We start from the raw sequence: 72,089 nt of genomic DNA, 5'->3' as shown, positions 1-72,089 counted from the left end.
GGAAATACTCCAAATGAAGATAAAACTGGTAAGAGCTGCAGAGGATTACCCTTTTCCCGCAGCACAGGCATCAAATATACCTTACAAATGTGCATATGTAACATCTGAGTGGATGTCTACCTGTACTGTGATTTCAATTATTTATATGAACTTTCTGTCTCAAATTTCAGGATGATTCCTTCATATTTAACATCACCAGAGAACAGAAAGCAGCATTCTTTCTCTGCAAAGATATCCCTTGGGGTGCAATAAAAAAGAAGTATTTGGTCTTTGTCCCTTGTTCCTAGCACAAAGCTCCTAAGCCCTTGGAGTGAAAGGAGTGTCTTTTGTATGCTAATGAGATGACCGAAGGCTGGGGCCTTGCAGCTTCAAGATGGGGGTGGGGGGTGGGATGGCTAGAAAGACCAAGCCCCAATCCCCAACCTCCAGGCAGTGGAGAGGAGCCAAAGATTGAGTTCAATCACTAATGGCCAATGATTTTATCAGTCATTCCTATGCAATGAAACCTCTATAAAAACCCATAAAAGATGAGGTTTGGATAGCTTTCAAGTTGATGAACACATTGAGGTGCTGGGAGGGTGGTACACCCCAACTCCACAAGGACAGAAGCTCCTACACTCAGGATGTTTCCAGACTGTTCTGAATACCTGTGCAGCTGGCTGTTCATTTGTATCCTTTATAATAAACTAGTAGACACAAATAAAGTGACTTCCAGAGTTCTGTGAGCCATTCTAGCAAATTATTGAACCTAAGAAGAGCGTAGTGGGACTCTCCAATTTATACCTGATTGTTCAGAAGCACAAACAGGTGGCTTGGGACTTGCAGTTGGCATCTGAAAATAAGCAGTCTTAAAATAAGCCCTTAAACCTGTGAGGTCTAACTAACTTCAGATAGTTAGTGTTAGGACCGAATTGTGCGACACCCAGTAGGTGTTCAAAGAATCAGAGAATTGGTGTGAGGAAAAAAAAAACCCATACAGTTGGTGTCAGAAGTGTTATGAGTCAAAATAGCTCACCTCTGGTTAAGTGTATCTTTCTAATCTTACTATTTTATCTATTTGTTGAAAAATTAGTATTTAGCAAAATCTTAGAGGTTGTGTGTGTGCGCAGATGCGCGTGCACATGTGCTATCAGGTAAGGTTTGGAATAATGACTTTGGTAGGTATAGAGATGGATCTGGGTTTTTTTCCCCTCAAACATTTCAGGTCTTAATGTTGCTCTGTTCTTTCTCCTTCATATTCCCTACTTCCTTCAAGTAAACTTCAAGTTAATTCATCACTTTTGGAAGCCGATATCAATGCCACCCTATTTGGTTACCTCTCTACTTGGTTCTGCAGATACTCCATTTTCTAACACATTCTGTAAGGCAGTGAAGAGTCAGGAATTGTTTCAAGCCTTCAAAGACATGGTAGGATTTACCATGTGATTTTAGGTAATCACTTAGACCAGAGGCTATGCAGAAGATAGATTTAATGGAAGGAGGCTAGAGGCGTCATGCATGAAATCATGGGTTCTGAAGTCGGCTAGACCTGAGTCCAGATCCAGTTTCTAACACTTATTGGCTCTATAACCTTAAACAACCTACTTATGCTCTCTAAACCTGCATTTCTTTATGAAGGGCTATAGTAATGGTTTTCAATTAAGTCATGTTTATAAAGTGCTTAGTGTAATGACTGGCACCATAGTAAGCACTCACAAATGGCAACCATTAAGTTTAATTGCTGTGTTGTTATGTGAGTGTTTTTCAGTTGGGTCTTAGCTAGATTTTTAAACTCTTTCTTGTCAGCATCTTATTTCCCATACCTGATACAATGTCTGTCCCCTAGTCCTGGCTAGAAGATTATTCAAATGTGATCCCATTCCACCTGTATGGCAATCTTATGTCAAAGGAATGTAGACTAGGCCAAGTTGGTCTTTGAAACCCACTACTTTTGGTACTCCTGAAACCCTCTCTGGGCTCATACCTCATTCAATGCCATGGACTCACACTACTCCCGACCTGCCCTGCCCTAGAACATGTCCTTCATTAAACTTACTCCACCATATCATATACTTTCCAACTCTGTCTGCTTTCTAATTCTTTCAATAAATTCAACAAACTTTTACTGAGTGCTTACAACATGCTACGAGCCAGGGAAACAAAATGAAAGCGGTACAGTCTTAATACTCCAGTAATTCACATTGTGCTTATGATGTGATAGTTCAGTGGTTCTCAGCCTCAGAATTAGAACTGTCTGAAGTTTTAAAAACTACAAATGCTGGGCGCCTGGGTGGCTCAGTTGGTTAAGTGACTGCCTTCGGCTCAGGTCATGATCCTGGAGTCCCTGGATCGAGTCCCGCATCGGGCTCCCTGCTCGGCAGAGTCTGCTTCTCCCTCTGACCCTTCCCCCTCTTATGTGCTCTCTCTCTCTCTCTCTCTCTCATTCTCTCTGTCTCAAATAAATAAATAAAATCTTAAAAAAATAAAAAATAAAAATAAAAACTACAAATGCTTATGTCCCACCTAATTTAGTATATCTGGGTGAGACTCAGATATATAAAATTTGTAAATCTTCCTCAAAGATTTTACTGAAAAACCAGAGTAAGGAAGAACTGCAGGATGTGTTGGGAATGGAAAGGTGATAGGAATCTGGAAGTGCTGGTTGGACTTCATATTGGAGGTTTAAATACTGAAGGATGAATAGTTTTCCAGGGGGAGAAGAGAACTCCAGGAAAAGGAAAAGCATAATGCCTAACTCTAAGGCATTTGAATTCAGCAGTATCATTTTTACTAATATCCTCATGGAAGAGGGTTAGAAGACTCATTTATTAAATGACTAGCATCTGTCCATATGAACTATCAATTTCTGGAGAGAAATGGCCTTACTCTGGGTCTTGTGTGCTCGCCTCTCCCCTCCCACTGACTTTCAGCTCCCTGTCTCTCACTGTTGGAATGTCCCAACAAGGGGCCTATCACTGTTCCAGCTCAACCCTCTCTCAACGTAATCATCAAACACTTTCTCCATCTTACTCAGAAAATAGCTGAGGCCCTTTGAGGGCAGCAAGAGCACAGCTCACAGTGGAGGAAATGCCCAGAGCAGGGGTGAGAACTGGGTGAAAGCCTCCATGTCACCACAGTGTTTCTCCCTTTCCTCTTCCTTGAGACTTCTGTATGTGGCTGGGGAAATCCAGCGCAGTCATCTCTGAAGACTTTTGAATTAAAGCTTGATCTTCCACTATGGTTGCTTTTGGTGAAGAGAGTTGGCTGAAGCAACGGTCCCCACCCACAACCAACACTCATATGTTCATCTACTCAAACTCTCCAAAATGTTCTATCCTCTCAGAGGAAAATATACCATCCCTGTAAGCCCCAAAATTAGTCAGAATGACAGACTCAGCCTTCAGAAGGGTGTTTACATGGAACACTTAATGTCTGGTATAGTCTTTCCATGAGGTCCCCTGGCTAGTCACCAGTCACCTATTAAAGATTATCATCCCATCAGCTTACTTCCCCTCCCTCACCCCCTGAGTATTCACAAGGAGACAGGCAGGTCTGGCTCAACCCCTTACCAGGTCACTTAAAACAGATTTATCAAAAAGCTTAACTTGCAGAATACAATCAATAGCAGGTATTAAATCAGCAGATGGATTGTGAAAGCTGAAAATTCCCTGTGGTGCCAAAGTCCCATGTTTTGAATGTCCTCCACCTCTCTCGTGGCTGATGATGAGATTAGGAATCTTTCTGCAGGGGCTTCTGTCTATGGCCTCCTCTCCTGTCTTCTGATCCATTTGTGCCTCTGGCTCTGGCCTTGGACTTTAGCCGTGGGCTCCACTCCTAGTTCTGCCATCTCAGGCACATTCTCAGTTGAGCATTCAGCAACTTAAAATTTTTGAGATCTACAGCCTACATGCAGAACACTCAAACTCTTAACTGATAGGAAGTCCAAAATCTGTATTGAACTTCCCTCAGTGTGGTTGTCTTTTTCTTTTTCTTCTTCTTGACTCTGGCTATCATGTGGTTTGTTGTGTTTTTTTTTTTTTTCCCCAGGAGTGCAACAGACTTTAGGGTTGGTGCCCTTAGAGGATTCTCCTCTATCCCTTCTTCCTATTGACTCACAGAACTCCATCCCTACCCAATGATGAGAGCTCTAGCAGGCTGAATAGTGGCACCCTATTCACTGGAACCTAAAGATGTTGCCTTATTTGGAAAAAGGGCCTTTGTAGATGTGATTAAGTTAAGGATTAGAAGATTATCCTGGATTGTTTGGGTGGGCTCTAAATGCAATCACAAGTGTCCTCCGAAGAGAGAGGCAGGGCGAGTTTTGACAGAGAGAGCAAAGAAGGTGTTAGGGAGTTGGAACACAGAGATTTGAAGATGCTGGCCTTGAAGATTAGAGTGACACAGCCATAAAACCAGGAATGTTGAAAGTCATTCAAAAGCGGGAAGAGGCAAGGGACAGATTCTCCAATAAGAGCCCTCGCCTAGAAGGAGAGTGGACTTGCTCACACCTTGACTTTAGCTCAGTGATTTATGCCTTCTTTTAGACTTTTCTGTATTTCATTTAAAGATATATACAAACATATTAAAAGTTTACTCAAAGAGGGATGCCTGGGTGGTTCAGTTGGTTAAACGTCTGCCTTCGGCTTGGGTCATGATCCCAGGTTCCTTTAATCAAGTTCCACATCAGGCTCCCTGCTTGGCAGGGAGTCTGCTTCTCCCTCTGCCTTCTGCTCCCCCTGCTTGTGTGCTCTCTCTCTGACAAATAAATAAATAAAACCATAAAAAATGTTTACTTAAACAATGAAATGATTTTTATTGCATGCAAAGTAAAAGTAAAATACTTCTGTATTATTTAAAACTTTATAGTGAGAATACATTTAGTTATTACTTATAGAACTTTTAAAAACAGATTGCCAGGGCACCTGGGTGGCTCAGTCGTTAAGCGTCTGCCTTCTGCTCAGGTCATGATCCCAGGGTCCTGGGATCAAGCCCCGCATCGGGTTCCCTGCTCGGCAGGAAGCCTGCTTCTCCCTCTCCCACTCCCCCTACTTGTGTTCCCTCTCTCGCTGTGTCTCTCTCTGTCAAATAAATAAATAAAAAATCTTTTTAAAAAAATAAAATAAAAACAGATTGCCAGGACCACCGTTGTGCTTCACTGTTCTCTGCTGAGGACAAAACTCTAGCTGGAGCAGTGAGACTAAATGCACGGGGGTCAGACAGGTCAAACATGAATATCTGAAATTCTCTCTGTCAGACCTTTAAAGTTTAGTTTAATTTAAAATATGTAACTATTAAAAAATAAAATATATTGGGTGCCTGGGTGGCTCAGTTGGTTAAGCGACTGCCTTCGGCTCAGGTCATGATCCTGGAGTCTCGGGATCGAGTCCCACATCGGGCTCCCTGCTCAGCAGGGAGTCTGCTTCTCCCTCTGACCTCTTCCCTCTTGTGCTTTCTATCTCTCATTCTCTCTCTGAAATAAATAAATAAAATCTTAAAAAAAAAATAAAAAATAAAATATATAACTCTATTAAAAAACGTTGCCAGGATGTAGACTAAAATATCAAAAGCAATTAATCTCTGGATGATAGGGTTCTCAATGACTTATTTCCTTCTGTACAATTTTTCTCCATTTTCTAAGTTCATAACAATGTACAGCTAACACTTATAAAATTAAAAAAATTATAAAGAAAAAAATCTTGTTGTAGATCACTTACTGACATTGAAAAAATTCCACAAATATACATTAGTCAGTAGAAAGAAAAAGCTACAAAACAGTGTAAATATCATGGCGATTTTTATTTTAAAACATGCAAATATATAGTCAGAAACAGTAAAAGTGCATACATCAAAATTATCTTTGATACAATTATGGCTAATTTTTGTTTTATATTGTGTTTTTTGTGTCTTCAAATATTCTGCATTAGTTATTTATGGATTTTATAATGAAATAAAATTATTATTAAATAAGAAAAGTTAGGAGTACATAAATGCTAGAATAAAAGATCTGTTGGGCCAGAACACATAGACCTTCATATAAGAATATCAGATGGTGGGAGCCTGGGTGGCTCAGTTGTTGAGCATCTGCCTTCAGCTCAGGTCATGATCCCAGGGTCCTGGGATCGAGTCCCGCATTGGGCTCCCTGCTTGGCGGGAAGCCTGCTTCTCCCTCTCCCACGCTCCCTGCTTGTGTTCCCTCTCTCACTGTCTCTCTCTCTCTCTGTTAAAAAATCTTAAAAAAAAAAAAAAAAGAATATCAGATGGCATGCTAGATTAATAATGTAGCTCCTATAACTGGACCATAGAAGACAATTTTAAAAAATGCTCTCTGCCAAGATGTCCATCGACAGATGAATGGATAAAGAAGATGTGGTATATATACACAATGGAATATTATGCAGCCCTAAAAAGGAATGAGATCTCGCCATTTGCAATGACATGGATGGAACTGGAGGGTGTTATGCTGAGTGAAATAAGTCAATCGGAGAAAGACATGTATCATATGACCTCACTGATATGAGGAATTCTTAATCTCAGGAAATAAACTGAGGGTTGCTGGAGTGGTGGGGGGTGGGAGGGATGGGGTGGCTGGGTGATAGACATTGGGGAGGGTATGTGCTATGGTGAGCGCTGTGAATTGTACAAGACTGATGAATCACAGATCTGTACTTCTGAAACAAATAATACAATATATGTTAAGAAAAAAAAAGAATCAGAAGATAGCAGGAGGGGAAGAATGAAGGGGAGTAAGTCGGAGGGGGAGACGAACCATGAGAGACGATGGACTCTGAAAAACAAACTGAGGGTTCTAGAGGGGAGGGTGGTGGGGGGATGGGTTAGCCTGGTGATGGGTATTAAAGAGGGCGCATTCTGCGTGGAGCACTGGGTGTTATGCACAAACAATGAAGCATGGAACACTACATCAAAAACTAATGATGTAATGTATGGTGATTAACATAACAATAAAAAATTTATAAAAAAATTAAAAAATGCTCTCTGAATGTATGAGGAAAAAATAAGGTTAAAATTGTGCCATTCTGACATACACACAAGCTAGGGTAAGTCCAACACCTGTGTAGGCTGCCTGCCTTCCCAGAGATCTGCACCTAAACACCACTGTGAACTAGTGAAATAAGAAATTACGGTATTGTCATCTCTCTTCCGTAAGTCATTCACAGGTCTCCTTTATAAATCCTGTAGGTTAAACACCTCTCCAGGGTCCTAGATTCATGCTGTCACTTTTGGCATTTCCAGCTCCTCACTCCTAAATTAAGTGAGGGCCAAGTTCTTCATTTTAGAGAAGGTGTGTACCTCACAGTTGGCTTTGCATTTCTTCACATTCCAGGCTTTTGCTGACGAGACTATTTTGGTCCCAGAAGTGAATCATGGCCAAGAGCAGGTTCTCCCTCACCATGAGGGATGGAGCTGCACCACTGTGCAGTTAGGTGCCTTGGTATTCTCAGCCTTTCAAGGATACCTTCTCTGGTGTCAGAAATAGCCCTCTATCTCTGCCTATTGGTAAGCAGTAGCTGAAGCATTGAGCAAGAACTCTCTCAGCAAGAATGCTACCTATTGAGATCCTGCCTCCTAAGTCCTAGTGACCTATGTGACCTATGTAAGCACACCAGATGCAGATCTTATACAGTTACGTAGAAACAATCTGACCAGATCCTGAATCATGCACGTAGCTATTACAGGCTTCTCACCAGACACATGTACAAAGGACACTGGGGCATTCCGCCCATTATCTTTATTGCCAGCTCATGCTGGCTCCAAATCCTATCGAGCTGGACGATATGGACTCCCCAGTGATATTTTTGCCCTTCTGACTCAGAATGTCCCAGACACCAAACATAAGGGAGAGAAAAGTGAAAAGATAAGTACATTACAAGATCTAAACAAAGCTAAGGATCCCCAGAGATGATTGATGGGGAAAATATTTTCTCAGCCCACTTCCATTTATAATGACTTTCTCCCTCCAACAGAATCTCCTGCAGAATCACTCTTTCTATAAAATCTCCATTTTGTTCTAGATTCACATCAGAGTTCCTTTTTCTTTGGAATTAAGGATAGAAACCTTGAGCTCCCCCTGGAGGTAAGAGTATGCTAGTAAGTCTCCTTGGCCTCGCTCTTGACTCATCCACCCAGTCATCTTTTTTTTTTTTAAGATTTTTTATTTATTTATTTGAGAGAGCGAGAATGAGAGAGAGAGCACATGAGAGGGGGGAGGGTCAGAGGGCGAAGCAGACTCCCTGCTGTGCAGGGAGCCCGATGCGGGACTCAATCCCGGGACTCCAGGATCATGACCCGAGCCGAAGGCAGTTGCTCCAAAGGCAGTCGCTTAACCAACTGAGCCACCCAGGCGCCCCAGTCATCTTTTTTTTTAATGTTTCCATCTTGTCTCACATTTTTCTCTTTTAATACAAGCGCTCTGTTAGTCATATGATTCTACGTGACATCTCTCCAACATGTTCCTTTCCTCTTTATCCTCATTATTACTCTTCATCCTACCTAGAATTCTTTTCCTACCCTAGTCCCTCGTCTCCTTGTGAAAATCTTTTCCCTTCATTAAAAGCCCAAGTCCCAGGTCAGCTTCCCCACACCCACCTCTGAAATCCTGTAGAACTTGTTTACAAAGCCTTTATGTATGCTCCTTTGTATTTTGGTTATCTCTACATTGCTTATCTTATTCTATTCAACCAAATGCCTACCATAGTGTCAAGGTCTAGTGTGCAGTAGATAATCGGTTGATAAATGTTGAATTAAATTGTTGAAGGATGATTTCAAACAACCCATTTCCAAAGAACAGAGATAACCACACTGTTGAAAAAGAAAGGACAAAAAGAAAAACAGGACTGGAAGAGAAAGGTCATGAGAATCTCAGCCATGCTGTAGAAAGAACACTGGATGAAGGATCAGGAACCTGGGCTCAAGTCCCACATGGCTGTTAATGACCTAAATGACCAGGAAACTACTCTGTAGAGAATCAAGGCAGTAGGTTACGTCTCAAGTTTGTCACCACGATGAAATTGTATGACCATCTCCCCATTTAGGCTCCTGATCGCTGACTAAACAAGATAGCATTCAGACTGCACCTTCCACAGAGCCTAGCGTGAGATGTGTGCTAATACATGTTAGTTCCTCTTTTCCTCACACACAATGGAAACATTCTGCAACATTCTCAATTTTAAGTAAGGTTTGCCTTCTTTATCCATTGAAAACAGACACACACAGGAATATTTGCCTGGTGATATGACAATAGAGAACTGTACAACTTCGGCTCAGGTCATGATCCCAGAGTCCTGGGATCGAGTCCCTCATCGGGCTCCCTGCTCCTTGGGAGCCTGCTTCTCCCTCTCTCTCTCTCTCTCTCTGTCTCTCATGAATAAATAAAAATAAAATCTTTAAAAAAAAAGACTTGTTTAATCAAAAGTACTGCAGAAACATTTGTTTTCCCCTCTAGATGTGTACCTTATGGAAGAACTTTTCGGTGGCTGGTTCTCTCCATGGGCTGAACATGTTTTCTTGACATTTTTTCCTCTAGCCCTTGCCATGTGCCATTTTAGGTAGAAGCTTCCAGTCCAGCAACTAAAAGGAAAGAGCTATGCCAAAAGAAACTCTTAGTCAACTACATCATGGTCTGGGAAGATGTGGAAATCATTTGACAAAGATAGTTCTACGTGGTAAGCAAGAAAGAAGAAGGGTAACACTTGGAAGACAATGAAAAAAGGGAAAGAATTTAAATAAGTTATGCCAGGAAAATACACAGATTCCAAGGAATTGAACTAAAGATTCTAGAACCTAGGACAGTTGCAGATGTTTAGATAATATGTGTAGCAACAACTCACCTCATTAGAGAAATGAGGACTTCTACCTATGGGACTTTGAGTTCACTGAAGTTTAATTCTTTGTATTTTTAGAAAGTGGATTTAATTTCACTATTTTATTATGATGTTTTCCTGACTTAGTTAAGAGAATTCCCAACTGCCCTCAGTCTCTGCAAATATGTGTTCTTTTACTCCTCTGTGTCTTTATGGGTGCTCACTCCTCCTGCCCTCCCCTCTCTTCCTCACCCTTCAAAACCTATTTTAAATCTCTATGACTCCACTCAGCAAAGTGAGTTGCTCCCACTGCCATCCAATAGTCTTGGCTCATAGCTCTATTAATAATTTTTGCAATCACTGGGGCCCTAGCTGGGTGGATGCCAGGTGCACCCAGTTGGGGGTCCACCTGGGAAGTGAGGAGGAAACTGATTAGGAGAGCAGTACTGTGCTCAATTATGAGAAGTTAGGAGCCTTTTTTTACTGAGTGTCTAATTCTGTTATCTGTTTTTAAAAAAAGAAGCCTTATGAAATGTTTTCTTCTGATGCTGTTCTGGGTATATTCTGAGAGGCTCTTAATAGAAGCCAAATGGGGAGGGGGGGGACTAGAGGAGGAGTGTGCTGAAAGAGGAGGGCAAAGAAAAAGAATCCTCAGTCTCAGAAGACTTTGCAAGAGGCAAGGTCTAAGTTTGCCCACTCCTACACCTTCACTTAGTTCTCCTCCTACAGGTTTTTAGATTTCAGCTTCCTTAGGAAAGTGTGTCATGCTTTTTCTGATGAGAACAAACAGAGCATCTTATACCTCTCACAGCATTTACCACAGTTGTAAATCTCTATGTGTATGTGATTCTTTGATGGATGTCTGTTTTTATCACTAGGCTCCTAAGAGTAGGGACTCATATCTGGTTTTGCTCACCACTATCCCCTAGGTCCCAGCATAGGCCTGGCACATAACAGGATTTTAATATTTGTGGAGCAAATGAATAATGTTGCATGAGAGGCAATGGGGAGAGGGAATTGACAGATTTAAAGGGACCATTTAAAGTAACTTAGCAGTGCTGCTAACAATCAGCATGATGTGATCAATATAACGATCAAGGGCGTTAGAGGTTTTTTTCCTCCTGACATCATATATCTGATTTCTTTTCCAACACTACCTCCCTAATTCTACGACACCAGTTGGGTGACCAACAATTCAATTCAATTCAGTTCCGGCACTATTTCATTGGCATTAATATCAGATCTCTTAAGTTAAAGGGCTCAGCCCCCACGAAACTGCCTCCACTTCTAGATGCTCATTACAAGTCCCAGGCCACCCGTGCTTTGGATCCACCAGATACAAATTGAGGATTCCCATGACCCTCTCCTCAGGTTGGACGTTTTGCTAAAATGGCTCACAGGACTTAAGAAGGCACGTTACTTAAATTCACCGGTTTACTATAAAGGATACAAATGAACAGCTAGCTGAGGAGGTACATAGCATGAGGTCTGGAAAGGTCCCAAGCTCAGGAGCTTCTGTCCCTATGTAGTTTGGATGTGCCCTGCTCCCAGCACTTAGAAATGTTTGCCAGCCTGGACACTCTCCAGACCTCGTTGTTGATGGGTTTTTGTTTTGTTTAAAGATTTTATTTATTTATTTAACAGAGACACAGCGAGAGAGGGAACACAAGCAGGGGGAGTGGGAGAGGGAGAAGCAGGCTTCCCGCTGAGTGGGGAGCCCGATGTGGGACTCCATCCCAGGACCCTGGGACCATGACCTGAGCCAAAGGCAGACGCTTAAGGACTGAGCCACTCAGGGGCCCCTGTTGATGGGTTTTTATGGAGGTTTCATTACGTAGGCACAATTGACTAAATCACCATGTGTTGGTGATTAAACTTAATCTCCAGCTCCTTTCCTTTCTCAGGAGGTGGGGCTGAAATTTCCAAGCTTTCAAGGAAGACTTGGTCTTTCCCGCTTCCTGCCCCCTTGCTAAAGCTATCTAGAGGCTCGCCAAGACTGGCCTCTTTAAAAGATGCTCCTATCACCCTTATCCCAAGAAATTCCAAGGGTTTTAGGAGCTCTGTGCCAGGAATGAACAAAACCAAAGATCCTTCTGTGATACCACAGGGTAGGAATGAATTTAAGGATGTAAATGTAAGGGTATATACAGTTAATGAGTAGATTGTAATGATGATATTAACCAAGGTTTCAAAGGTAATAATAAGTCATTAGGTTACCCTTGCGTTTCATCTCAATTTATTTCTCACTAACTTCTTACATAGGCAAATTAATGCCATCAGTATATTTTTCACTTAGTAATTATAGCGCTCCCTTCCCCACTTTATGTAAGCCCAATACCAACTTACTCTGAGTCATTTATTTGATAATCAGATGTTACAGACACGAGAATGTGTGGCTGAATTAAATATTCTGGCACTGTGTTTTCCCAGAAGAGAGAAGTGGATGCCTTTTAACAACCCTGGGCCCCACACAAAACTTAAGAGTTTAGACCCGAACTTTCTTTGTTTCTCCTATTCTCCAACACTTAGCATATCAAAACAAAAAACAAAAAACAAAAAACACTTTCCAGCACAAACTATAAATAAGTTGATCATTTAAGGTAATAAATCAGACCTGGTCAATCTACATACCACCACTGACAAAATGGTTGCTGACAGGGTAACAGAAAGCAAATCATATACAATCTATTGATGGAGACCTTCAATCGTTCATCCCCTCGAGTATTTGTTGTAAGCCTTCTGCATGCCTGACACTAGGTAGACAGGAGACCTCCATGAGGAAGTGAAAGAGGTCGATAGGATCTGAATAAAACTCAACACACAACCTGCCCTCAAGAAGTTCCCAATCTTGGGCGCCTGGGTGGCTCAGTCGTTGAATATCTGCCTTTGGCTCAGGTCATGATCCCAGGGTCCTGGGATCGAGTCCCGCATCGGGCTCCCTGCTTGGCGGGAGGCCTGCTTCTCTCTTTCCCACTCCCCCTGCTTGTGTTCCTGCTCTCGCTGTCTCTCTCTGTCAAATAAATAAATAAAATCTTAAAAAAAAAAGAAGTTCCCAATCTTGTTCGAACAAAAGATCATAGAACAAATTTTAGAACAAAATCTACAATTGGAGACTAAGATAAAGGAAGCATTCTACAGAAATGTGGGGAAAAGTGCAACCAAATCAGACTGGGGGATGAGGGAAGGTTTCCCGGGAAGCTAAATTTTGAAGGATGAGCTAAGAGAAAAGGATGAATTAGGAAGAAGAGGGTATTTTAAGCAAAAGGAAACATATGTATGAGAAAGCTCACAGCCTAATCAGTAAACTACAAGTAATTCACTGCAGGTCTTAACTCAAATACTTTCTACTTATGAACATTCATAAATACAAAGCTCTGCATCCAAGCCAAGGCACATCAACTCTTTCAGACACGCCAGGAGTGAGTGGTCAGGAGAGGTAATTTCAGTCTGGTCACTTGATCATTGGGTTATTCCTTAATCCATTTAATTATTCCATTGGGTTATTCTTTAATCCATTAAATTAATTCCTTAACTTGCAGGGTGGCAAACTCAAATACCTACCATGAGTACAGCTGACTGGGTAGAACCTGAGGTGAACGGGAGTGTGAGGTATGAGGTGAGCCGAGTCCAGCTATGGGGATTAGCAGCTAGGGGGATTAGCAGCCCCAGGCACCCGCTGATTTTCCTTTGTCAGAATATGGCCTCAGGGCTGCAGTGCCTTTGCTCTCTCAAGGCAAACAAGAGACCTCCTTCAATTTTGAAATGTTGAGAACTAGTTCAAAGTTTTTAAAATGTATGCAGGCCAAACATTTGACCTTGACCTTCTCAGGTGGTTATATCCAATAGGCAGTATAATATGTAGATCTAAAGCTTAACGAGAATGCTACACACCAATAACAGACATCAACATATATTTAATAGTTGAAGCTATGGGAATAGAATAGGTCACCTGAGTGTTACATATTCACATACAACAAAAGGAAGGTATGGAAGAACCCTAAGAAAAAGGGGCAGATAAGTAATAGGTGGAGGAAAAGGAGCCAAGCAAAGAAGAAAAGTCCTTTCATGAACATTCGAAAATTGAATAAACTGGCACAACAGGGATTCAAGTAATTTCATTTTATTTGAAACTCAAGCTATTTAAGGCAGATATTATCAGAGTTCCATATTATCTGTAACTTAAGCTCATTTAGATGACCAACACAAGATTTCACAGTTTTTAAATAGCAGAGCTAGGACTTTAACGCTAGTCTTCCCCAAATTCCACAGATCTTCATTCCACCATGCTGGTTCCAAATTTCTTATGATTCGCAGACTAGCAAAGCCAGGAAAGCAGAAGTAGGAAAGAAATGATACTAGTACAATCAACCTCTCGCAACTCTCCCTATTCCTATGCTTTTGACACAGTAGAAAACTCAGGCTCAGAGAAGTTTTAAAAACCCATCACCTTAAAACTCCAGTCTTTATTAACACTTACCTAAAACCCCAATCCCATCCTTTAGTATTCACAGGAAAGAGACATTAACTCTTTGTTTGCATAAAGGTACATGCACCCAGGACTTTCATAATAAAGGCATCAGATGGGGTGCCTGGGTGGCTCTGTTGGTTAAGTGTCTGCCTTCAGCTCAGGTCATGATCTCAGCGTCCTGAGATCCAGCCCCACATTGGGCTCCCTGCTCGGTGGGAAGCCTGCTTCTCCCTCTTCCTCTGCTGCTCCCCCTGCTTGTGCTCTTTCCCTCACACACTCTCTCTCCCAAATAAATAAATAAAATCTTTAAATAAATAAAGGCATCAGAAACTAAATAGTATCTTTTCTGTACTATAATCATTAGAGAGAAAACTATGGGACTTCTTAAGGCCTTGCTGTACCCGGCATAATGTTCTTTATTTTATGCAAATATACTGGCTGTGACAGAGATTCCATGTGGTTTTCAGGAGCATGATGTGAGTGAGTGTTAGAGATAAGTAGATATTGGCAAAACATTTCTTATAGTGGATGTTGGCAAAACATTATTATTATGGGTCTGCAAAAGCTTGGAAAATTTTTCACTATAATCCATCTTGTGATAGTGAAAACTGTTTTACTGGAATTTGACCTGAAAGTATAGAACTTGGTCACCAAGTTTCAACACCAGTCTTGTTGAAAGAGTACATTTCTCCTGCTGATATGAACAGGAATTTTTTAAAAACTTTAATATGTATACTATAAAACCGAGTTATACAAGTGTGTTGCAATTGAACAGATTCCAAACGCAGGTTTGAACACGATTATTTCAAGATCTCCTTACTTAGGTGGATTAGTGAGCCTGTGCAAGAGATCTCTGCCCAGAAGCTCCAACCTGTCAAAATGGTTTCAGTTGGTTCAATTCTCTTCTCACCGCAGGTAAAATCTCAATCCTTATGATAACTCCAGGAGCCTACTTTCTTCAAAGCCTCTAAAAAAGTCAATTAAATTAGGGTAGTAAGCAGAGATAGAATTGATTTCATTCATTCAGAAAATATTTATTGAGTGTGAAGGCCCTGGGGATAGCAAGATGAATCAGAAATGGATTCTGCCCACAAATTATCCAGCCTGGGGTGGGGTTGTGGCACAGCTAATTAGTGGAGTTAGGGCTAACATCACTGTTGAGAACTTGAAGTACATGTATTTTGTGTTGTTGATCTGTGGACTTTGAGGTATAGACCAAGAAACAGGTGGCATTTGGCAAAGTTAGCGTTCTTTTTTTTTTTCCCCAAAGTTAGTGTCCTGGTATGAAAGTTGAAAAGCTTGGTTGGTATTTTCTCATTGTTGCCTGGAACCCCTGCTTTTCCTGCTCCCAGTGGACGGGTCTTCCCCTGCAATTCTGGCAACCTTTTTAGGATCTGGCCCCTAAATTTAGGATTACAGATCTTTTTTTTTTTTTTTAAGATTTTATTTATGTATTTGTCAGAGAGAGAGAGAGCACAAGCAGGGGGAGCTGCAGGTAGAGGGAGAAGCAGGCTCCCCACTGAGCAAGGAGCCTGATGCAGGACTCGATCCCAGGACCTTGGGAACATGACCTGAGCCGAAGGCAGACGCTTAATCCAACTGAGCCACCCAGGCATCCTGGGGTTATTGATCTTTTAGTCATCAATTAGTAACCCTACTCCACTGTGTGTTAACTTATACAGCTTTACCAGAGTGAATGTAAATTTGCATGAATGATTTAGTTTCTCTCCCCCTTCAGGAAACAATCACGGATGGATATAAACATGTATTTGCATAAATATGAAAAGATCAGAAATAATTTAAATGCTGAACAACTGAGGTGTGTATGGATATCCCTATGATGTATTACTATGGATCTGTTAAAAATCATGTTTTAAGAAAATATTCACCATATGCTGTTATAAAAATTGCTTACAAAACCATAACATTGTATCATTGCATTTTCCAAATATGTGTATATTCATGTTGTAGGTGCACAGAAAAGGACTAGAAGAATAGAAGACTCAAATATTGATAGTGGTTACCTCTGGGTGGTAGGATTATAAAAGAGTTTTCTTCTTTGTGGTTTTCTTGTATTTTCCAAATTATACAAAATGAACATGTGTTACTTTCATTATTCAAAACAAATTATTAGTCTAGCTCTTCCTATTCCGTAGCTTTTTTTGACAAAGAAGTTTTACCAAATTCCCCAAGGACTGGAACGGAAGGCTATTTTAGTGACACCAACTGTGCCAACTCAAAACCTTACTCACAGAACTTCTATCAAGAGGCAAAGAAAAGTGTCACTTCTATCAATAGGCAAAGAAAAGTGTTAGGGGTACACTCCTCAGGAACTGCAGGGAGTCTTCCTACATGTTTCTATGTTCAAGGGTTTTTAATTATGATATCCCTGGGGCCTCACAAACAATGCTAAAGTCTTCACCACCTCTCCCGGTATACCAGTTGGCCATGTGCAAATACACTCCTGATGGCCTTCGGTAGTATCCCAGAGTTTCTGAGAGAGGCCAGCAATATAGGCACTATTTGTTGTTGTTGTTTTTAAGATTTTATTTATTTATTTATTTATTTACAGAGAGAGTATGAGCAGGGGGAGAGGCAGATGGAGAGGGAGAGGCAGACTCCCCGCTGAGCAAGAAGCCCAATGCCAGGCTCAATCCCAGGACCCCAGGATCATGACCTGAGCCAAAGGGAGAAACTTAACCGACTGAGCCACCCAGGCACCCCAACATAGGCACTATTTGGGACAGAACAGCATATTAGGTAGGAACACGGACCCTGGAGTCAGAACTTAGAATCTTAACACTAAAATTTACTAATCATATGGCCTGGAGTACATTACTTAATCTCTTTGTGACTCAATTTCCTCATCTGTCAATTAGATCATAATAATGTCTACCTTATCATGTTTTTATGATGATTAAAAAGGATAATGTATGTTAGGTACTAAGCACAATGTCTGGCATGTAGTAATCAATAAATATAAGCTATTATATTACTAAGATAAATACAATACAGAGATAAAAATTAATGTTATGAGAGATCTAGAAAAGACACAACTACTTCTGGTTGAGAAGATTGCAAAAGGCTTTGTAGAAGGAGAAAATTTAGGTATTCTGAGAGGAGGAGTAAAGGCATTCAGGTGATGGCAGCATCAGAGCATACAGGTGAGGAAGCTGTAGAACACAGGTGTTGAACAGTTTTCCTGGAACATCACATATATGAAGAAGTCTTTAGGAGATAAGAATAGCAGGTAAACAAGTTTAGACTTAGCTTATGGATAATAAGGACATGTTTCATTTATTATAATTTTTTTAAAGATTATTTATTTATTTATTTATTTGTCAGAGAAGGAGCAAGAGAGAGCACAAGCAGGGGGAGCTGCAGGCAGAGGGAAAAGTAGGCTCCCCAATGAGCAAGAAGCCCAATGTGGAACTCAATCCCAGGGCCCTGGGATCATGAACTGAGCCAAAGGCAGACGCTTAACTGAGCCACCCAGGCGTGCCCATCTATTATAATTTTCATCCCAAAATAACTTCTGTAACATCACACAGGAATCCCTTTTTTTGTAATTCACCTGAGCATGGTACAAGTACCCCATTTGTCCATCTCATGACCTTCCACATTCTCTATTAAAACCAAGTTTTAAGGGGGTGCCTGGGTGGCTCAGTCGATTGAGCATCCAACTCTTGATTTCAGCTCAGGTCCTGATCTCAGGGTCCTGGGATCAAGCCCTGCGTCAGATGCCATGCTCAGGGTGGAGTTTGATTGAGATTCTCTCCCTCTGCCCTTCCCCCCACTCAAGTGCAAGTGTGCACTCTCTTTCTCTCTCTCCCAAATAAATAAATAAATAAATAAATAAATAAATAAAATCTTTTTAAAAAAATAAGCTTTAGGGGTGCCAGGCTGACTCAGTCAGTAGAGCATGTGACTCTTTTTTTTTTTTTTAAGATTTTATTTATTTAATTGACAGAGAGAGAGAGAGAGAGACAGAGAGAGAGGGAACACAAGCAGGGGGAGTGGGAGAGGGAGAAGCAGGCCTCCTGCTGAGCAGGGAGCCCGATGTGGGGCTCGATCCCAGGACTCCAGGATCATGATCCAAGCCGAAGGCAGTCGCTTAACCAACTGAGCCACCCAGGCGCCCCGAGCATGTGACTCTTGATCTTGGGATTATGAGTTCAAGCCCCATGTTGGGTGTAGAGATTGCTTAGAAAGTAAAATCATAAAGAAAACCCCACAAGTTTTAGCCATTGGTAAGTCAAAGAATCTCCTGGTCAAAGCATTCCTGGGGAAGGGAAGAAACTAGAAATAACAAAGTAAGGAAAGCATGATCTTTTATTTTTATAGCTCCATAGATACTTTAAGGCATCCGGGGATATGAAAGGAAGCAGGATTACGCTTGATCCTGGTAAGATCATCTTTGGGATAAACATTTAAATGACAAAAGAAACATGAAGAAAAGAACAAAGTTCAGGACAAACAATAACTGATTTCAAGGTTTACTGTAAAGCTTCAGTAATGAAGACAATGCTGTATTGGTGAATGGATAGACATATGGACCCATGAAACAAAATAGAAAGCCCGGAAGAAGAACCATACATGGGTGGTCAGTTGATTTTTGATAAAAGTGCCAAAGCATTCAATGGGGAAAGGAAAGTCTTTCCAATAAATGGTGTTGGAACCACTGGATATACATATGGGAAAAAAAATCAACCCCCAGTCTTCATCTCACATCATACGTAAAGATTAACTCAAAATGTCGTATAGATCTAAATGTAAAAGCTAAAACAATAAAGCTTTTAGACGGAAACACAGGAGAAAAATCTTTGTGACCTCAGACAGAACCGAAAAAATAAATCATATTAAAGTTGATGATTTGAACTTCATCAAAACTAAAAAAACTTTTGCTACTTAAGAGACATTAAGAACGTGAAAAAAACTGTTGTAGACTAGAGAAAACATTTTTTGTATATCAGCCAAAGGATTACAAAAGAAAGGGCAAACAAGTTTTTAAAAAATGGACTGAAGACTTGTACACACACTTCACCAAAGAAGATATATGGATAATCAATAAATGTTCAACATCATTAGTCTTTAGGGAAATTCACCTTAAAACCGTAGTAAGATACCACCACATACCTACCAAAATGGCTAAAATTAAAAAGACTGACAATATCAAGTGCTGGAAAGGATGTAAAACAAATAGAACTCTCATACATAGATGGTAGTAATAAAAATATGGTACAGTCACTTTGAAAATGGTTTGATAGTTTCTTACAAAGTTAAATATATACTTGCCATATAATCCAGAACTCCACTCCTAGGCAATTTACCCATAAGAAATTTAAAAATATGGGGCGCCTGGGTGGCTCAGTCGTTGAGTGTCTGCCTTCAGCCCGGGTTGTGATCCCAGGGTCCTGGGATTGAGCCCTGCATTGGGCGCCCTGCTCCACGGGAGGCCTGCTTCTCCCTCTCCCACTCCCCCTACTTGTGTTCCCTCTCTCACTGTGTCTCACTCTGTCAAATAATTAAATAAAATCTTTAAAAAAAAAGGAAATTTAAAAATATGTCCATACAAAGACTTGTCCATGAATGTTCATAGCAGCCTTATTCATAATAGCCCCAAAATATAAACAACCCAATTGTCCATCAACAGGAAATGGATGAACAAATTATTACATATTCATTCAGTAAAATACTCAGCAATAAAAAGGAGCAAACCACATACTCATGCAAAAACATAGATGAATCTCAAGAAGGATCTATGTCCAAGAAGTGCATACTGTATGATTCCATTTATATAAAATTCTAGAAAATACAAACTAATCTATATTGACAAGAAGCAAGTCTGTTTACCTGGGTTGGAGGTGGAGAGGGGAAGATGCATGCAAAGGGGCACTAGGGAACTTTTGGGATGATGGAAGTGTTCTGTGTCTTGGTGGCAGGAGTTACACTGGTGTTGAAACTCACTGATCTGTATACTTTAAATGAATGCAGTTTATTGTATATAAATTATACCTCGATAAAGCATGAGAGATGCTAGGCATGCCAGGTGCAATGCTAAGGAGCGATAGAACACACAGATGATAAAATATTACTGTTCCCTAGGCTTCACAATTGAAAATGATGTGCATAATTTTCAATAAAGATAGAAGTTTGTTTTCTTTATGCTGCCCCCTCCTCATTCATCCATCCAACACATATTTAGCGAGCTTCTACTATGTGCCAGGCATTTGACTCCATGTTGAGAGTACAAAGACAGGCAAACGATCTTCACATGGTTCCTGACCTCACAGAGCCTTCAGTTTAGTGAGTGAGGTAGGTGGTAAGTCCAGCTATAGTTTATGAGGATGACTTCTATGAGCAGAATATGATATGTCAATGAAGTACATTTGCTTGGTGACCACTTCCTGTAGCAAGTAACATCTAAGTTCATATCTGAAGAGTGAGATTTAGTTAACCAAAATAAAGCTAACTGTCACCCCAGAAATGCTCCCATTCAGAAGGGACACAGAATGGACGGTTGACATTCAATATGTTCATGTATACAAGCTTTGAATTAATGCTTCCGCAACTACTCAATTTTTCAAAAAGTTTTTCAAAATAGGGTTTTTAAAAATTTATCCATGCTATGGGTGCCTGGGTGGCTCAGTTGGTTAAGTGACTGCCTTCGGCTCGGGTCATGATCCTGGAGTCCTGGGATCGAGTCCCGCATCGGGATCCCTGCTGCTCAGCAGGGAATCTGCTTCTCCCTCTGACCCTCCCCGCTCTCATGTGCTCTCTCTCTCTCTCTCATTCTCGCTCTCTCACATAAATAAATAAAATCTTAAAAAATAAATAAACAAATAAAAATTTATCCATGCTTTTAGTTTAATACCAAAAATACATATGTGTGTTTACCAAACCCTGGTAGTTTTATGACTGAAATCCTTCCCAATTTTGTATAGTATAACTTGTTATACTAATCAGAGTTTACATTTTAAACCTCATTTTAGGTAGTGTAATTATAGATTCACACATTATTTACTACAAAATAATCTGATATGATTAATTACACTGTCAAATCAGAAAAAAAAGGAATAGTCTACATATGAAATATAGTAAAAGGTAACCTTGTCAAATCTATTTCCTACTCTAAAAAAATTAACGAAGAGTGTTATACCTACCTTAGAGTGTTTGGAAAACTTTGGGATGGTTTGGCGGTTGGCACATTGATTGGGAGAGCTATTTGCAACTAGAGGTTAGGGTCAGGGGTGCTAAATGCCTTTCGATGGTTGGGACAACTGCCCACATACAAAAATTACTCTGACACCCAATGCTAGTAGCATCCCCATTGAGAAGTACCATTAGAAGGTCTCCAGTGGTCTTTCCAGCTATAAAAGTTTGGTGGATTTTATTCATTCATTTGAAAGGGCATTGCTTTAACAAGAAGACAAAATCAGCCAACTCAACATCTGTGATGATTAATTTTATGTATCAATCTGGCTGGGCTACTACGGTGCTCAGATATATGGTCAAACAAAATTCTGGTTGCTTGTGTAAGGGTGTTTTGGATGACATTAACATTTAAATCAGTGGACTTTGAATAAAGGAGATTGCCCACCATAATATGGGTGGGCCTCAACCAATCACTTGAAGGCCTGAATAGAACAAAAGATTTTCCTCTGCAAAGTGAGAGGGAATTCTGCCAACAGATAGCCTTTGAACTCAAACTGCAGACTTTAAACTTTCGAGTCTCCATAATTGAGTGAACCAATTCCTTAAGTCTCCCCCCACCCCTCTTTCTATCTCTCTCTATATTGGTTTTGTTTCTCTGGAGAACCTTGACTAATACAGTACCCTTATTCTTTTTCTTTTTTTAAGATTTTTATTAATGTATTTGAGAGAGAGAGAAAGATTGAGAGAACAAGTGGGAGGAGGGGCAGAGAGAGAAGCAGACTCACTGTGGAGCAGGTAGCCCGATGCAGGACTCGATCCCAGGATCCCTGGATCATGACCTGAGTTGAAGGCAGATGCTTAACTGACTGAGCCACCCGGGCACCCCTACAATATCCTTATTCATGGGCGTAAGATTTACAAAATGTAGAATGGAGTAACAAAGTTATCCATATTACCACATTTGCCATATTATCACATTTACCCTGGAGATGGATAGTCATGGTTTCATTAATGCACACCTCAAATCTCAAATCTCAAATATTTCAAGTATTTGAGTTTTAGAATGCCCCCGAGCTTTTCACTGAGCATCTTTCCTCTGCACATTTAAACTCGGGTGCACTTTAAAGAGCACTTTAGGCAACCCCCTCGGGTCCCCTCCCTCCTTGGGAGCTTTGTACCATCACTTTGCTATAGCTCAATAAATCTTGCTTTTGCTGCCCACCAAAAAAAATAAAATAAAATAAGAAGCACTTTAACCTCATGTGCACATAATCCCTATGTTTCTGATTCATTTACACTTAACTCATCAAAATCTCGTCTCGCAGTCTTCATTCTGAGCCTTCTGGATGCTTCAATTTAGCTCCATCAAGTCTTTGTTCTAAGAACCAGAAGTCACCTTTTGTTCTATTGAAGACATAAAATAGAGTAAGAATCCAAGTTGGAGTAAATTCAGAATGTACAATCTCTAATTTAGTTCCTATTCCTTTTTTAAATGCATTTATTTTTACTCATATTCATTTGGAAAAAACTGCTGTGTACCTTAAGCCTATTCAAAGTTCTCTCTCAGACACTTTTATATACATACATATCTTCAAACCAAAAACAGCAAGTAACTGTATATAAAGTATATTTGCATCAAGTATATTTCTTTCTGTGCCTTGGTTATATCTACGAAAGGCAGATTAGTGTCAAGGTCAGGGAAGCCAAGCATAACCTGTTTTAGAGGGGTTTTTCGTTTTGTTTTTTGTTTCCCTTTAAGTGCCTCGTGTTGTTTTGCAAAGTCCATGTAATTTAATCTATTTAATTATCCTTTCAACAGAAAAACATCCCTGATGTTGCCTTATTCCAACAAAAAACAGCACTATCTGATCCAACAAACTAATGCTCCTGAGAGATCATACAATAACAAACCAATATGAACACGGGAAAAAGGAAAACCAAATACTCACAAAGAGAATCAGAAATGCAGTTTTGCACTTCAAAGAGTCTAACCTCACATTTCTTTTAAACATCGGATCTCAGGACTGTAAGAGCTGACTTTAACTTGTAGATAGTAGTGAATTTCTTAAGCTTGATTAACAATTTTTCAGACAATTTAAAGGTTACAAATGTTAAAAACAAAAACAAAAACCACACTCTTCTTTCTCTGGCTTTGACAGCTGTTTTATTTCAGAATTGCACATTTATCTGTAATATTCCAGACTCTAAGATAATGACACTTAATTAACCTGGAAATAACTGTTGTCTATTTTTCAGAGAATTAAGCATACACCATGAACGACGCACCAGACAAAACTTGGTCTTCGAACAGCAGTGTACCTAATGCTTCAAATCAAAATTAGATAGACAGTTTTCTTTTTCAGGGAATGAATGAGAATTGGACTATTTAAAATAAATTTTTAATTTATCTGATCGCTTTTTAAATTAAAATAACCTTTTTCTCTTAACCTCAAAGTAATGTATGCTTACTACTGGAAATACAGAGAAGCGGAAAGAAAGAAATAAAGAATATTACTCGGGTCCATCTACCCAGGATAAACATGTTGACGACACAGTAGGAAGCCCTATGCTACAGGGTTGAAGAGCTCAGTACACTCTGCTAGGCCGTGTGTGTTCACTCCTAGCTCCACCACTCACCACCTCTGTGCTGAGCTAGTAATCTCATTTCTCCATCTCATCTCCCTCATCTGTAAAATAGAGGAGCAAGGATGTGAAGATTAAATGAAATATATCGTGCAGTGCGTCTTGTGTACAGCAAGGCTTCGATGAATGTTAATTATCAGTTCAACTTTCTAGATTCTTTTTGTCTTGGTGTTTTCAAATAGGGACATCACTTTTGTTTTTTTTTTTTTAAGATTTTTATTTATTTATTTGAGAGAGTGCACGCACGAGCGGGGGAGGGGGGCAGAGAGAGAGGGAGAAGCAGACTCCCGCTGAGCAAGGAGCCCTGTGTGGGGCTCAATTCATGATCTGAGCCAAAGGCAGACACTTAACCAACTGAGCCACCGAGGTGCCTGGGACATTGCTGGTTTTGCTTTACATTCAAAAAGGGCACTGAGAGTCTCAGAAGCTAGTCTCTTATAATCACAATTATCTTTTTCTTCATACTTTTTTTTTTCAAAATTGTATAAGGGGAAAATTGCATATAAAATGATACTATTTTTAAAATCAAGGCTGGTGTTTTTAAAGCAAGAGCAATCTTTTATTTCAAAAATCAAAACTAATTTATCATTTAGCAATTTTCCATGCAATAATGTTTCAAGCTCTTCCACACATACTGTCTTATTTAATGCTCACACAAAACTCTTTTGAAAGAACAAGACATTAGAATTATCTCCATTTTTTGAGCTAACTCTTTCCTTATACTAATAATAGACCATTGTCATTTGCATTTGCCCTTGAAGACTATATTTAGATTTGGGGAGAAATAAAATTACATGTCTATCTGCTCAATGCTTAAAGCTAAAAATTCCACCTGCTTCTTCTTCTATGTTCCCTATCTTATTTAGAGATACCACCATACAGGAAGTCAGCCAGACGCTAAACCTGAGTCATGCTATGCTTCTTCACCCTCACGTTCCGTGAGTCCTGTTGGTTATATTTCTTTTTTTTTTTTAAGATTTTATTTATTTAGGGGCACCTGGGTGGCTCTGTCGGTTAAGCATCTGCCTTCAGCTCAGGTCATGATCCCAGGGTCCTAGGATGGAGCCCCACATCGGGCTCCCTGCTCAGCGATGAGTCTGCTTCTCCCTCTCCCTCTCCCCCGCTTGTGCTCCCTCTTTCTCTTTCTCTCTGTCAAATAAATAAAAACTTTAAAAAAAAGATCTTATTTAATTATTTATTTATTTGAAAGAGAGAACACTTGCGTGCAGGGGCGGCGGTGGGGGTGGGTGGGTTGGAGGGGCCAAGGGAGAGGGAGAGGGACAAGCAGGCTCCATGCTGAGCGAGGAGCCCAATGTGGGGCTTGATCCCATGACCCTGAGATCATGACCTGAGCTGAAACCAAGAGTCAGATGTTCAACTGACTGAGCCATCCAGGTGCCCTGTTTATATTTCTTAAATATCTCTGGAAACAACCCCTTACTTTCCATCCATCTTCATTGGCACTGCCTTATTCCAGGTCTGTAGTGTTGCAATCGCCTTGGAGCTCACCTCCCTGCCTCCAGTCTTACTGTCTGATGTCTGCCAAAGAGAAGACTCTGGCCACCCGTTACTTCCAGACCAATGGCATAAGGCTTTTCACCATCCGGCTCCTTCTAAATGAACAAGATACCTATTTATAAACCGTACACCCAAATATTAAGTGATGCTGTGGAATCTTCCTCTCCAGTGACTAAAATACAAATGTCCACTCTTTAGGGCACTTTCTTCCTGTTATGAAGGAAACCGGAAAGTTGAAGTGGCAATCATAAGGTAGTACTTAGTAAGCAGAAGCATTGTATAATCACTAGGGAAATGTCATGCTGGCTATAATTGATCCCAATAAACTTTCCCTTGTCCACAATAGAGTGTGCTTTTCTAGTGTTTGGAATACAGCATTTGCATCCACTGGATTATCTCTGCCTCTCAGACTTCATTAGGGAAACACCAACAAAAATTTATTTTCCAAGCTAATTCCCACCTCTTCATGAAGACTTCTCATATCTCCACCCAGTTAAAATTATTTACTGCCCTACCTGTCCTATCATAGTACTGTATTCTGTGTTGAATATTTCTACTATAGGACTTGTTCGTATTTTCAGCACTAAAATGACTTATGAAGGTTGCTTTCTGCTAGAAAGCTGCAAGTTTTAGTGACTAAAAGGACCAGCACTTGGGTCAACCAGGTCTGGGTTTGAATTCTGATTCCTTCACTTACTCATTGAGTGGCTTTTGTCTAGTCCATTATGTCTCTGGACTATACAGTTGCCTTATCCATAAAATGTAGGCAGGATGGTCCTAGCTTCATAAAGTTATTGAGAGGATTCAATGTCAAGCTACATAGAAAGTACTTTGCATAGTACTGGACACATGGAAAACACTCAATAAAGTAGATCTTACTGATCATCTGTGCATTCAGTGTGGCAGTGAGGAATCCTATGTCTAGGATAGGATCCATTATAAATCCTTGCTTTTCTTCTTAGTGGTTTATCTACTTTGGAAACCAAGACTATTTTACCTTTCAAAATATTTTGTCCAGGGCACTGGGTGGCTTAGTTGATTAGGTGTCTGCCTTTGGCTCGGGTCATGTTCCCAGGGTTCTGGGATCAATCTCCTCCCTCTGCCCCTCCGTGCCTCCATACATGCTCTGTCTCACTCTCTCAATTAAATAAATAAAATCTTAAAATAAAATAAAATATTTTGTCCATTATTTAGTGAGCAGACTTTCTCAGACAGCTAGAAGTACCCATTTGGCTTACCTCGGTCCCCCCTACCAGACTTTTAAGTTACTAGAGGAGAGGCATGAGGTTTTAATTATTTTTGAATCCTCAGCATCTAGAAGATGCCTGGAAAACAGCAGGCACTTAAAGGAAATGTTTACTGAATGAATAAACTTCTACAAATTATTTATGAGACATTTCTGATCTTATCATCTAGACCAGTGGTTCTCAAAGTGTGATCCCTGGATCAGCAGCACAGACATCACATTGAGTTTGTTAGAAATGCACATGGAGTTCTATCTCTTGATTGGATATAAATTACAGGAGTGTAGGTCTATGTCAAACTCATAAACCTGGGAGTGCCTGGGTGGCTCAGTGGGCTAAGCATCCAACTCTTGATCTCAGCTCAGGTCTTGATCTCAGGGTCGTGAGTTCAAACCTCATGTTGGAGCCTACTTAAAAAAACAAAACAAAACCTCATCAAACTGTGTACTTAAGACTGGTGCATTTCACTCTATATAAATTAAATACCAACAAAAAATTAAAATAAAGTATTGCCATTTTAATTCCTTCTGTATAAGTCTTATCAGCAGATTTTTTTGCATATCAATCTTAAGATGTCTACAAGGTCCTGTGTGATCTAATTTCCCACCTACTTTTCTAGACTTAATTGTTACCACTGCTCCTGTCACTTTTTCAGTCCTTCACCAACAATGACCTTTCAGTTCCCCAAAGGCATATATTCCTATCCTGCCCCAGGGCCTTTGCACTTGCTGTTACCACTACCTAGGCATGTTTCTTTCTTCCCTTTCACCTGTTTAACTCCCATTCTTCTTTCAGCTCTCATTCATCTGTCTGTTCCTCCAAGAAACTCTCATTTATTATTAAATCTCATTTTATTATATGTGTCTGTGGAACCTTTTCTAGGGCTGCTGGGTACACTCCTGCAGGTTGTTCATCTAAATAAGGGTTCCCAGCTGAAATGATAGTAGATGAAATCCAATTTGTGCTCCACTCACAAAGCCTTGCATATGGAGCAGGGCTGTGTCAGTCTGGAAGGCTGCTTTTTTCTAATTCATCAGAGGCATAGTCTGCTTGCTAAACTCTGCCTACTCTGGGTTGTTTCTGTCTATGGGGACACCTTTTAAAAAATATCACACAAATACTAAAAAGGATAGCAGCAGCTCTGACCTTATTCTTCCCCTTTATAGTACTTATCACAGCTGTAATTTTACAATTATCTGTGTGATTACTTGGTTAATGTCTGTTTCCCCCGCCTAGACAGTAAACTCTATGACAGTAGGAAAGTGTCTGGTTTTGCTTATTATCAGATATTCCCAACACTGAGAATAGTGACTGACACATAGCGGGTAATCAGTAAATGTCTATTAGACGCATGAGACATTTGGCAGGGAGGTTAGATAATGTTTATTTTTCATTTTCAATTATATACTTAAATTACAAAGTAATACAGGCTTATTATAAGAAATTCAAACAACAGGGAACCGTATAAAGACAAAAATGAAACTCTCTTTCCCCGTCAGTCCTATTTTTCAGGTATAACTGCGGTTAATGTTTGACATGCATTCTTTAAGATTTTCTTCTGAGCATATATAATCAAATTCATTCAGTTTTCGGGGCGCCTGGGTGGCTCAGTCGTTGGGCGTCTGCCTTCAGCTCGGGTCATGATCCCAGGGTCCTGGGATTGAGCCCTGCATCAGGCTCCCTGCTCAGCCAGGAGCCTGCTTCTCCCTCTCCCACTCCTCCGCTTGTGTTCCCTCTCTAGCTGTCTCTCTCTCTTTGTCAAATAAATAAATAAAATCTTTATAAAAAAATTCACTCAGTTTTCTTATTTTTTTAAAGTGAAAATGCAACCCCACTCTATCGTTCTGTGACTTGCTTTTTTCACATTTTCATAAATAGTTGAATTTTTTAACATCATTTTAAAGTTTATTTCATTATTATTTTTTAAAGTAGGCTCCACACCCAGCATGGAGCCCAACGTGGGGATTGAACTCACAACCCTGAAATCAAGACCAGAGCTGAGATCAAGAGTCAGACGCTTAACCGACTGAGTCACCCAGGTGTCCCAGTAGCATCATTTTTTTTTTAAGATTTTTATTTATTGAGAGAGAGAATATGGTAGAGAGAGAGCATGAGAGGGAAGGTCAGAGGGAGAAGCAGACTCCCCGCTGAGCAGGGAGCCCGATGCCGGATTCGATCCAGGGACTCCAGGATCATGACCTGAGCCGAAGGCAGTTGCTTAACCAACTGAGCCACCCAGGCACCCCTTTTTTTTTAACTAGAAAAACAATAAAGTTATTTTGTTTGGGGGAATAAAAATGATCAGCCGGGAGAGAACAAAATGAATGTATGATCTGAGTGGCCCAGTGAAGAGAGGCACAGGGCAGAGACTTCCTATGTGTAGGTCACCATAGTGGCGATTACAGGTGGGAACCCAGACATGCCCAGTCACCTTAGGAAGTTGATGTGTCCTGTTTTCCCCAAATCTTCAAACCCAAAGAGGGACTGCTAGAGATCAGCCTGGGGCTAGGAAGGCCCAGACACTGGGCTCTCGGCTGCTCCCAGAGATGCCTTCCCTGTGCCAATACACTGGGTCAAACAGGACAAGGCCACGAAAGGCTGCTGTTTGGGAGGCCACCTAGCTACATGCTTCCCTGGGCTCGCTGCAATCCCTTATGAAAAGCACCCAAGTTCCTTTTTCTTTTCCTCCCCTGCTTCTTTTAATTGTCATATTCCTGGAGCAGGGGCTCTGTGAAGCATCAGAAATGCTTCTGGAGCCTCATGAGAACCCTCAAGAAGGGCCAGCTGGTTCTCATTGTCCCTGAGTCCTGGAGAGAAGCCAAACAACAAACCTGTCATCGTGTCTGCCCTGCAAGGCAAGAAGATAGGTCTGGCTGCAGAGACCCATGCCCCAGGGAGCCAGAGCAGAGCCGTGCCTGCCTTGAGAAAGCCATGTATTTCCTACGGAGAGAACTATGAAGAAACTGAGCAAGAAAGTAGAGCCCCTTGCTCTGGCAGATCCCTGCACAGTATTCCAAGCTGTCCCAGTCCCTGCACTGCAGAGCACACCCCAAGGTGGTGACTTGTCATGTGGTTCGGGCCTGGGGCTGCTTCCACAGGCTCACTGTCCTGTCCTCTAGGAAGTCCTTTGAAAAATTCGGTCATGGTTAGCCTTTTGGTTTTTTCTTTTCTGGTAATAAAACCCACGCTCTGTGCAGAAAATTGTAAAATGGCAGGAAGGTACAAAAAAATATCAATGACTCATAACCCCATTACCCTAAGATGGCTTCTCAGTATCTTCATGTATTTCTTCCATTGTCTATAGGGATGTGTACATATTTTTAACAGGGTTAGGGCCAAAGTCTATACAGTGTTATATTATGCTTTTTTTTTTTAAGCCAGTTTCCTGCGGGTTTTTTTTTCAATATGTCTTTTAAATGACAACATAAATAATATTAGAAGATCCCATGTATTATGCCAGGTACGTACTAGGGGCATTAAATATATTATGAAGTAGATATTACTATTATCTTATTTCAGAGATGAAGTAACCAAGTCTTGGAAATGTTCAGTTTCCATCCCAGGCCCCACGGGTCCCACAGGTGGGGGGCTGAGCTAGCAACCTGCCCCTTGGGCTAGTGCTCCCATCTGCCCTCCCCTCCAGTCCTCTTCAGAGAACACTCCTAGCTCTCCAGGGGCTCTGCTTTGCTTACTAGAGGCCTTTACTGCTCCCTTCAGGGAGCATCCCTGAAATGCAGGTGCTAGAGACAAAGGAGCCACATTCTGCTGGAAGAGCCAACGCTGATTCCGACGATCAGAGAAATAGTCTGAGCATGAATTATCCTAATTTAATGCCTGTATCGAATGATCCTTTCTACTCAAAGCATTTCATGCCTTTCTCTAAGACACCCATGGAAGCTAGAAAAAATTGCCTCAAATCATGCAGCAGCTCAGCAGGCGATGCATTCACCCCTGCCCCAGCAAACCTCTAAGTACTGTGATCCCTCTGTCATGGGCTGGAGTGCAGGCCCCAGCTAAGGCAGTTCATTCATTTCACAGGGCCTCTGGAGATGTCACAGAGATTTAAAGATGGCCACCTCTCCACTTGTGTAGTTATTCAGAAGTGGAAAACTCTGATGTCTGTGTAAGTCAGACGTCAGCAGACTTTCTCAGTGAAAGAGCAGGTATCAAATATTTCAGGCTTTGAGGACCATATAGTTTCTGTCAGCTCTGTGTTGTGGCACAAAAGAAGCCATAAATAATATGTAACAGGCATGGCTGTGTTCCATCAAAATTTTATTTAAAAAACAGGTGGCCATCAAACATTTGACCCATAAGCATGGTTAGACTGCTGGAGGGCAGCAAAGAGAAAGGAGAGGGAGGGAAGGATCCCTCCAAAGGGCAAGAGGGGAAATCCCTCACCCTTTCGGGAAACAGCAGTCCAGCTGGTTCCTCCTGGGGCTTCAGATCCTCACCGAGGAGTAACCTCGGTCAATTCCCCAAGGAGTACTAGAATTGGTCCACAAAGGGCAAGTCCTGAGAAATTTCTGGAGACTCTGGGAGCACGCCGGCTGGCAAAGGCTCCCCACCAAATGCAGGGTCCACCAAATGTGTGGTGACACCATTAGGTGGAGGCCAGCGGCTCAGGTGGTGAAAGAATTCACCTGAACAAAGGACATAGAAGTTTATTGAATTCACTGCAAGGGGACAGTGGGCAGACAGCAAAGGAGAGACTGTCTGCCAGGTGGTGGGGGGCTGTAGTGAAGGGGGAAAGGTGAGAAGGCATGGGAACCTATGAATTTTCCTTTTTTGGTACCTGTGCCCAGGTGTAAGTAACCCATTGGTCAGCTAGGGTTTATGGTTATTTTGAGGTGATTTGGCTAATGGGCCTGTTTGTATTCAGCCTGGTGGTCAGTGTGGGCCCTTTTACCATACTCAGGTTTCCATTGCCCGAGTTGGTTGCCTAAAAGCAGCCTCTACAAGCTATAATTTGTCAACCTTTGATTTTATGGCTTAAGTCTTCCCTAAAAGCACCTAGATATTGGATAGATTATAATTTACATGCAAATCACTTAAATTTTAGAGCATAAGTTCATTTCTGAGGGGTTGACCTGTTTTTCTTCACTGGTATAGGAACATAATCTTTCAACTATTAATCTAAAGTCTTGGGGAAGTACAGGGAAATCAGAGAATGTTTTGCCTTATGTTGTAGTTGGTCAGTATTACTAACAGATGAAAGGGGAAATATTTTACAGATCCATAGCAACCAGAAAAGAGGATGAATCAGGCTGAAGGAAAGAAAACATTAGGAAAATCAAAAAGAGAGTGTGAAGAATCAAAAATGTTATTAATATAACCAGGCAGTTCCATTTGGCTTCATTTAGCCAATTGAGGCAATGGGCAGCTTATCCAAATGAGAAAACAAGGGGACTTGACAGGTCTCATTGGTAATGATAGGACATCTCCTTTCAGAGGCTTTAATTGAGGCAAAGATATTAAGATCACATACATTTGGGCCATTTGGAGAGAAAAATGCCAGGTAAGCTATTGATGAGAAGTTGAATTGCAGTCTAGGAATATCTCACACCTGGGGACATGCTCTACACTCCTCACTCCATCTTCCTGACTTCCTTCATTCACCTGCAAAGCTGGGATGAGGTAGCAAAACCCCATCTACTCCTGGATCTGGAAAAAGCCCTGCAGTGTGCTCTTGGGCACGGGTATGCTGAGGCTGTTAACACCCCCAAGAGAAGAGGGGTCCCCTCCCTCAGCTGGAGAGCTTTAGAAGAAGCAGGTTGGGGACAGGGTTACACTGAGTCAGGCAAGGTCCCGAGGATTAGAATGGCAGGGCTAACAAGAATCCATGACTATGATGGCTATACTCCAGCACCAGCACCTTCTTGGGAAGAGCTAGTCTGAAAAGGCAGGCACAAATTCTACATGAGATATTTTTTAATGCTGGAAGAATATTTGGCTTTTTGAAGGCACGGACTGTGTCCTATTTTTCCCTCTTTAATCCCCACACCCCCCACGCAATTACCATAATGCTTTGCACGTAAATGGCATTCAGTAAATTCCTCCTGATTGATTTTACAGTGTTCAAAGAAGCCATATGTTCTGTTCATAGAAAACTGTATCTGCAAGCATATGATTACACAGTGCCTGAGTGATGATGAACAGCTGCTATTTATGAAGCAGAAGAGACAAAAAAATGTTGAATGAATGAGAAATAGACTTCAACTGAAATGGGAAGGATTTAATTTAGCTTTTGAAACTCATTTCCTGATTTGAAGCTTACATGATACTAGAAGACAATATGAAGGGAGGCTGTGAAGTTTCTTTATAAATAAATGATCTTTGAAAGTTTTTCAAAATAAATGAACCCTTTATTGGAAGGCTAAGGGCTATTTCTACCTAGTGTTTTCCATAGTCTAATGAGAGGTTGTTTTTTTTTTTAATAGGGTTTTTGAAAAAAGAGAGAGGGAAGCAAACCATTAGAGACTCTTAATGATAGCGAACAAACCGAGGGTTGATGGAGGGAGTTGGGTGGGGGATGAGCTAAACAGGTGATGGGCATTAAGGAGGCATTTGTGATGAGCACTGGGTGTTATTTGTAAGTGATGAATCACTAAATTCTGCTCCTGGAACCAGTATTACCCTATATGTTAACTAATTAGTATTTAAATAAAAATTCGAAAAAAAAATAGGATTTTTGGCATGTGGGGGATCATTTTACAGAAAGCTGCAAAGATAGTACAGAGACTTCCTGTATACCCCTCACTCAGCTTCCTCATTGTTAACATTTTTTATTACCATGGCACATTTGTCAAAATTAAAAAACTAAACTATGCTCATAACTATTAACTGAACTCCAGGCTTCATTTGGGTTCCCTTGTTTCTCTAGTTGTTTTCTTTCTGTCCCAAGTTAGGTAGCTTTTTAATGTTCTTTGATAGTATTACAGGAATTTTCTCCATAGGTGCCCACAGTTCTTGGTCACCGGCTTCGTAGAAAGAGGTAGACCAAACAGAGTGGTGGGCAGCAAAGCAAGGTTTATTGAGCCACAGCAAAGTGATAATACAAAGCTCTAAAAGAGGGAGGGGAGCCGAGAGGGCTGTCGCCAGAATGTCTAAATCCTTGGGGTTTTTATGGGTTTGTTGGCAGGCTGTTTTAATCTGATTAACCCTCCCTGTGCCTATCATCCAATCAGGTTTTTCTCGCCTATCATACGGGAAAGGGTGGAGGGCTCCTTCCAGGGTGGTGTAAAATCCTTTTAAGGGTGGTTTCCTCTTAGGGCTGGGGGGGATTGGGGGGGGTTGTCCCTGCCTGCTTGCCTTCCAACTATTCTTCATAAATAGTGTATAAAAGATTATGTGGTCTGAAGACCAAGCTCTGTGAATAGAATTACATAAATCTAGAGCTGCCTAAGTTTTTCATCCTGAGGCAAAAGCACTTTGGCTTTCTAACCAATCAGATATGAATATGATCCCTAGCTTTGCCACTTTGAAGAGCTGTCTTTGGGCAAATTGTTTAATTACGCTAAGTCATAGTTTCCACATTTGTAAAAATGTGGGTGGTAAGACTTCTCCAACTGTAATGGTTCCTGAAATCCCTCACAGTAATTCAGTGTTGAGAAACTTATGATTTTTAGTTAACTAGTCTTTTGTATTTATGAAATTAATACCATGATGATAGCACTCCAAATAAGAGACATGATATTTTACATATGTTAGATTAGTGACAAAGACTATCCTCTTGACCAAACTGTAGTCCGGCTCCTTTGAGCCCTCTTCTCAAGCAGGCCTTGTCCTTCCGTCCTGTCTTTGGTCTCCCTAGTCCAGTTGTAGCAAGAATCCTAGAGAGAATCCCCACCCTTGATAGCTGATCAAATTTATTCCCCACCCTGGATATCGATTACCGAGGCAAGTCAGTTTATAAAGAATCCTCCTACCCTGAATGTTTCGTTTTATTAAGTTTTCATCCATCCCCTACCTCCCCACAGGGGAGGAAAGCCTTTCCCTCTACCCTCCTAGGTTGGATAGCTGAGTATATCAAAGGTAGGAGAAAAGGTATACAAATTTATTAGTTTTTAATACAACATGCACAGGGTCACCACAGGGAACAAAAAGTGAATACCCAAAAAAGCACTGAGATTTGAGCTTATACCATCTCAACAGGGGAAGGGGTTGGAGGATGTATGTCACACAGGAGAGAGTAAATGATTTTTAAGATTTTATTTATTTATTTGACAGAGAGAGACACAGCGAGAGAGGGAACACAAGCAGAGGGAGTGGGAGAGGGAGAAGCAGGCTTCCTGCTGAGATACTTGATCCCAGAGCCCTGGGATCATGAACTGAGCCAAAGGCAGACGCTTAACGACTGAGACACCCAGGCGACCCTAAATGACTTTTTTTGAAAGATGAATGGGCCCTTACAATAGGTGGGAGATCTGTTTGTGACAAAGTCTCTCGGAGTGTGGTGTGACTTCTAGTCTCCGGTGGTTAATAAGAGTCGATTTTCTCTGGTTGACGAGACTCCTGGAGAGGGGATTTATGACAGTTGAGCTCCTTTTGGAGGATCTGTCTTTAGGCAGATAAGAGGAGTTCAGAGAAAGCCTTTTCAAGTGACTTCAGCTCAAAATAACCAATATACCAAAGAAGCATATTGTGGGTGGTATGTCTTAAACTCCTTTATCCCCAACTCTTCTCCTTGATTATAAATCTCCACTTGTCCTTGCTGCATTTCGGAGTTGAGCCCTATCTCTTTCCTACTGGCAATAGTTTTTTTTGGCAATAGTCTCAATACCTATTACAATAGTCCTAAATAAAGCTCCTTACTACTTTAACAAGTGTCAGAATAATTTTTTAACATTGGTAATAATGAGCATTAAGTAATTTCCATTATTATCCCTGTCTCATCAGAAAAAAAATTTTTAAATATTCCTCCAAGTTTTAATAAAATTCTTTAAAAACATTTTTGCTTTGTTACAGATAACATGCATACTTGGAGGCATTTTCCTTCCGTGTGTGTCCTTTATTCAAATGTTCAACAACTTTCCTAATTTTATGACCCGAATTTGACTCCCACTTTCTAGCTTCCACTGATCCTAGACACACAGAGTAATTTGGGTTGGAAATGTTCTAGTTGACTATCCTTTAATTGTAGAGCGAAGTTTCACAATCTTCTCAACAGACAGGGGAAGTATGTCTCTGCACATGAATATACCATACTAAGCACATCTTAATTTCTCAGTGGCTGACTCCATACCAGTCTCATCTCTTTCTCACCAACTGAGGAATACCTAGCACATTAGAAGAGTTCAGTAAATAACTGCAATTATTAAGACCTGAACTTTAATTTTTTTTTAGTTTCCTTATTTTTCCTGAGTCTGCATTGCAAAGACCTCTTATTCTGCCCTACCTTTGACTTACCTTCCTTTTTTTCATCCTCAACTGAGTTCTCTCCTGGTTTCCGAAGGAAAAGTGGCTCGCAACCTGCAGATAATGAAACGGATATTCTCCCTCTTAAGGCATCATGCAGAAGTAACTCAAGCACACAAGAATTTTATGGATGGGACACTATACAGGTTATCCATTGGGTGATGAGGTCTAACAGAAAAAATTTATATTATCAAGTAGGTGCTCAAGAAATGTCAGGCCCCTTCCAATTTCCTCATTTTTACAGATCAGGACAATGAAGCCCAGGAAGATAAGTAGTCACAACTACAATCTACCAAAAAGGGGGTGAGGGTCTGGCCGTTATTTCTTGTCATGGTTCTCCTTTTCCTGCTGCTTATTTGATTATGTGACTCAATGAACCATCTAACAAATCCACAAGGTTTCCCGACTATTACTGGACACCTGTCAAGCCCACAGATAGAGTTAACACTTAACAGAAATAAACATTTTGGTGAAGTGTAACAGTTTTGTTGCCCTTCCCTAAAATATTGTATCTGGTATGTTCCCAAATTCTGTCTCTTGTTTTAAGTCTCACAGTCTTATACGTAGTTGGAGATAACCACTGATTTTTAGGCCTTGGCATTGTTCAAGGCCTTGACAATTTTTTAAGTTACAAAGAGCACTTTAGGGGCGCCTGGATGGCTCAGTCGCTAAGCCTTCCGCTCAGGTCATGATTCCACGGTCCCATCAGGTTCTCTGCTCCAGGAGAAGCCTGCTTCTCCCTCTCCCACTCCCCCTGCTTGTGTTCCCTTTCATGCTCTGTCAAATAAATAAATAAAATCTTTAAAAAAAAAGGCACTTTAGGCCGCAACTCACTGGAGTCTAGAATAACTGCAGGATATTCCTAAATTAAATGATACTCAATATTGGCACAATTGTGTGAGAATAATCATTGATTGAAATAAATATTCATCAGATTAAATATTCGTCATGAATTTAAAAAGCGTCCAGACGCTATGACTTCGTCGTGCTTTGGAAATCAATTCCCAGCTACGGAAACCGATGGAAGACTACCTGGTTCAGCAAACAAGATTTCAAAGAGGAGGGGCCCGGGGAGGCGGGTCTGGACAACCCAGCGCGAGAATACGCCCCAGCGCATGCGCACGTCTTAGCTGGTAACTTCCATATCCTAGATGGGGGAGGCCAGTGAGTGGCACTGTACGGTTTTTGAACTCCTGTTCACAACGAAACACTAGATCTTCAACAGTTCCATGACTAATGTGAGACTGTTGGCCTCCGAGTTCAAGATTAAGGACACTTGGCATACGCCGCTAAAGCAAGAGGTGACTTCTCGTATCTTCCCCCATCCCCTGGAACATCGGTGGTCTAGTCCATTCCACAGACTTTCGAGTCCTGCAGCGGGTCGGGGATCGAAGGATTGGGCCGATTGCGGCTGAAACGTCTTTGGAAGGAGGAAGGGGGTGAGGGGGCACCCCTTTGAGTTCCGCCTCTTTATCGGGACGGCAGTGGGGGAAAGGGACGTACGAAATACTGCTCTTGATAGCTAACGGATCTCACCTCTCCGTGCAAACTGCCGGGAGGGCGGCGGGAAAAGGGCAAGACGGGAGCAGGGAAAGGGAAAGAGCCAGGAAGCTGCGCGGGAGGGCGCGCACGCGCGCCCCTTTTTCAGCAGTGTGGCGGGGTCGCACGCACGCCCGCCTCGGCGGCTGGGCGCGGTTTGCGACAGCGGGGGGAGCGGTGGAGGTGGCGGCGGCAGCGGCAACTTTGCGGCAGGCTCCGGCCGGGCTTGCTTGACGGCGGTGTGGCGGAGGCCCCGCCCTAGGCGGCAGGAACCTGGAGGGAGGCGGAGGAATATGTCCGAGAGGGAAGTGTCGACAGCGCCGGCGGGAACAGACATGCCTGCGGCCAAGAAGCAGAAGCTGAGCAGCGACGAGAACAGCAACCCAGACCTCTCTGGAGACGAAAATGTGAGTGCAGCCCAGAGCAGTGTGGACGGGACTCTGGAATGAAAGTTTTAAATTCTTTTTAAACTCGGCGTGGGGGCGGACGGGCTGCGGTGGGGGGAGGGAGAGGTGTCACCCTCAGGAAAACGCGGGCGTGGAAGAGAAAAATCGAACTTGCCTCTGGGGATTTTGAGCAGGGGCCGAGAGCAAGCAGAAACTTGGCGAAGGAGAGTGGTTTAAAAGAGCGTGGTGGGCGGAGGGTCTGAAGGGGTCTGCTCTGAGATCCTTTTTCGTGGTTGGGGAGTTACTGGGCCTTTGGGAGATTTTGGGAGAGTGCGGATATGAGATTCCAGTAGTTTAAAAGGCAAGTTAAGAGGTTTTTCTGAGAAAGTTGGAAGGAGGAGCACGCGTGAGTTGGCGACTCTTAGGAAGGAATTTAGGGACTGTGTCACTTTTCGACCTTTACAGACCGTTCAAGAGGGGAAGAGTAAGTAGGTCGTCGACTTAAGGGGTTTGGTGACTCTTCTAAAGGTGGGATTTTATGTCTGCTACTGTCCTGTGGGTGGAGATGGGGTGTGCCTGACAGCTTTTCTTCCGGAGGAGAATTGAAGAGGATCGTCTTATGAATCGGAGGGGGAAACCACCTTTGATGTAATAAGAAGAGTCGGTAATTATTTATAGTTTTTACTCAAATAAAGAGGATGATCTGGAAGATTTTAGGCAACAGTGGTAAAGATCTTCAGGTGTGGACTCGTGGTTTCGCAAATGTAAGGTATTTTGGAATCAGATTAAAAAAAAAAAAAAAACTCCGAAATGGATCCTCGGTAATCATCTAGTAGGTAAGTCGCCAGTAATCACTGAAGTGACATTAATTTTCGAATAAGGTTAGCAGTGTCTTGACAATTCATTCAAAGTTATCCAAATGTGAACCTCCTAGGATATCTGAATATACTTTTAAATCTTTATAAAGTTTTGGGGCGCCTGGGTGGCTCAGTTGGTTAAGCGACTGCCTTCGACTCAGGTCATGATCCTGGAGTCCCGGGATCGAGTCCCACATCGGGCTCCCTGCTCAGTGGGGAGTCTGCTTCTCCCTCTGACCTTCCCCTCTCTCATGTACTCTCTCATTCTCTCTCTCAAATAAATAAATAAAATCTTGAAAAAAATAAAATCTTTATAGTTTTGTAGGAGGGTGATGTAAGTTGTTCATTTTCTCAGTTTGGCTAGTTATAGGAATAAATGCTATCTTCACCCAGTTTCTAAATTCTACATCATTACTTCACTAACAAGCATATATATGGCATGGTGTCATGACCAAAATTTTCATTGAAGAGATGAGGAAGGATTTTTGTGAACAGAAGAAAGATATTTGAAAATGTCAGTTTGTGGGATTTGGACTTGAAGTTTCTGGAAAGTGTAGGTGTTGAATGTTACTTTAATCTTTCTCCTGTTTGTGCTTCTCAGTCTTATATATTACTTTCTAATAACATTTTTGACCCTCTTCATTTCAGTCCTTGGAGGCTGTTTTATTTCTGCTTTTAAAAATTTTTTCTGGGCAGATTAGGATAGCAATTAGGAGTACAGATTGGATCCACGTGTTAGGTTAAAATTCCTAATCTTCTGTTTACTGGTTGCTTGATCTTGAGCAAGGTACTTGATCTAATTTCCTTAATTTCTTAGAAATGGGGATAATAATGGTCTTTATCTCAGTATTTGTGAGGACTAAATGAGATAATACAGATAAAGTTCTTGAAAGAGTCTCTGCCCTAGAAGTACTATACAAGTGTTAATAACTGTGAAGACTTTTGCTTCTGGCCCTAGCACAGACTAAATAATCAAGCAGAAATGTAATGAAAATGTCAGTAATCTCTTTAGACTGAGGAAAATTTCAGGGGACCAAATAAATTGAAAGCCTTTTTGGTAGACCCTTAAGAGGATATATTCTTTGCATTCTAAAGCAGTTCAGAACCAAACAGTGGATTATGCCTTTGAGTTTACTCATTTGTATAGGGACTTTAACATTTTAGTTCCTTGGACACCTCAGTGAATCTCAGGTAGCCTTCTCAGAACATTTTTAAAACATATAAAATACAGTGTTTACACATAAATATACATAAAATACAGTGGTTACAAACAAAATAAAATTATGAAATATGTTATAAAAATGCTTTTTAGAACAAATTTAAGATTGCTTTAATATAAAGTGTTTAAGTAGCTAATATGCACACCCAGCATGGGACTCCAACTCACAGCCTGGAGCCTGAGAGTTCCATGCTCCTTGGCCTGAGCCAGCCAGATGCCCCAAGTGCTTCTGTATTAGTACATTAAGTAACTAGATCTAGCAGGGGGTCTGATAATAATGATGGGCCTAAGACAGTTTTTTTGAGATCTGCAACTACTAGAATATGATATGAAAATACTTGATTTCCCTGATGAGAAAGTCACAACTACAGTAATCTCACGTATGTTACCTTTATTTAATGGAAGTGCTAAATTTCATTTAAAGATGATGAAAATTAAGTGGATTTATTTGGCCATTTAAGTTCACAGGCCCTCTGAATTCCACCCAAGGACCCCAGATCTAGGACATAGGTTAGAAGTAAGCAGTGAGGAAAGACAGTAGAGAACTCTAGAAAAATGGGTTCAGAGAAAGGTAATGGGCAGTGGTCATACTCTTGAGGGAACTGAATAGTGATGAGAAGGCCAAAAGCAAGTGAGGAAAGAATGTGGTGTTTGAGCTGGGAGTTAAGGTAATCTAAGCAATTACTACTATGAATGTGAGTCAAAAAATTGAAAGGACATATTTTAAGTTCTTTGTATATGTATATGCCATTTTATTGAATTTTTAAAGGTCTTATGATTTGCAGGATATTTAGGTTCTTGAAGAGTATTAATGGTTGCTTGGTAGAGGGCTGAATCTGAAGACATACTTCGCTTAAGTAACCTATGGCAAGATTAAGGGACAAATTACTCCCTATTTCCTTGTTGGGCAAATGAAGATGGTAGTGCCATATCATCATTCTATACCTTGAGAAGGGGCCAAGGTGGAAGTCAGCCTATACACAGATACTCAGCAAAGGTTTGATTTTAATTTAGAGATAAAATTAAAGCATTGTGACGGTTGCATTTCCATTTGATTCTTTGGTGATTTTCCTTTGGAGGAGATGGGTAAGTTAAGTGGTCAGAGTTAAAAAACAAAAGTGTTTCGTGTGTTTTCTTGATTAGCAGTTGAATTTTGGGCCAGAATGTAAAGAAGCTGGTGAATAAATATCAGTTTTATTATTTTACTTCTCTAGTTTTAGAGGACAGTTTTCAGAAAAAGGTAAGTGAAACATGTTAAATGTTTATTTTACACTCAGTGAGGGAATGGGGCAAGTGTGAGTCAAACAATATACATTTATATGCCAAAGGAATGTAGAGGTGAAATTGCAGATGGAGACCACAAAGTTTTTTCCAGAGTGGGAGGGAAGACATTTTGAGCTTCTGCCTTTGGAGACAGAATTTACACAACTATCAGTCATTCACAGTATAAAATGAGTTGTAAGCTTGGTCAAAGGCAATGAAGAGGGCTGGAATCTGGTTATGTGGAAAGGTGTGCTATAGATAATGCATAGTTTTTCACTGAAATACGGTTATTTTCTACACTAGGTGTTGACTGTGTTAAGCTGTGAATGAAGAGTGGGAGAAATAGATATAAACCATGATTTCAGCCCAGGAACTGAACTTTTAGAATTTTACATTACATTAAATTACAGTTCAAATATTGAGCACTACTGTGTATTATCTATCCAGTTTTTTCATCCTAATCGATACATTCCAGAATAATTAATGTATTTTTCTTAAAAGGTAGGAACCATTTGAAACTTTGAAAACCACCCCCCAACAACAGCTGTATAATACTATACTGTTTTTAGGTGAATTTGTATGAATTTTTTATATGCTTTTTGACACTCCAGTTAACTTTTCATCTTCTGTAAATATAAAACTAGGAAGCAATCATTTAGAAATAGCCCCTAAGGTGGTGTTTCCTAGACTTGTTCTAATAGATGTTAACAGGCATTCCATGAAAAAAGGCTTCTTCTGGAATGAATTTAGGAACTATTGCCCTAAGGCGATAGGTTGAAATAAATCTCTTTATTCCAAAGAAGCACTGGAATGTGTAATCAAAGGAGGTAGTTAAACCTTAGATTAGAGGGCCTTGAATGTATCTTGTGGACTGGAGATAGCCTATACACTAAGTGAATTTTCATGGTTTCCTGCAGTCATTTCTACATTTGGAAGGATTTTACTTTAATTATAGAGAGTTTCTGGAATTCTATATGAGTATCATTATTACATGAGAGCTGTGAGGCAAATGTCATTTGTAAATAGCACAGAATATGTAGGATTTTTTAAAAATTCTAAATGGTTTGTGTTCTAATTAAGCGGAATTTGAATAACAGCATTTTCAGAAACTACATCTAAAGAGGCACCAACATTCCGTCATCCTCAGAGGCCCATTAACCACTGTACTCCAAACTGAGCAGCATTCAAGTGAATTATGAAGACATGTAGTTCAGTCAGATTTAGGAGTCACAGCTTTGGTTTGAATCCCAGCAACCATAAGTAGCAAGAGACCACTTAAGCTCTCTAAACAACACTTCCTTATCTAACAGTAAGGAGCTGTTCCTATCTTCTGTGAGGAGCTGTAAAGATGAAATAAACCAGTGTATTAAGGTGGCTGGCATAAACAGTGCGTTGTTATTAAAGGCAATATTATTCTTACCATTATTCTGATTAGCTTTTTTGATTATATTATTGCTGAAATATCATAAATCCTAATGTGTAGTTGGTTTGCTTTTTATCCTTATTTGGAGACAGGAATATATTTTTCCATTTCTTGCAGAATATATTAATTACTACTTTAAGGTCAATCAGCAGCTACCCAGCACAAAGTCATTTACTGCTACATACAGTATTGTTGTTTCATGTAATTTTTCCTAATTTACTGCTTACAGGATGATGCTGTCAGTATAGAAAGTGGTACAAACACCGAACGCCCTGATACACCTACAAATACACCAAATGCTCCTGGAAGGAAAAGTTGGGGGAAGGGAAAATGGAAGTCAAAGAAATGCAAATATTCTTTCAAGTGTGTAAATAGTCTCAAGGTATGTGCAGAAAGACAGATCCTACGGGCTCAATGCCAGGCTTCAGAATTAGTTCTCAGTGGTAAACATTTTTTGCTCAGATACTTTGTCAAGTTTAAAATATTTTAAAATTAGAGTACTTTGAAGGTTTTTTGTAGCATAAACTGCATAGTTAATACACTCCATTTGTTTTAGATTTTATCATTTTGTTTTAATTTAAATGGGTAATACCTAGTAGTACATAATGGGTTTTCTTTATTTGTATTCAGAAAAAAAGATTTGGGATATGTTATTCTTCATATTTTGATAAAACTTTAAAAACAAAGTCTCTTCCTGATACCTCTTAATAAAAAGAACTGAATGTGACCCATAAACTTTCAGTCAGCATAAATTGAAACCGATGTCTGTGCAGTTTTTAAATATTTAATTCTTATCATTTGTGTTACTTGAAATTGTTTTCAAAGGAAAAGGTGTACATTAACATTTTCTTAATAATCAGTATTTGGGGAAAACAAGGTTTTGGAGTTACTTAAATTACTGCTTCCTCAATAGCATTTTTATTTTAAAAAGGATTAGTGATATTTAAAATGTTTTCCTTTACATATTCATTTTCTGTTTTTTTTAATTTGGGAGTATTTTTCTTATACTGAGTAAAAATATACATTGCATTATCTTACAGATATGTAAGTTAGAATCTTTTCTAAGTATCTGAATATACTTTTAGGTAAAGTATTCAGGAAGCATTAGAGGCTCTGGCTATATGGAAATTATTTTCCTGTCTGTAGCAAAATACATTGCTCAGTGTGTCAAATTATATTCTCTTAAAAGGAAGGGAATTTATCTTAGTATATTAAAAAAAGGCAAAGTGTCTACATTATAGTTTTGTGTTAATATTAGTTATTTTCACTTATTTTTAGATAGTAATAACTTTGTGAATAAAAAGTGAATACTGTTGACCCTTGAACAACTTGAGGGTGCTGCCGCCCCCACTCCTGTGCAGCTGAAAATCCAAGTTTAACTTTTGACTCCCCCAGAACCTAACTACTAATAACCTTCTGCTGATTAGAAGTCAGTAACATACCTTACCAGTAACATAAAGTCGATTAACACGTTTTGTGTGTCGTATGTATTACATACTGCATTCTTACAGTAAAGTAAGGTAGAGCAAAGAAAATGTGAAGAAATACATTTGCAGGGTTGCCTGGGTGGCTCAGGCAGTAAAGCATGTGCCCTCACCTGAGGTTGTGATCCCAGGGTATGCTCCACAGGGAGCCTGCTTCTCCCTCTCCCTCTGCCTACGTGCTCTCTCTGTCAAATAAATAAATAAAATCTTTTTTTTTTTTTAAGAAAGAAAAGAAAAAATATGTTTACAGTACTGTATCCAAAAAATCCGTGTTTAATTGGCTCTGTGCAGTTCCAACCTGTTGTTCAAGGGTCACCTGTACTTGTATTTTATGCACCTCCTTATAGTGGTCCTGATAACTGAAGCTACAGTCCTTTGCTTTCCCTGGTCCCCACTGCTCAGGTATTCTTGTTCATTATGAGACTTACTGGGATTTTTTTTCTAAGGACCCAAATTCAAGATTATTTGAAATTGTTTTATAGCAATAATAGAAGTGGTGATTTGAATGGAGTCTAGTATGCTTCACTTTACAAGGGAGAAATTAAACCTAATAAAGTTTAGTGTTAGAGGTGCTGTATTAATTCTTGGTGTATTTGTTCATTTCCTGTTTGAGAAACATAAGTTATGTCCTTATGTCCCAAGAGATTAAATGCATCTATAACAATTATCCAGTTTAATTTTGATCAGAAGAATATGATTGGGTTTAAGAAAATAGAAGGCAAATATCAGAGTGTTTTCTTAGATGAGTGCTTGTTACCTGACCTCTGATTTAAGTAGTGGCCTACATTTTGAAAAAAAAGTTGTGAGGGGGAAATGGTCAGTTCACCATTCTTTTGTCTCTAAAGTATAGTAACTTTTCTATTTTATGATTATTTTACAGGAAGATCATAATCAACCATTGTTTGGAGTACAGTTTAACTGGCACAGTAAAGAAGGAGATCCATTAGTGTTTGCAACTGTAGGAAGCAACAGAGTGAGTGTTCAGGGGTCTATTTGGCATTTGGCTTGATTATTAGACTCGGGTGTTAAAATATTGCAGTGTAATGATTTTGAAGTAAATTTGGCATAGCTAATTTAACAGTACTCCTTATGTAATATTCTAGAAATTGTCATTGTTAGAACCTAGTATTCACTCCTGAAATACATCTTTATTTCATATATTACTGTCAGTTTGTTTATATTTTGTTATTATTTATTTTGTGTGACTGAAAGAATTGACTCCTATTTTTGGAAGCAGTTTTAATAGTTGTCTGTCATTCAAATTAGGATATAAAGTCTGTAGTTTCTTAAAAATAATAAACTTGCTTAGTGGCTCTCTGTAAATGCAAAGCATAAATCCAGTGGCTTTATATATTTATTGAAAGTATTTTAACTATTTGCGATAAACATCTGTTAGATTTGTTTTTATTTAAGGAAGCCAAAAGTATCTTGAACTGAGAGAAGTGTAGGGAGGAAGCATGCCGGCACATTTTAACGTAAACTACTATTTAACTTTTTAGTTAAGCCAGTGGCTGAACTGGTGGACTGCAAAGACTTATTATTCTATTCACTTCTAAATAAATGGAGAACAGGAAGAGTCCTTAGTGCTTTCCTGGGAGTCTTTGGAGTTAGTTATTGAAATCACCTCAGGGAAAAATTGTTCTCTTAATTTTGCATTAGCCGACATTCTGGTTATCCATTAATACTGTACTAGGAGTTATGAGGAATAACGTAGAAATTTATTGTTGTATTTGGAAAAAAAACAGAGGAGATAGACTAATTAGGTACACGTTGGCAACAAATAACAAGTCATTTCCTCTGCCTTTAGCCCAAGAGGTGAAGAGGAGTGAATCTGAGAGATGGTACATACATTGTTACTTTGAGTAAAATAAAATTTTATGCTTCTTTATTAGTTGTACTAAGTTTCTTAGGCAATAAAAGAATGTGGTTTTTTGGTTTTGTTTGTTTTTATTAAAGATTTTATTTATTTATTTGACAGAGAGAGAAAGGGAACACAAGCAGGGAGAGTAGGGGAGGGAGAAGCAGGCCTCCCGCCGAGCAGGGAGCCTGATGTGGGGCTCTATCCCAGGACCCTGGGACCACGACCTGAGCCAAAGGCAGCTGCCTAATGACTGAGCCACCCAGGCGCCCCAAGAATGTGGTTTTAATGCACAGTTTTCTGTATTTTTGTTTCTCAGTGTTGGTATTCTGTTCTCAAACAAAGTTAACTCCTAACAAGGGAGTTGTCAGCTCAGTATTTTTCAAATCATAACAAGCACACATACATCCATTCTGGGCTAGATCCTTTCTATTACTGTTTTCTAAAAAAGTAAAATTTGGCTTTAGGTAATTTCCTGTAAAACTTCCTTTAAGGAGGGTTAAGGCTCTGGTGCTTTTACTAGGTCGTTGAAATCCTGAAAATTTGAAACTTGGCTATTGCACTTGGTAACATGGGATAACAGATTTTCTTGGGTGTTTAGCCAAATGTGACTTGTGACATGTAGTCTGGTTCTTAAATTCTTTGGGGGAAAAAAATTCATGGGGAAAGTGATACAGGTTCAAGAAAATATTAGGTTATTTTTTCCTAGTTGGGAACATAGTGCATTAATTAATTTGAATCTACTTTTAAGACATCACTGTAAACCGGGCGCCTGGGTGGCTCCGTTGGTTAAGCGACTGCCTTCGGCTCAGGTTATGATCCTGGAGTCCCGGGATCGAGTCCCACATCGGGCTCCCTGCTCAGCGGGGAGTCTGCTTCTCCCTCTGACCCTCTTGCCTCTGCTTCTCCCTCTGACCCTCTTTCCTCTCGTGCTCTCTAGCTCTCAAATAAATAAATAAAATCTTTAAAAAAAAAAAAAGACATCACTGTAAACCTAAGTTTATACTTCACTAACTTGGCCATGATAATATCAGAATTAGTTATAATTTGTGCTTCGGTGTCCTTATTTAAATTAAATGTTCAGGCATTGTAATAAAAAGTATCCGTAATTTCATTTAAAATGACATGGAAGGCCATTACATAGTTTATTGAATTATAAAAAGTTCTGTTTGGACTTTTTTTTTTAAAGAAAAAAGAAAAATTATCTTCTAGGACATAACCTATTTTAGCAGTCATAAGGAATATTTTTTATTTATTTTTATTTAAGATTTTGTTTATTTGACAGATACACAGGGAGAGAGGGAACACAAGCCGGGGGAGTGGGAGAGGGAGAAGCAGGCTTCTTGCCAAGCAGGGAGCCTGATGCGGGGCTGGATCCCAGGACTCCGGGACCATGACCTGAGCCGAAGGCAGACACTTAATGACTGAGCCACCCAGGTGCCCCGATAAGGAATATTTTTTAAACTATTAATGTAGCGATTTTATTAATTTAATAGGCAGTGATAATTTATAGGATCTTTATGGAGTTCTTATATACTTCTATTAAAATTAATAAGTTATTGCTAACATGACTATAGGCTATAAGAAAAATGGAAAGAAATTTATTAAAGTTTAATTGTACATAGTGTATATATTAACTTTAGAATATATGGCAAATAAAAAGGACCACCATACATCAGAAAGTTAATATTTGGGGCACCTGGATGGCTCAGTCATTAAGCATCTGCCTTCAGCTCAGGTCATGATCCCAGGGTTCTGGGATCAAGCCCCGCATCGGGCTCCCTGCTTGGTGGGAAGCCTGGTTCTCCCTCTCTCACTCTACCTGCTTGTGTTCCTGCTCTCACTCTCTCTCTCTCTCTCTCTCTGTCAAATAAATAAATAAAATCTAAAAAAAAAAAGTTAAATATGAGCTGTGTCCATGAGAAAAACATTATTTAGGCAAATTATAGGCTTTCTTATATGTAAAGTAATATGTAAATATTTTTAAACTACCCAAAGACTTTAAGAACTTAATTAAAAAATGATAAACTGCAACTTTACTTTGAGGTATTCAGTTTGAACGGTTGGTGCAATTACATGAATGAGATCTAAATTTAAAACATTGGAAATAGAAACCATTATTATTAATACAATATTTAATATACTCAGGAAATTATATAATACATTAGGCTTTATAATGCTTCCTTAAGTTTAAAGAAGCTGTTTTAAAACAGTTTCTGTAGTATCTTTAAGACACATTTGTGACTAAAATATGTTGCAGAGGTGAAGAGAATGTGGTTTCTGTTTGAGATAAAACTTACTATATTTTTGTTTTTATTAGGTTACCTTATATGAATGTCACTCACAAGGAGAAATCCGGTTGTTGCAATCTTATGTGGATGCTGATGTATCCTTTCTTGAGTTTTTAGTATCGTTGGCTAAAGAAATTGACTTTCAATAAGTATACCAAAACTTTTCTAAATTAATTAGTTCCCTTAAGTTATACTGTCCTTTAACCAGTGCTGTTCCTTTACTATCACCCAAGAGATTCCTCGTATCTAGTTTATCTAATTTTCCTGATCCCCAGAAATGCATTGTAAGGTGAATATGAGACAGTGGGGAGAAGTGGCTAGGGAGAAGAGCATTGGAAATCCAGTAATGGAAATCATAGCAAAGAATAGCTAAAACCTCCGTTTCTTTGACCTTGCTTAGAATTTTATCACTTCAGGGTTGTTAATATTAGTGAATTGGGATTGATCAGAAGCTGTGACTGGCAGTCATACCGAGTATTTGAACAACAAAGCCTATAGGGAAAAAGTAAACACAGTTTGTGTAGGAAATAAAATACTGCAAAACGTAAGTACATAAAAAAAAGAAAGGTCTAAAAAGCCAAAAGGTTAGACAAAGGTTGGTGATAGTGTTTCTTTCAGATCCTTTGAGAAACCCAGCAAACAAGGATATTCAGACTTCAATAGTTTATATGGAAAGAAGTGACCTATAGCCATATTGGGCAAGTCTCACAGGAAAAGGTGGAAAACTAATAGTTAACTCTATCAAACTGAATAGAGATGCATCATCAGACATACTGGGATAAAACAAGGGTCAGCAATTTATAGCCTGTGGGGCTAGCTACCTGTTGTTGTAAAAGTTTTACTGGGACACAACTATACCCATTCATTTACATATTGTCTATGGTTGCTTTCAAATGACAGAGTTGAGTATTTATGCAAGCATCTAAATAGTAATCAAAATTGAATGGAAGGACTGGTTCTGTTTGACCATTTGGTGTAGATTGTAGACCTAAAATGTCCATTGTTTAAATATGGTAATATAAGGAGAAATGAGAACTTCTGTGTCAAAAACTCAAGCATTTCTTTATAGAGGTTTCCGTGTAGTAGATAGTATAATCATTGACATGTTTACTTTTCAAAAACAAATTATATTTCTTAACTGGCATTTCTTAGGCTGATGAAAACTTTTACACTTGTGCATGGACGTATGATAGCAATACAAGCCATCCTTTGCTGGCTGTGGCTGGATCTAGAGGCATAATTAGGATAATTAATCCCATAACAATGCAGTGCATAAAGGTGAGTTTTTGGTTAAATTGCAGATCTGCCCTATTTTGAATACACATTTGTGAAAACTTGTCATTTTTAATTTAAAACTAGTGGAATCTCAGTATCTGTACAATTTCTAATTTGATTTGTACTTTGCTTTTTGCTTCCTTTAGACAAGTCTTTTGAGACCTTTGTCACATTTGATAATACAAACTAAGGAATAAGTGGGAAGTTTTTATTATTTGCAATTTTTTAAAAAAGAATAATTTCCCTCCTGCTTTGCCTTATTCTGAGATGCTCTAGATGAACTATAAGGGAAGAGTGAGTACTTTTTCCAGACATCCTAATTAGTGATAGAGAGTCAAGGACTCATAAAGAACTGAAAGGTGACGCCTGGGAATTTGATACTAAGAAGTTTTGCAGATCACTTTAATCAGAAGTTTTTAACCCTGGGGCACATTAGAATCACCTGAGGATCTTTTAAATCCTTGCCTGGGTCTCCGCTAAGCCAGTCAAATCAAAATACCTGCATATAGGACTTGAGCATCTTTTTTTTCCTTTGACTTCATTGGGTGATTTTAATACGCAGCCAGGGTTGGGAACCACTACTTTAAGTGAAACTGTATTTCCATTCTTTTAAGATTAATGAAAGAATTTATTGATTTTAAAATGAAAGTTGAATGTTACAAATTTATTGTAGCATTATGTTGGCCATGGAAATGCTATCAATGAGCTGAAATTCCACCCAAGAGATCCAAATCTTCTCCTGTCAGTAAGTAAAGGTAAGAGAAGCAAATGTTTCTTTAGTCCTATTTATTTGGGAATGATTTTTTTTTTTAAGGGACAAAGAGTTCTAAGGTATTAAAAAAAAAAAACAGACTTAGAATTTATAAAGTACGTTTTTAGTAGAAAAATCTCAGGCTACAGTAGCATCCCTAGACCAAGAATTAGGTAAAAGGACCGTGAAATGGACTGTTAACATCAGACATAAATAAAATAACTGGTACTGAAAATTAAGAATGTGTCACCCTTATTCACAATAGTGTATTATGATGGTTCATCCTCAGTTATTTTACTAAGCTTTATTAATTTTAAGTGGCAGATCCACCAAAGTTATGACATTTTTAAGAATAAGTTTTGTAAATCTCCTTATCACTGACCAGTCATGTAATAAGAAATAATGCATCTGAAAATCTGTGTTGCTTTTTCATATATAAAATTTTTATTTTATAAAGGATTCCCTAATAGAATTCCTTAAAATGCTAAGTTCTCCAGCATAAGCTCTCTGAAATACTTCCTGTATGTATAAAGAAAGCCTTGCTTTCCTCTGTATGCTTATATTGGCATTATAAGTTTAGTCAGGGTTCAGACAAGCCTCTTAATTTCTGAGCTCTCTGAAATCATCTGTGTTATTTCTACATTCTGTCCTTGATTGTTCTTTTTACTTCTGCATTATTATCTAGTCAAGTTTATTCTTAAAGGCTTGTCAAACGTATAACCTTCCCCCCACAATCTGCTCATACTAAAAGATGTCCTCAAATCAAAACTCTTCCATGAAAATGCTTCAGTGTGATTTTTCTTTACCTACCAAGGCTTAAGCTTGGAAGTCAACACCTAAGAGCTGTTAACTTTTTCTCTTTTCTTGATAATAGTAGCTGGGCCCAGGTATTTCTTTACAAGTAATACAGGTCATAATGCCTCACTCTTATTAAATACCACAACTCTCTAACCCTGCTCTTTCCACTTTGTGTCAGTAAGTGCAAAGATAACCTATAGGATATAAGAAAATATTTTGCAAATTATGTTATCTAATAAGGGATTTGTATCAAGAGCTCTTTACAATTCAACAATAAAGACAACCCTTTAAAAAATGGGCAAAGGTTTTGAATAGACTTTCTAAAGAATATACACAGATGTCCAGTGAGCACATGAAAAGGTGCTCAGTATCATTTATCATTAGGGAAATACAAATCAAAAACACAATGAGACCACTTAATACCTACTAGAATGACAGTAATAGACAGTAACCTATGTTGATTAGGATGTAGAGAAGTTTGAACCCCCACATACATTGCTGGTGGGAAAGTAAAATGTACACAATAAAAAATAGTCTAGCAGTTCCTCAAAAAGTTAAACATAGAAATACAGCTCCTATGTGTGTATATGTAGTCAAGAGAAATGAAAACAGATGTCCACGTAAAAACTTGTACACAATTAGAATCAAGGAATAATTTTTATAAGTGTTAATTTCCACTAGTAAACAATTTATTACCACCTTCTAGTGTATGGAATATGTTAATAATCATGTACAATATGGGCATTGTTGTATTTCAAGCTGTAGATTTTTATATTAATGTTGCTGTATATTTTTGTTGCTAATGTTTAGTGGAAAATGAGATTGTTCAAATTAGTTATATTTCTAAGAGGTCTATAATACTATAGAAATAAGTTGTATGTTTTTAATCCTATTTTGGGGTTACTTTAGAAATCTTGTAGTCCCCTCAATTTGTAAATGAGCATAACTCCTATCAAATTAGGATATTATTTAAAGGAAATTATTTGAGGCAAATAAGCTAAACATATTTTAAGACCATATAAATACTTCTTTTTGATCTGGAGAGTTTGAGCTCATACTTAGTTAAGTCTGCATGTTGATGTAAATATGTTAAGTTGTTATATAATGAAGATTCCATTCTTAATTCTCACTGTGCATTACTTAAGTCCAAACTTTTGTAGTTTGTACGTCTTTAAAGAGGTTTTGAGAGTCCAGAGTAAATGAATGATAAAAGTCCATTTAAAAAAATTTTTTTCATGTCTTTACTAGATCATGCATTACGATTGTGGAATATCCAAACAGACACTCTGGTGGCGATATTTGGAGGCGTGGAAGGGCACAGAGATGAAGTTCTAAGTGCTGTAAGTTGAAAGCTGCAGGGCAGTGACCTTCAGGTGTAGAGCTCTGAACAGTCCCCATGGAACTCTTATAAGAAAGCATATGGTTCGTTTCATATAGCCTGCCAGGCACTCATTTACTTGTGACATAACAAGGTTTTTACTTACAGATGAAGGAATAAAGCGAGTAAGGCTTTTTGTGCTTTATCCGTACTCTCGCACCTTATACCAGCACCTCGATTCTCATGAAAGAATACCGTGAACTTGTTAGTCAGAAATCACCAAGCCAACTTGTGTTTTGCTGTTTCTCAGTTATTAAAGAAAAAGGTTGGGCGCCTGAGTGGCTCAGTTGGTTCGGCAACTGCCTTCGGCTCAGGTCATGATCCTGGAGTCCTGGGATCAAGTCCCGCATCGGGCTCCCTGCTTGGCGGGGAGGGAGTCTGCTTCTCCCTCTGACCCTCCCCCCTCTCATGTGCGCGCGCGCGCGCTCTCTCTCTCTCTCTCTCATATTCTTGCTTTCTCAAATAAATAAATAAAAATCTTTAAAAAAAATAAAAGGTTAAGCTAGTTAGCAATTGAGATCAACTTTCATCTTTTATTTGAAGTTGAAATATAAGATCCATTTTTAGGAAGTGTTTATGCTTAAACTAAGTTTTAGAGAACTCTTTGTCATGGTGTTACCTTTATATTTATGTATTATAATCTATTGATCCATTTTAATGGTATGTTGGTATTTTTAGTCAGCTAGTATTTTCACATTTTTACATTATTTTAGCTTTACTTACGTTCCATTTATAGCTTATCTAGTGGTTTTACAGTTCTTCAGTATTTTATTAAACTGCGTAAAGGGGCACGTTGTTTTGAAGCCAGTAGCTTTTTATTTGGAAGTACGAAATATTTCTGTAGTTGGAGTTTGTATGCTTTTGTGAGTATCATACCTACCTTCAGCTACCTTGTTGCCTTGGATTTTCTAAAAGTTGCAGAAGCATTCTTCCATCTGGTATTATGTGTCCTAAGAGGCATGACTACCATCCTTTAAGAAATATAAATTAGAGCTACCGACTCTAAGGGTGTCTTGTTGCTATTGACAGTGAGATAATTAGAAGTAACAGCAACCAGACTTCTGAATTCAGCGAACACCAAATCTAAAGCCCTTAGTCTTTTGTAAAAACAGTGTTCATGATCAATTCAAAGGTTGGATTAACACAGAATAGCTAGATTAATAAGGAAAATTTCCTCCTCAAATAGAACTCTCTACTGTTTTCTTCCCTTTTTTTAAAGATTTTATTTATTTTTTAAAAGATTTTATTTGACAGCACAAGCCTGATGGCTGAAGGCACATGCTTAACTAACTGAGCTTCCCAGGCGCCCCTAAGATTTTATTTACGTAATCTCTACACCTAGTGTAGAGCTTGAACTCATAACCCTGAGATCAAGAGTTGCATGCCCTATTGACTGAGCCAGCCAGGCCCCCTTCTGCTGTTTATTCTTTTAAAAAGTGAATTTAAAACCAATATAATAAGCATTTTGACTTAGATACACAGATAAAGTAAAATTTAAGTTCAAGGACCAACTGTATAGTTTACAGCTGTCAATTTCATTGTTTGATCAGGGTTGGACAGAGAGTACTAACAGACTTACTCAGGTCTTTGTGTCATAGAATAATTGTTTTACTTCATTCAATTTACCTTCAGAATAAAGCAAAGGAAATATTTAAAGATAATTGAATAGATAAAACTAAATTCAAACAATTTACTTTCTTGACTTACATATTGTATAAGTTCATATACTGTAGTTATGACTAATCAGTTAAAACTAAATCTTGGAAAAAAAATAAGTCTCGGAAGCAGTAACAACTGATTTATGGGCTACATGGATAAACTCAAAATGTGTGTGACTTGAAATAGAATTTTCATTATGCTGTACATCAGATGAAAATTGGGTAGTCTAATTTGGGCAGTTTGTATATTTTAAGCTTTTCTGCTTTACATACAGGATTATGATCTTTTGGGTGAAAAAATAATGTCCTGTGGTATGGATCACTCTCTTAAACTTTGGAGGATCAATTCAAAGAGAATGATGAATGCAATTAAGGAATCTTATGATTATAATCCAAATAAAACTAACAGGTAACAATTGTGCTATTGAAAACAGTTTGTTTTTTCATGCTATTGGATAGGTGCATTTTACTTTTTCCAAAATTTTTACATAATCCCCCAACATTGAGTTTAGAAGCCCTTCTTTGAATAAGTTTTAGGTACCAATTTATATACCATAAGATTTTTTAAATCAAAGCCTTTATTTTTAGTCTGTGGCTCATTTTTCAAAATCCCCTTTAAATTGTGTGTTCATCTTAATTTAGTAGCATGTTTCACTTTTTATTTAGGTATGCATGTGCTTGACTGTTTACATTTTAACAATTTTAAGCTGCTTAAACTTGCTCTGTGGGATAGGGTAAAGGACCCTTCAGAATAGTATTATTTGTATTATTCGTCAACACTTTAAATTCAAAGTCAAGACAGTAAATCATGATTTTTTTTAAATGGGTTTCTTGGCTTTATTTCATGATAATGTAATGCTTTCCTTTAAATGATCCCTTTTTTAGATGGAGAAAATTCAAAAGCAGGAGCCTTGCTTTATGGGACTGACTATGAGTGGGAACTGTGCAGTTTTCTTAAAATATATATATAATTTCAATATTTTTAATATATATATATAAAGATTTTTATTTTCTAAGTAATCTCTACACCCAACGTGGGGCTCAAATTTAAAACCCCAAGATCAAGAGTTGCACATTCCACCAACTAAGCCATCCAGATACCCCCTTAATAATTTTTGAAATGCTTTAATTTTTAATTCAATAACTGTCTTTTCAGAATCTCATCAGACTATTAACACTTTCACTGTCACTATGGTATGTCTGTGTATATTAACTTCGTTTGCACTTCTGTTTTAACAAAAAGCATTTATTTTCTGGTTATCAAACCAGATTATTAATAGGTTATCAGTTAAATTTATAACCATCAACAAATAGTTCAATGCACTAACATATTTGGCTAAAAAGCAATTAATATAATTATAGCAGAATTAAGAATTTGTATTAGATCATTAATAACATTTTAATGTTTTAATAAAGAAAAGCTCCCAGAATCTGAACTGGAAAGAATGTTTGAGATGATTCAGCCCAACATCCTTTTTACATATGAGAGAAAAGTAAAGAGAGGACATGTGAGTTGCCCAAGACACAACTAATTCATGGCATCATGTCATTCTTCTAGTTATTTCAGTATAAATCTGAATCACTAGATTAGAAATGTTAGGTATACTTTTAAGTAACTATAGAATTGGTAGCGACTTCTCTGCTTGGTGGTCTTCTCAAAAACATCTTTAAAGAAAAAATAGCACTATGTTTCACTTTCCTAAGTACAGGAAAAGTCTTAATAAATGCCAAATTCCTGTTAGATACCATTTTTAGAAATTGTTGCTCAAGGGAGGACTCTCATCTAACCTTGTCTTTAGCAGGCTTTGGAATGATGTGTCATTGTTCCTAGAAAGGTGACCATCTTTTGAAATAATGTAGATATGTTGACTTTGATAGACTGTTATGCTTAAATTTAAAAGTTTGAATAGTTTAATGTTTTCTATGAGAAACTTTTAGTGCTGTAATCAGATGATACTGCTTATCATTGGTTAGGATAGCCAGAATTTGAAGTGATTTATTTTGGTCTCCATAGTAAGATAAGAAGCTATAATTTTTGTAAATGAAATTTCATAAGAAAATTGAATTGAGAGCCGATAATGGAAAAAATACAGAAATACATGAAATGAGACTTTAGGTCTCAGTAAACCCATAAGAAGGTATGCAGTTTTCTAGGAACACAGAATTAATAGTCATATAAATATGAAAGTGAAAATTAGTGTGATTCTACTATTCTTTTTTCTTTTTAACTTTTGACATTTCCATTGCAGGCCATTTATTTCTCAGAAAATTCACTTTCCTGACTTTTCCACCAGAGACATACATAGGAATTATGTCGATTGTGTGCGATGGTTAGGTGATTTGATACTTTCCAAGGTATGCTAACTGCTGTTAAGCTGTACTTCTGTTGTTTGTGTTTGTGTGAGTTGGAACCTTGCAGGGAGCACAGTTTTTTTATACAGTTTGGTAAATTGGATGGCAGATGGGAAATTCCTTTTTTTTCCCTTAAAGTCTCATAGATTTGGAAACTTGTTTTAGGCATATAACATCCTGATGAGTTATTATAACTTGTGCTGCAATAACAGGAAAAATGTTAACTTGTAAGATGATATTCTCTGATACCCAATGTTATAAAATAACCAATACCTAAAGCCAGTAGTGGGTTTTTTGTTATGTTTGTGTCCATTTCAGTCAATTTGTATTTACCAAAACAGACAACTGGAATTGGCTATGGCTGTAGTTTGCCATCCCCTTCTCTCTCATGTGTTGATGTATATTTACATATTTTTTGCTGATAATTTAGTTGTTGGTGATGTTATCTGAACATTTAGGATTGTCATATTTGGAAAAATTGCTATCCAATTTCTTTTCTTGATGTGGATTTCAGGGCATTTCATATTTTCTTGGACAGAGCCTGACTTACTTTTTTTCTTGGCTTTACGGGTATAGTTTTACCTTTTTTTTTTTTTTTAAACTTTTGATCTTGAAATAATTAGATTCTCAGTAAGTTTCATAGAAAGTACAGAGAGGTCCCATATTGCCCTTCACCCAATTTCTCCCACATACCTCTCACATAACTGTAATACAATATCAAATTTAGGAAATTGACATTGTACAATGTGTGCTTATAGTTCTATGTTGTCATTTTATCACATGTGAATTTTGTCATTTCAAGAATGTTACAGTATGGGACCTTTTAAGATTGGTTTTTTCCACTCAGTATAATGCCATCCAAGTTGTTGTGTGTATCAGTAGTTTTCCTTTTTTTATTGCTGAGTAGTATTCCATGGTATGGATGTACCACAGTTTAACTATTCATCTATTGTAGGACATTTTGGTCCTTTTGCAGTTTGGGGCTATTACAAATAAAGCTGCTAATGAACAATCGTGTACAGGTTTTTGTGTGGACATAAGTTTTCATTTCTCTGGGATAAATGCCTAGAATGGCAATTGCTGGGTCATGGTTAAGTTCGTTTAGTTTTTTAAGAAACTGCCAAACTATTTTCCAGAGTGGCCGTGCCATTTTACATTCCCACCAGCAATGTATGAAAGATCCAGTGTCTCCGAATCTTCGCCGGCATTTGGTATTGTCACTATTTTTTATTTTAGCTGTTCTGATAGGTGTGTAGTGATATCTCATCGTGGTCTTAATTTGCATTTCCCTGATGGCTAGTGATGAACATCTTTTTCATATGCTTATTTACCATCCATATATCCTTTTTGATGATGTCTCTTCATATCTTTTGCTCATTTTCTAATTGGATTGGTTTTGTGTTTTTTTTTATTGTTGAGTTTTGAGAGTTCTTAATATATTCTAAATATGAATCCTGTGTCAGATACGTAGTTTGCAAATATTTTCTTCCAGTCTGTAGCTTGTCTTTTCATCCTCTTAACAGGATCTTTTGCAGAGCAAATGTTTTAATTTTGATGAATTTCAATTTATTGATTTTTGTTTGAAAAAATTTTATGGATTGTGCTTTTGATGTTATGTTTAAAAGCTCTTCACGCTCTGGATCCTAAAGATGTTTTCCTATGTTTTCTTTGAAAAGTTTTATAGTGTTATGTTTTATTAAATGTATGATCTATTTTGAGTTAATTTTTATATGAGGTTTAGGTAGTAGTTCATTTTTTGCCTATGGATATCCAATTATTCAGCACCATTTGTTGAAAGACTTCTTTCTCCTTTGAATTGCTTTTGCACCTTGGTCAAAAATTGTTTGGCCTACCTGTGTGAGGCTGTTCTGGTTTTTCTGTTCTATTCCCTATACCACTACTATATATACACAGTCTTGATTACTGTAGCTCTGTAATAAGTCTTGGAATTGGTTAAGTGTTTTCTTCCACTTTATTATTTTTCGAAATTGTTTTTAGCTATTTTGATTCCTTTGCCTTTCTAGTTTAAATTTTAGAATAATCTTGTCTACATTTTATAAAAAAAAATCTTGCTGGGGTTTTTTGGGCAGTGAAGAGTTTGGTATTTTGTTAAATTTGTGTATCAGTTTGATGGGGAATTAATGTCTGCTCCACTCTCCAGTTCATGAACATAGTATCTCTCTCCATTTATTTAGATCTTGGATTTTTATTATCAGCATTTTGTAGCTTTTAGCATACAAGTCCTGTGCATGCTTTGTTAGATTTATACCTAAGTACTTCCCTTTTTTGAATGATTATAAATGGTGTTCCTTATTTTTTTGTGTTTATTGCTAGTATACAGGAATGTAATTGATTTTTCATATTGACCTTGAGTCCCATGGTTTTTTGTCTAGTACTTGGGAATGTTTTCGTAGCCCATCATGTCATCTGCCTATAGGGACAGTTTAATATCTTCCTTTCTGACCTTGCCTTATTTCACTGGCAAACTTCCCAGTTGTGTGTTGAATAGCGGTGTTAAGATCAGACATTCCTGACTTGTTCCTGATATTAAAAGGGAAAGAATTCTGTCTTTAACAATTAGGTATATTAGCTGTATGTTTTTATAGTTCTCCATCAAGTTGAGAACTATCCCCCTTATTAGTTTTTTGAGAATTTTATCATGAATGGGTGTTGAATTCTGTCAAATGCTTTTTCTGTATCAGTTGATATGATCATGTGGCTTTTTCTTACTTAGCCTGTTAATGGAGTGTATTTAATTTTTTTTAATAGATCTGGTCCTGTATCCCTAGAATAAGTTTATTTGTTCATAGTGTAATTTTTTATATGTGTTGCTAATAGCTGGTATTTTGTCAAAGATTTGTTTGTATTCATGAGGTTATAATACTAGTCTGAAGTTTTTTGTAATGTCTTTGTCTGGTTTTGGTATTGATAATCCTGGCTTCATAAAATGAATTGGCAAGTTTTCCCTCTTATTTTCTGGAAGAAATGATAAGAAATTCTTCATAAATCGTTGTTAGAATTCTCTGGTTAAATCATCTGGGCCTAGAAATTTTTGAGAGTTTTAAAGATACAGATTCCATTTCCTTAATAATTAATAAAGCTGTTCAAATTAACTATTTCATATTACGTGAGTTGTGGTAGTTTGTGTTGTATGAGGAATTGATCCATTACATCTAAGGTAAAATTTATATGTAGAGTTGTTTGTAATATTCTCTTATTTTCCTTTTGACAACTGCAAGGTCTCTACTGATAGCCCTGCTTCAATCCTGAAATGGTATTTTGTCTTTTTTTTGTTGTTAAGTCTTGGTAGGGGCTCAATTTTTTATCTCTTCTTCCTTTTGTTTGCCGTGGGTGTATTTTGCTCTTTTACTAGTTTCATTAAGGTGTGGGAGCTCAGATTATTGAGTTGAGACTTCTCTAAGATAAGTATTAGATGCTATAAATTTTCCTCTCTGCCTTTATTTAGCTGCATCTCACTAATTTTGATATGAAGTGTGTTGTTCAGTTTCTAGGTATTGGAGATTTTCTTGTTATCTTTCTCTTAATGATTTCTAATTTGATTCCATTGTGGTCAGAGCATACTCTTTGTAATTTGGGTTCTTTTAAACTTTTTTGAGATTTTTTATGGCACTATCTTGGGTATGTTCTGTGGGAGCTTGAAAGGAATGTGTAATTCTGTTTGTGGGGAGTGTTCCATAAGTGTCCGTTAGGTGCTATTGGTCAATGGTGTGGTTGACTTCTTTACAGCTTCATTGACTTTTCTGTCTACTTATTTTATCGAATATTGAGAGATGGGGAAGTCTCCAGCTGTAATTGTGGATTTTTTTCCCTTTCTGCTTTCAGTTTTTATGATGTTTTGCAGCTCTGTGAGTTGCTTGTTATTGCTGTGTCTTGGTGACTGGACCCTTTTAGTTTTTTTTCTTTTTTTTTCTTCTATCTGGGCCTTTTCCCTAATTTCCTGTAGGTCAGTAGGCTCTATGCCCAATGTAGGGCTTGAACTCACAAGCCCTAGATCAAGGGTCCCATGTTCTACTGACTGAGCCAGCCAGGCACCGCATGTGAACATTTTTTAGAATTCCACTTTTTTTTTTTTTAAGATTTTTTATTTTTTATTTATTTGTTAGAGCACACACCAGAGCATAAGTGGGAGCAGAGAGCCAGACTCGGGGCTCGATCCCAGGACCCCAAGATCATGACCTATGCAGAAGGCAGATGCTTAATCAACTGAACCACCCAGGTGCCCCTAGAATTCCATTTTGATTTATCTGTAATATTAAGTACATTTTTTTTTTAAGATTGATTTATTTGAGAGAGAGCATGAGCAGGGAGGAGAAGGAGAAGCAGGCTCCCCGCGAGCAGGGGAGCCTGATGCGAGGCTCAATCCCAGGATCCTGGACCTGAGCTGAAGGCAGGTGCTTAACTGATGAGCCACCCAGGCGCCCCTAAGTACATTTCTTTATGCAGCTTTTTGGTGTTTCCTCTAGATGTTATATATGTATATTTATTAACTGTTTTGTTACCTTTTGTTATAATTTATTTTTGTTAATGCTATCTATAAGAAAGTCATTTTAGGTATAAAATAGGTGTAGATTAAAAGTAAAAAATTGCCTAAAGATATGCCTACCATGCAATAATAAATATAAAAACATATTTATGTAACCTGTCTATTGTGTATCAACATTTTACCACTTGACGTGAAGTGTAGAAACCTAATTTTCCTTTGTTACTTTATCCACCATTTATAGTTTGTCTTAAATATTCCCTTTATAATTGGGAAAAACATCAAAAAATGTTACTAGTTTTGCTTCAACCATCAAACATAATTTAAAAACTCAAGGGGAAAAGGAGAGTATTTACTACTCATTTTGCTTTTTCCATTGTTCCTTCCTGATGTTCCAAGATTCCTTCTCATATTATTTCCTTTGTGTTTATAAAACTGCCTGTAACCATTCTTTTAGGGTAGTTCTGTTGGTGACAAATTCTTCGTTTTTCTTCATCTGAGAATGTCTTCATTTCTCCTTCATTCCTGAAAGGTATATTCAGTCGATAGAGGATTTTACCTAGACAGTTATTTTCTTTGCCCATTTGAAAAATGTTGTGTTCCCTCTTTCTAGGGTCTGTGGTTTCTGATGAGACACCTGCCATCATTGGAATTGTTTTTCTTCTCAGCATAAGGTGTTTTGTCTTACTTGCTTTCAGGATTTTTTTGTCTTTTCAGTTTTCAGAAGTTTGAATATGATGTACCTTGATTTCTTTGGATTTTATCTTTTGGAGTTCACTCACCTTAAATTGTAGTAAATTTATGTCCTTTGGAGATACAGTTGTGTCAAATCTGGAAACCTTTCAGCCATTATTCAGATTCTTTTTTAGACCTGCTCTCTTCTTCCACTCCTTTCGAACTCTAACGATACAAATGTTAGATCTTTTATTTGACCCCTGGGACTCTCTTTTTTCGTTTGTTTCCTTTTGTTTGGATTGGGTAGTTTTCTGTTTTTCTGACTTTAAATTTACTGACACTTGTTGAACCTTTAGGTTGATTTTCTTATTTTGGTTATAGTATTTTTCAGTTCTGAATTTTCCATTTGATTCTTTTTATTTCTTTGCTGAGACTTTGTTCTTGTTTTTAAGTGTGTTTATAATTGCTCATTGAAGCATTTTTTTCAGTGAAGCATTTTTATGATGGCTGCTTTAAAAATCCTTGTCAGATAGTTCCAACACCTATGCTTCTCATTGTTGGCATTTATTGTCTTTTAGCATTAAAGTTGAGGTTTTTCTGATTATTGGTATGACAAGTGAATTTTTGATTGAGATCTAGATATTTTGATTGTTGATACTACAAGACTGTGCATCTTATTTTATTTAGATGTTTTGCACATTCTTCCTCTGATAAATTTTCAGCTGGGGAAGGGGAGCACTAATTCATGATTGGCAGGTGGTGGGGAAGTCAAGATGGTGGTGTCTCATTACTGTTCCCCAGAGTGGTCTCCACTGACACGGGGGTTGTGGATGATGGTAAACATGCTAACTCCGCTAGGCTGCCTCTGATACCACCCCAGGCAAAGAGGAGGAGGAGAAAGTTACTTCATTATGGGTGAGGGGTAGGGAGGGTCAGGTATGCATTTGAGGTGCAGAGTTACACCTGAGAAGTGCTCCCCACTGGGCCTTTGCTGGTTCATGTGAGCATGGGCCCACAGTTTTTTTCTGTGGTGTTTGGCTGGAGTAGAGTGTTTGAAAATTTTCTCACCTGCTAGGTTGTCACTTCCCTGGTTCTTTGGTTATTAGAGAGAGCAGGCTTTTGTTGGGGGTATTTTGGACTTAACCCGTGGGTATTGCTGAGCTGCTGCTGCCTTTTCTAGTATCCAGTCGGGTACATAAATGAGGCAGAAGAAAACCAAGGAACTCAACATCCTGAAGTCCCAAGGTTCCAAACCAGCCTACCTTCTCTCTACCTTTCAAAGTCTTATGTTTGCTTTATATTTGATACTCAGTCTTTTAAGCTATAGTGAGGATAAATAGGGGAAAGTACATCTACTCCATCGTTTTGGAAGTAGAAAAGCCACTAGCTCTAAAATTTCTTTTCTTAGAACGTAATCAGACGAAAGGAAAGGATTTCTGCATTTTAGGTTTCAGGAAGCTGACCTGAATGAACTGTATTGGTGGTCTCAAATCTATTTCTGCATCAGAATCACTAGGAGAACATTGTAAAAATAGATTCCTAGGCCTCAGTCCCAGAGTTTTCTAAATCTGGCACAAGGACCTGGAAATTCGTAATTTTAAAAAGCTCTCTAGATGATTTTTCAAGTGCAGTCATCCATTACAGCGAACAAATTCTCCTTACCTCCTTAAGTTTTAGTTCATGAGGGGACTCTACTAATTAAGGATCCTTTACCAGTGTAATCGGTGACAGGCACTTGAAGAACTATGTCATAATTGTTCTGCTTCAGCCTTCCCTTGTAGAGATTCTGAGTAGGGTTGGGACCAAGATGAGTCTTTTGAGGGAAGTCTACAGGCTATCAATCCAATTGTGCATTTAGTTAGATCATCAAAGTGGGTGATCTCTAATCTAAGGTACTTTACAGTAAAGAACTTGTGTATCAGATATATAGCCCTGGGATTTTATATAATCTAAAAAAGACAAGAGAAGAAAAACGGGGGGAGGGGTGTTGTCCCCTCCCTAGTCTTCCTGTGGCCCTGCTGTTAAAATGTTCATATGTCAGTGAACCGGACAGAGCTGCCCCATGGGACTGTGTAGGCTGTGTCATGTAAACTCCAGGAGGCACTCTTCCCTACACAGGCATTTCTCAGTCCAGGTTCTGTTGGGCTAGATCGTTCTTTTTTTTTTTTTTATGGGAGGGGCCATCCAGCAGCATCTCTCGCCTCTAACCTACTAAAGGGCAGGGACATTGCCAAATGTCCCTCAGTTGGCACACCACTGACCTATAATACGCATAGTGCCCACTGTGTTGCAGTTTTTCTTCCATTGTATTCCTTATCACTTGCTGCTTAACTAGAATGTGTGCAAAGATAATGATATTAGAATAAGAAGGTGTAACTTAGTCTAGTTCAGTCCTATCCCCATATCAATGTCTTGATGTTAAAACCCCTGAGTTCATTGCCTTCTATATAATCTGATCTCTAAGGCCTCTAAGCAGGGGCCATATTGAAGAGCCATGCATTTGTATAGGGTTTTTGTAATTTTACCTTTTGTTATAAAACACTCCAGTTTCTGGGTGCCACAGTATCTAGAGATGGATTTGGTTTGGAAGAGAAATTGTGACTTCAAAATGAATATTCCAGATAATATAATGCTTTTGAATATTGTTAAATTCTGTTGTAATACGACTTCTTGTCCTCAGGTGTGGACATTGACTCTGTAAATATAAGTGATCTGTAATATAAATGTATATCACTGTATTTAGTAGATGGATAACCAGGTTTTAAGACTGTTGATTCTAAAAAGATAAAAAAGCGCTTTGTTTTTAATATTTAAAATTCAGTTCTATATGTAATATTTCTTTTTTTCTCATTTCTCTCTTTTAAAGTCTTGTGAAAATGCCATTGTGTGCTGGAAACCTGGCAAAATGGAAGATGATATAGATAAAATTAAACCCAGTGAATCTAATGTGACTATTCTTGGGCGATTCGATTACAGCCAGTGTGACATTTGGTACATGAGGTTTTCTATGGATTTCTGGCAAAAGGTAGCAACATATTTTTACATTTTAAACTTAAGACCATTGTAATTTCACTTTTCTCTGTTGTGCATCCATGTTGTTTCCTGTAAGAATCTACCTTGATATTTTATGTTGATTACTTTGGCCAGTGATGTTATTTATTCTACCCTTGTGGTTCTGCACACCATCTGCAATGCTTAGTATAAATGCAATTGACAGGTGTCAATGGTGGCAGTGAGGTGCTTACTTTCCATAACATCTGTTATTAAGGTAGCTTTTTTTGTAGAAAAGTTTGGAGAAAAATCAACATGGAAGATGGGGCAAACTACAAGTTATCTAAAATTTGAAAGAGATTGGTGTTAGGAATTTGTAGTAACAAATTACCTGGATATTTATTTCTGTCAGAAAACTGGAGGAGCTGTCTGTAGCTTTTGCTATAATTCTTTAAGGCAGAATAGAATAAAGTACATGCTAACAATGTAAATTGTAAAGTCCTTCATAAGTTTGCAGAATGCCTTCTGATTTACTCAGGATACCTCTGAAGTATTAGGTGCTGTTATCTCCATTAAAAATCAGAAATATAAGATGCAAAAAACTAATCGTGAGCATAGCCAAAGGCTGGAGCTGAGGTTTTTCTGAAATACGAATATGTCTTAGGAATGCTTGAAGGCTCTATACCTATTTTAATAATTTGGTGTTTTTAAAAATATGTTTATACAGATGCTTGCATTGGGCAATCAGGTCGGCAAACTTTATGTTTGGGATTTAGAAGTAGAAGATCCTCATAAAGCCAAGTAAGTATTTAGAAATATTTATTGATTAGGGATACCTGGGTGGTTCAGTCGGTTAAGCGGCTGCCTTCGGCTCAGATCATGATCCCAGAGTTCTGGGATCAAGTCCTGCATCAGGCTCCCTGCTCTGTGGGAGTCTTTGGTTCTCCTTTTATGTGCCCCTCTCCCCTGCTTGTGTGCCTTCTCTCTCGTAAAAATCTTTTTAAAGAAATTTTTATTGATAATTTCTGCCTTTTTCTCAAATGTTATGCCAATAGATAGGAAGTAATTGATAATTGAAGTACCATTCTTAAATCATTTTTAACATTTACATGACTCGGTTATTTTAAAATACTTTTTATTTTCATAATGACTGTTTATCATGAGTACTTTGGTGACAAGTTGCTTCTTTTTTTAAAATATAAAATATAGGGGCGCCTGGGTGACTCAGTTGTTCAGCGTCTGCCTTCGGCTCAGGTCATGATCCCAGCGTCCTGGGATCGAGCCCTGCATTGGGCTCCTTGCTCACCAGGAAGCCAGCTTCTCTCTCTCCCACTCCCCCTGCTTGTGTTCCCTCTCTCACTGTGTCTCTGTCAAATAAATAAATAAAATATTTAAAATACATATATATAAAATATACCCAAATTTTATGAAATTAGAAATTGAATTCTCTTAGTAATGTTTTAAATGCTTTCCATATGACTTGGAACATCTATTTGTTTTCTAATTCACTGGTTTAATTTGATACAACATTTTTTATGAATGGCATTTAACGTGTTGTCTTGTTTTTTCCTAGATGTACAACACTGACTCATCATAAATGTGGTGCTGCTATTCGACAAACCAGTTTTAGCAGGGATAGCAGTATCCTTATAGCTGTTTGTGATGATGCCAGTATTTGGCGCTGGGATCGACTTCGATAAAATACTTTTTCTTAATCAAAATTAGGTGTGTTTTCTGTGTATAATAGAATTACTGTATCTTGCTAGTAAGGGCACATAGAGCATTTAGAGTTGTCTTTCAGCATTCAATCAGGCTGAGCTGAATGTAGTGATGTTTACATTGTTTACATTCTTTGTACTGTCTCCTGCTCAGACTCTACTGCTTTTAATAAAAATTTATTTTTTTAAAGCTGTGTGTTTATTTTCATTGTGATAAAAAGAAATGTTGAAAGTAATAAAATACGCCCTTTTTGTAATGATCATTTTTGTAGTTCTTTTAACTGACGAAAGCTATATAATGTAGTGATTAAGTGTAAGCTCTAGAACTAAGCTGAATTTAAGTCTTGGCTCTGCACCTATGAGCTGAGCTAAATAACTGAACATCTTACTCAGTTTCTTCGTGTGTGAAACATGGATAAGAATACCTACCTCATAGGGTTATTAAAGATCAAATGATTAAACAAGTGAAGCAGCTGGAACAGTACTTGACATACACTAAACCCTAAATACATTGTTACTTATTTTTATTGGAAATTGTATTAACTATGTCTTTGTATCTCTTTCTATAACTTGATAGTAATTTAAAAATATAGGTGGCACATACAATGATTTAATTAAGCTTTCTGCACAGTTGAAAAAAATACTGCCATTTGGTTTGCAGCTAGACCATAAGCAATCCTTTTTTTTAAGATTTTATTTATTTGAGAGAGAGCATGAGAGGGGGGAGGGTCAGCGGGAGAAGCAGACTCCATGCTGAGCAGGGAGCCCGATGTGGGACTCGATCCTGGGATTCCAGGATCATGACCTGAGCTGAAGGCAGTCGCTTAACCAACTGAACCACCCAGGTGCCCGACCATTATAAATCTTAATGGAAATATTAGAGCAAGTGAGAAGAGGACACAGAAGCTTGAATGCAGGCAATTGAAAAATGAAAGAAATGGGGAGTATGTACAGTGTTATGTCTGCTTTTATAGAAATATATTGGTTAAGAGAAATACGTAGATTGAGGGAATCAGACTTGAGAGTAGTTGGGTCTTTTGTTCCAAACATAAGGTGCTTTGTATATATTTATGAACAAGAAACAGCAAGAATGAGACCTATATAAAAGTCCAGAAAATTGGGGTACCTGGTTGGCTCAGATGGTTAAGCATCTGCCTTCAGCTCAGGTCATGATCCCAGGGTCCTGGGATCGAGTTCCACATTGGGCTCCTGGCTCAGCGGGGAGTCCGCTTTTCCTCTCCCTCTCCCTCTGCTCATGCTCTCTCTCTCAAATGAATAAATAAAATCTTTATTTAAAAAAAAAAGACCAGAAAATTCCCAAAGAGAACCAACATGACATGTGGAGGAGTTGACCTGAAGCAGAGGGAATAAGGAAAACCTGAGTAAATCAGAAGGTAGGAAGTAAAATGGGTGCCGGGTAAAATGTAAGACTGAATTTTATCAGATTTTGAGATTCATGAGCCTTGTGTTTATAAATCTTATGCATTTCCATGAATACGCCAGTATTTAATACCTTTCTGGATGTGTTTATTGCTTCTGGTTTTTGCTATTATAAACAATATTTAGACTTCTGGCACAGGATACAAGTCTTTGTGTACCTCTCTGATTATTTCCACACTCATCTTTCAGAATTAGTCAATGAAAGGGTATTTCTAATAAGGTACCAGATTCACTTGCTCCAACAGTGTATGTTGGTACCCATTTTACTTTTGTTATTAATTCCTGTGTATATCTGTAGATAAGCAGTTGGCAAACTTTTCTGGTAAACAGCTAGGTAGTAAATACTTTAGGCTTTGAAGGTCGTACATTCTCTCACACTCAACTTTACTACTGTAGTGTGAAAGCAACTATAGATGATATGTAGATGAATGGGCCTGGCTGTGTTCAATAAAATTAACAAAAACACACAGTGGGCCATATTTGGTTCATAAACCATAGTTTTGCCCACTCTTGCTATGGATACTAGATATTGAAACTAAACACTTCAGGAGGCCCCTAAGGTTGTTGAAAATTTAGGTCAGCCAAATAGCTCACAAAGATCACCAGATAGGCAATGACACATGCTCTGACTGATAGGTGAAACAGTACATAATATACTTAGACCACCAAGGACTTCAGATGCTGGTGTTGCCAGAAAATGTAGAAGAGCCACATTTACAATTGCTGCTTTTTACCTATATTCCACCCTTTCCTGGCTTTCTTATTGAACATTTCAATGATCATCTAATATACTACATAATTTACTTTGGTTGGTTGTATTTCTTATAAGAGCGGACTGTGGTTTGTTTTATTTTGCACATAGGTACTCGATAAATACTTGAATGAATGAAAATAAAAGTTGCAGTCACAAAAATAAGCAATTAGAGAATACTAAGACTGACCAGGAGGATTTATAAAAGAAACAACGAGGGTGCCTGGGTGGCTCAGATGGTTAAGCGTCTGCGTTCGGCTCAGGTCATGATCCCAGAGTCCTGGGATCGAGTCCCGCATCGGGCTCCCTGCTCAGCGGGGAGCCTGCTTCTCCCTCTGATTCTCTCTCTGTCTCTCATGAATAAATAAATAAAATTAAAAAAAAAAACTGAATAAGTCTCAACATTTAACATTTAAACAAAAAAAGAAAAACAACTAGAACCTTCAGAAGTGAAAAATGATGGAAGTAAAAGTGAATGTTAGGGGCACCTGGGTGGCTCAGTCGTTAAGCGTTTGCCTTCGGCTCGGGTCATGATCCCAGGTTCTGGAATCGAGTCCCGCATCGGGCTCCCTGCTCAGTGAGAAGCCTGCCCTCTCCAACTCCCCCTGCGTGTGGTTCCTCTCTCACTGTGTCTTTCTGTCAAAATCTCTTAAAAAAAAAAAGTGAATGTTAGATTAGACACAATAGAGATAAGTGAACTGGAAGAGATCCTAAAAAATTACTTGGAATGTGTTAAAGAGAAGGAAATTGAGAATATGAGGAGTTAGAAACTATAGAGCATAAAATGAAAAGGTCCAGTGGTAATTGCTTAATCAAAAAAAAGGAAGGCAAGGTAATATTTGAAGAAGTAAATATACCATGATACCTGAGTGTCAAGTGGGCAGGGAGAGAGATGGTGGTTCTGGCATGTTTGTTACCATTATGTCTCCCACTTCCATTGCAGTCCTAGCCACTAATGTGCCAGTCTGTTTAGTCACCCACAGGCCAGAACTTTGCCCCAAACTATTAAGTCCTGAGAAAAATCCCCACCTCAGTTGATCTCAAGCTTCACAAGGGGCCTCAGCTGATGCCATATCCCTCTTGCAGCCTTTTGTGGTGACGTAAGGTGCTCACCAGGACAGCAAGTTTTTCCAAGCCCTTCTACAGAACAATTTGAAGGATAATAGATTTGGAAGGCCTTGGGTAGGAACCAAAGATTGGCATCCCTGTGGGTCTACCCAGAGCCTGGTGCTTGATCTAAACTCTCCTGTCATTCACTAAAAGTATTCATTCCAGTCCTATGATGAGCCACAAATTCTCTATGTAACTCCACATCATGGAACCTATTTTCTTTCTGGATTAAAAAGTGCACTTTGAATAGTGACACTTTAGAAAGTGCACACTTAGTTCACCTGGATCTCCAGCCGAAAAGTGGGAAATAAATGTATGTGTTAACATGGAGGTATTAAGCACTATAACATTGTACATGTAGGTCAAGATAATGCTCATTGCCTCCAAGAGAGCCAAAGTCATGATAGGCTCCAGAGCTTGGGAGGCTCCAGAATTCTTGTCTATGGATTTCAGAATGAACTCTTCCTGGAACCCCCTGTACTTCGATGGACCCCACATCCAGCTCTTTGGGAAAGAAATGTAGAATAATTCCAGAGGAACAGGAGGCTAGTGGTCATTTACAGGGCCCAAGCCTCTTGTTTTTTATTTATTTTATTATTATTAACATAAAATGTGTTATTTATTTCAGGGGTACAGGTCTGTGATTCATCAGTCTTAAATACAATACACAGCGCTCACCACAACACACACCTTCCCCACAGTCCATCACCCAGTTACCCCATGCCCTACCCCCCTCCACTCCAGCAACCCTGTTTGTTTCCTGAGATTAAGAGTCTCTTATGGTTTGTCTCCCTCTCTGGTTTCTTCTTGTTTCATTTTTTTCCTCTCTTCCCCTATGATCCTCTGCCTTGTTTCTCAAATTCCACGTATCAGTGAGATCCTATGATAATTATCTTTCTCTGATTGACTTAATTTGACTTAGCATAATACCATCTAGTTCCATCCATGTTGTTGCAAATGGTAAGATTTCATTTTTTTTGATGGCTGCATAATAATATTCCATTGTATATATATACCACCTCTTCTTTATCCATTCATCTGTCGACGGACATCTGGGCCCTTTTAAAGTTTGGCTATTGTGGACATTGCTGCTATGAACATTGGGGTGCAGATGCCCCTTCAGATCACTACATTTGTATCTTTGGGGTAAATACCTAGTAGTGCAATTGCTGGGTTCTAGGGTAGCTCTATTCTTAACTTTTTGAGGAACCTCCATACTGTTTTCCAGAGTGGCTGCACCAGCTTGCATTCCCACCAACAGTGTAGGAGGGTTCCCCTTCGTCTGCATCCTCGCCAACATCTGTCGTTTCCTGACTTGTTAATTTTCACCATTCTGACTGGTGTGAGGTGGTATCTCATTGTGGGTTTGATTTGGATTTCCCTGATGCCAAGTGTTGTTGAGCACTTTTTCATGTGTCTGCCATTTGGATGTCTTCTTTGGAAAAATGTCTGTTCATGTCTTCTGCCCATTTCTTGATTGGATTATTTGTTCTTTGGGTGTTGAGTTTGATAAGTTCTTTATAGATTTTGGATACTAGCCCTTTGTCTGATAAGTCATTTGCAAATATCTTCTCCCATTCTGTTGGTTTTGTTGACTGTTGCCTTTGCTGTGCAAAAGCTTTTTATCTTGATGAAGTCCCAATAGTTCATTTTTGTCCTTGCTTCCCTTGCCTTTGGCGATGTGTTCTGGAAGAAGAGGTTGCTGCCTGTGTTCTCAAGGATTTTGATGGATTCCTTTCTCACATTTAGGTCTTTCATCCATTTTGAGTCTATTTTTGTGTGTGATGTAAGGAAATGGTAGTTTCATTCTTCTGCATGTGGCTGTCCAATTTTCCTAAAACCATTTGTTGAAGAGACTGTCCTTTTTACATTGTATATTTTTTCCTACTTTGTCAAAGATTAGTTGACCACAGAGTTGAGAATCCATTTTTGAGTTCTCTATTCTGTTCCACTGATCTATGTGTCTGTTTTTGTGCCAAGTACCATACTGTCTTGATGATTACAGCTTTGTAATCACCAACTTTGCTTTTCTTTTTCAACATTCTTCTGGCTATTCAGGGTCTTTTCTGTTTCCATTCAAATTTTAGGATTATTTGTTCCATTTCTGTGAAAAAAGTTGATGGTATTTT

The 72,089-nt window shown here is 38.7% G+C and overlaps 1 protein-coding gene and 1 long non-coding RNA gene across 4 annotated transcripts; one reads left to right on the top strand and one right to left on the bottom strand.

Moving 5' to 3' along the window:
* Nucleotides 1-34,870: 34,870 nt before the first annotated feature.
* On the bottom strand, nucleotides 34,871-37,358 carry LOC113914503. The gene is made up of 3 exons (XR_003517467.1): nucleotides 37,077-37,358; nucleotides 36,234-36,296; nucleotides 34,871-35,385 (listed from the first exon to the last, which is right to left on the bottom strand). It is a non-coding gene; the product is annotated as an uncharacterized LOC113914503 (long non-coding RNA).
* Nucleotides 37,359-37,395: 37 nt separating this feature from the next.
* EED (embryonic ectoderm development) lies at nucleotides 37,396-66,849 on the top strand. 3 transcript variants are annotated; one of them, XM_027579785.2, is made up of 13 exons: nucleotides 37,396-38,188; nucleotides 43,159-43,311; nucleotides 45,294-45,386; nucleotides 48,592-48,657; nucleotides 49,715-49,840; nucleotides 50,511-50,592; nucleotides 52,635-52,726; nucleotides 54,698-54,831; nucleotides 56,672-56,777; nucleotides 57,911-57,985; nucleotides 64,817-64,975; nucleotides 65,669-65,742; nucleotides 66,515-66,849. In XM_027579785.2, the coding sequence occupies exons 1-13, from the start codon at nucleotides 38,075-38,077 to the stop codon at nucleotides 66,639-66,641; spliced, it is 1,401 nt and encodes a 466-aa protein (XP_027435586.1). In that variant the 5' UTR covers nucleotides 37,396-38,074; the 3' UTR covers nucleotides 66,642-66,849. The 3 variants fall into 3 exon arrangements, with proteins under 3 accessions (XP_027435586.1, XP_027435587.1, XP_027435588.1); XM_027579786.2 differs by lacking the exon at nucleotides 57,911-57,985 and having other exon boundaries at nucleotides 37,398-38,188; XM_027579787.1 differs by lacking the exons at nucleotides 54,698-54,831; nucleotides 56,672-56,777; nucleotides 57,911-57,985 and having other exon boundaries at nucleotides 37,398-38,188.
* The last annotated feature ends 5,240 nt before the right edge of the window (nucleotides 66,850-72,089 follow it).

Source organism: Zalophus californianus, chromosome 11 (assembly GCF_009762305.2).
Source record: "Zalophus californianus isolate mZalCal1 chromosome 11, mZalCal1.pri.v2, whole genome shotgun sequence".
NCBI classification, from domain to species: domain Eukaryota; kingdom Metazoa; phylum Chordata; class Mammalia; order Carnivora; family Otariidae; genus Zalophus; species Zalophus californianus.
Note: the sequence above shows the minus strand (reverse complement) of the source record. Positions and strands in the feature narration are given on the sequence as shown.

Bases quoted from the DNA above. Each gene is read 5' to 3' on its own strand.
- EED (XM_027579785.2), top strand. From the start codon at position 38,075: ATGTCCGAGAGGGAAGTGTCGACAGCGCCGGCGGGAACAGACATGCCT. The intron at 43,312-45,293 runs GTATGTGCAGAA...ATTATTTTACAG, and splicing joins AGTGTGTAAATAGTCTCAAG to GAAGATCATAATCAACCATT. The intron at 49,841-50,510 runs GTGAGTTTTTGG...AATTTATTGTAG, and splicing joins TAACAATGCAGTGCATAAAG to CATTATGTTGGCCATGGAAA.